This window comes from Coffea eugenioides, unplaced genomic scaffold, assembly GCF_003713205.1.
Source record: "Coffea eugenioides isolate CCC68of unplaced genomic scaffold, Ceug_1.0 ScVebR1_218;HRSCAF=857, whole genome shotgun sequence".
Lineage (NCBI taxonomy): Eukaryota > Viridiplantae > Streptophyta > Magnoliopsida > Gentianales > Rubiaceae > Coffea > Coffea eugenioides.
Window position 1 is genome coordinate 1 of NW_020862654.1, and position 52,958 is coordinate 52,958.

General features: G+C 36.4%; 1 protein-coding gene and 1 non-coding gene across 2 annotated transcripts; one reads left to right on the forward strand and one right to left on the reverse strand.

Moving 5' to 3' along the window:
- Positions 1-19,626: 19,626 nt before the first annotated feature.
- LOC113756346 lies at positions 19,627-19,733 on the forward strand. The gene has a single exon (XR_003465933.1). It is a non-coding gene; the product is annotated as a small nucleolar RNA R71 (small nucleolar RNA).
- Positions 19,734-25,438: 5,705 nt separating this feature from the next.
- LOC113756345 (protein trichome birefringence-like 19) lies at positions 25,439-28,469 on the reverse strand. The gene is made up of 2 exons (XM_027300039.1): positions 27,993-28,469; positions 25,439-26,248 (listed from the first exon to the last, which is right to left on the reverse strand). The coding sequence occupies exons 1-2, from the start codon at positions 28,467-28,469 to the stop codon at positions 25,439-25,441; spliced, it is 1,287 nt and encodes a 428-aa protein (XP_027155840.1).
- Between the last annotated feature and the right edge of the window lie 24,489 nt (positions 28,470-52,958).

A 52,958-nucleotide genomic window follows, 5' to 3' on the forward strand; every position in this document is an offset into this window, starting at 1 on the left:
CATTGGACATAACAAGGCCCTGTACATAGTTGTGAGGTGCAACGGAAAAATGCTGCCGAAGGTATTAATTGACAATGGATCTGCTCTTAATATATGTCCCTGGAGCACCTTGGAAAAGCTAGGATTGCAAGACGTCAAGTTGAGGCCTTCAGGGACCATAGTCCGAGGTTTTGATGGAGCGCAAAGAGAGCCAATAGGAGAAATTGATTTAGTAGTTGAAATGGGGCCCGCCCAGTTTCAAATAACCTGCCAAGTCATGCATTTTTCTAGTGTTTACAACGTTTTGCTTGGCAGGCCATGGATTCACAAGTCTGGGGCTGTGCCTTCTTCATTGCATCAATTGCTAAAGTTTGTAGTGAATGACAAGCTGATCACTATATTTGCCGAAGAGGATTGCCTTGTAATCACTGATTCTGGGACAAAAGAGGATGGAAGCCGCAATGTCACCATGACTCCCCATAGCACGGCTGATATCGTCTCTGTAAGTTGGATCACAAACGAGGAGCAAGTTCTACCAAAGGCCAGTGTTATGATGGCTAAGGAAATGATCCGAGGAGGTTATGAATTTGACAAGGGACTAGGACGAAATCTGCAAGGAGTTTTGAAGCCAGTGGAGATTATGGAGAAGAAAGATTCATTTGGCTTAGGGTTCCGACCAATTGCTAAGGATATCAAAGAAATGAAGGAACGTAAGAAAGCAGAGAAAGAGGGCAGGCAAAGGGTTTTTGACATTCCACCACTGCGGTATACTTTTCCACGACCAACAGAGGTTATCACATCAGAGGTTAATCCAGTCGACGAAATTGAAGCAAGTTTGGCTCAATTGTTCGTTGGGGCAACATTTGAGGATAGTGTTCCAGGCGAAGCTGAATTTCCTGACATCCCCGAAGGATCAATTCCCAATTGGACAGCCGAGTCCCTGCCCGTTCGGAAGGAGTTTCGGTAAACTAAAAGGGGTTTATCATTCATGTGAATTCATGAAAATACCTTTGCATCTGTAAATAGCCAATGAAAACAATTTTCCTTTTAACTAACGTTTGTGCATGTAAATATTGTTAAGCTTTCGTTTCAATTTGCTTTCAATCAAAGGTCTTTATGAAAATGCACAAGTTGTTCTTGTCATTGTTGTGTTGTTTATTCGATTGTTTATATTCATATTGCTTGATTCATTTGTTTGTTGTATGCTTATTTACTTATTATCCAACATTCGTTAATTCTTTCAGATGGCCAAAAATAAAATTATTTGACCCTTTGGATATCACAGTTCTGGAATACGATAATGGCAATCTCTATATCACTCACGACTTGGAGGTCTGTGAATCTGAACTCCAAAGCGAGAGTGATAATGAGGAAGTATTCGATTCTTTTGCAAAGGACTTTGAACAATATGAGGAAAAACCAAAACCGAACCTGGAAGAAACAGAAAAGGTTAATATTGGCACTGAGGATGAGGTTAAGGAGGTGCAAATTAGTATTCATTTGAATGAAAGGCAGAAAAAGGAGTTGTTTGAATTCTTGACCATGTTCCAGGATGTATTTGCGTGGTCCTATGATGATATGACTGGCATTTCAACTGATGTGGTGGTGCATAGGTTACCCACAGACCCTTCTTTTCCACCCGTAAAACAAAAACCCAGAAAATTCAAACCAGATATAAGTCTCAAAATAAAAGAGCAGATTGAAAAACAACTCAAAACCAACATTATCATTGTTTCCCATTACCCAATTTGGCTTTCAAATCCTGTCCCTGTTCCAAAAAAGAGTGGAGAGGTAAGAGTTTGTATTGACTATAGAGACCTTAATAAAGCCAGTCCTAAAGATGATTTCCCTCTACCAAACATTCACATTCTCTTAGACAATACGGCCGGACATGAGATTGAAACCTTTTGCGATTGTTTTGCTGGCTACCACCAAATTTTAATGGCAGAGGAGGATAGGGAGAAGACTGCTTTCATTACCCCTTGGGGTACCTTTTGCTACCGAGTCATGCCTTTCGGTTTAAAGAATGCTGGAGCAACATATCAGAGGACCATGACAACCCTATTTCATGATATGATCCACCGGGAGATGGAGGTCTACGTGGATGATATTATAATCAAGTCCAAAAGGGCAGAGGACCACTTGGTTGATCTGAAGAAATTATTCGAGAGGTTACGGAAGTACAATTTGAAGCTAAATCCTGCAAAATGCGCCTTCGGAGCACCTGCGGGTAAGCTGTTGGGATTCATTGTTAGCAAGAAGGGCATAGAAATAGATCCGGCAAAAATCAAAGCAATTCGAGATATGCCAGTGCCGAAAACTCAGAAGGACGTGAAAAGCTTCTTAGGGAAGATCAATTTCATTGGGAGGTTCATCGGCCAGCTAACTGCCACATGCGAGCCGTTGTTCAAATTATTGAGAAAGAATGTGCCGTTGTATTGGAATGAGGAGTGTCAACAGGCTTTTGACAAGATTAAAGATTATTTGTTGCATCCACCAGTTTTAGTGCCGCCCAAACCGGGCCGACCTTTGATTATGTATTTATCTGTACTCGATGGAGCAGTAGGGTGTGTTCTGGGTCAGCACGATGAATCCGGAAGGAAAGAACAAGCCATTTACTATCTAAGCAAAAAGTTCACGCAGTACGAGGCTAATTATTCATTCATTGAGAAAAGCTGCTGTGCATTGGCCTGGGCAGCCCAAAAGTTGAGACACTACCTGTTGAGCCATACCACTTATCTTATTTCCCGATCTGATCCTTTGAAGTATCTTTTGGAGAAGCCGATGTTGACTGGGCGTTTGGCGAAATGGCAGATAATTCTCTCAGAATTCGATATTGTTTTCACCTCACAAAAGGCGGTCAAGGGGCAAGTTATAGCTGATCATTTGGCGGAAAATCCAAGGGATGATGATTATCAACCACTCCGTACTTATTTCCCTGACGAGAGGGTCCTATTTGTAAGCGCTGCAGATGATATAAGTGAACAAAGTCCTGAATGGAGGCTTTTCTTCGATGGAGCTTCGAATTCTCTCGGAGTTGGAATTGGAGCTGTTTTGGTGTCACCCGAAGGGAAGCACTACCCTGCCGCTGCCAAATTGCAATTCGCTTGCACGAATAACATGGCTGAATATGAAGCCTGCATTTTTGGTCTCAAAATGGCTTTGGAAATGGAAATCAAGGAGTTGATAGCTTTTAGTGATTCAGATTTGCTCGTGAACCAAACTTTGAAGCAGTGGATAACCAAAGATTCAAAAATTCTACCCTACCATTGTAGTCTGCTCACTCTGGCCAAGCAATTTCAAAATTTGGAATTCAGACATCTTCCTCGAGCCCGAAACGCATTTGCTGATGCTTTGGCCACTTTAGCTTCCATGATCCAGTATCCAGATGAATTAAAGATCGAACCAATCCAAGTTCAAAAGAGATCCTGTTCCCAAGACAATGCTGGGTTGCAAATGAGTCTTTTGACAATGTTCCTTGGTATAGTGATCTTAAGGAGTTTCTTAAAACTGGGTCTTACCCTCTGCATGCTGGTACAAAAGACAAGAATTTTCTGCGTAGAATGGCTTCCAAATTTTTCTTAAATGGAGAAGTGTTGTACAAAAGAACCTCGGATTTGAACCTTTTAAGGTGCATTGATGAAGATGAAGCTCAATATATGATGAAGGAAGTGCATAGTGGCGTTTGTGGACCTCACATGAATGGCCATTTGCTAGCGAAGAAAATCATGAGAACCGGATACTTCTGGCTTACTATGGAGCATGATTGTATAGATTTTGTCCGGAGATGTATAAAATGCCAAATGCACGGTGACATTATACGCGCTCCACCCACTGAACTGCATAGCATGACCGCCCCATGGCCCTGTTCAATGTGGGGTATGGACGTGATTGGTACAATCGATCCTCCCGCTTCAAATGGACATCGATTTATATTGGTGGCGATCGAGTACTTTACCAAATGGGTTGAAGCAGAGTCATTCAAACATGTCACGAAGAAGGTAGTGGCCAATTTCCTGAGAGATCACATCATCTGTCGCTTCGGAGTACCCGAAACGCTTATCACGGACAATGCCAAGAATCTGAACAATGACATGGTAGATGGACTATGTGAGCAGTTCAAAATCAAACACCGCAATTCTGCCATTTATAGGCCTCAGATGAATGGAGCTGTAGAAGCCGCAAATAAGAATCTGAAGAAAATTATCCGCAAAATGACAGAAAAGCATCGCGATTGGCATGAAAAGTTGCCTTATGCATTGATGGCGTACCGGACTTCTATTCGGACATCGACTGGGGCAACGCCATATTCACTTATGTATGGGATGGAAGCTGTATTACCAGCTGAGGTTGAAATTCCGTCGCTACGAATCCTTATGGAAGCTAAATTGGAGGAGGCCGATTGGATCAAGCAGCGCCATGAGCAATTGACTTTGATAGATGAGAAGCGATTCAATGCTATCTGTCATGGGCAATGCTATCAAAAACGTGTGGCCCGAGCTTACAACAAAAAAGTCCATCGGCGGGCATTTGAAGAAGGTGATAAGGTACTGAAGCGAATTTTGTCAATGCAAGATGAAGCTAAAGGCAAGTTCGCTCCAAATTGGCAAGGGCCGTTCATTATCCAAAAGGTATTACCTGGCGGAGCTCTTATTTTGGCGGAAATGGATGGACGGGTTTTCCCTCAACCCATCAACTCAGATATGTGCAAAAAGTTTTTCATTTGATCATGCAAATTTTCTTTAGAAATTCATGCAAATGGCGAAATGCAAGTCAGGCCATCTTCTTTTACACTAAAAAACATTTTATCTCTACTTGTCCCCTTTGAGCCATCAGAATTGACAAATCTCGTTTGATAACCCTTGAGAATTGCAAACCCCACACTGGGGCAAATTTGTTTCGAAAAAAAAAAAACCTACACTGGGGCAAATTTAGTTTTCAAAGAAAAATGCAAAAAGTGAGGAAAATACAATGAAAAATGCAAAGAGAGAAAATCTGATCAAACTGGGGCAAATTTTCCTCAGTTTCGGAGTTGTTCTCAAAAGGGTGCAATCTCAAGTTATTTCACCCCTCGTATCAAATCTGCTTTCAAGCCTCAACTTTCTTGAAAAACACCCCACCTGACCTCATTACAAAAGCCCAAAGTCCTGGTTTTCGTCACTTGCTGCATTTCTATAAGAAAATTTGTTAATCAACTGGCAGGTGATGTCCGTAATGTCTTCGCCTAATTTTACAAGGGAAGTACATTTTACTGATGCCAGAAATCTTTAATTCATGTTTCTGAGTCGATCATGGTCGAGATATTTCATTCTTCTTTAGGTGAAAACCCGAAAGGGCACCTCGAAAGAAAAAGAAAAAGAAAAAAAAAGAAAAAAAAGGAAAAAGGAAAAGAAAAAAGAAAGAAAAAAAAAGGAAAAAAAAGAAAAAAAAGAAAAAAAGAAAAAAGAAAAAAAAAAAAAAAGGAAAAAAAGGAAAGGAAAAGAGAAAAGAAAAACAACAAAAGCAAAAATAAAAGGGTGGGGGCAACCTTGGTGAAAACCCGAAAGGGCGCCAAGGTAGGTTTTCACAACGGTCAAGCTCGAGAAGGAACAGCTGGTGACCCGGTTCATTGAGGGTTTTCCTCATATTTGTGAAACTTCTGCTAGTATCGGATTCCGAAGCGAAAAATATCCGAAGTCTTGAATATGATATTCATTGGCTAAACTTGTATTTTCTGTATAAACACCATTTTACAAAATGTAAATCTCCTGGTTTCTTTAATTCATTTGCCTTCTACTATCTATGGTTGTCTGCATTTTTCTGCATGTTTATCTTTGCCTGACATAGGAAATAATCTTGCATATACATTGATTGTTATGTGATAAATTTTTACGCATCATTCTTTCACCATTAAATTCAAATAAATGATAAACCCTAAGGTTTGGGCAAAGATAAGGGATTCAATCATCAGCTACAGTGAGTAACATGCAACAAAGCTACCACCTGGATTGGGTGACGTGGTAAATCTGCATTTTATCAGTCTCAGAAATTAAAAGGTTTAAGGCAGACGCCGCCAAGCCGAAATAAAAGCATCACAAGACTCATGTTTACACGATTCTCAAGGCAAACCGGATCAAATAATGGTGGCAAGCCCATTATTTCTTCTTTTCTTGCATGAATGTGGCATTTACAAACAAAAGCAGCCACTCTCTTTTTGGCACCTAAACCGATGTCAGACAAAGCTTCCCAGTAAACAAGGATCGATGTTATTTGCAAGACTCGATCATAAGAAACAGCATCAGCTATCGTTTCGGTCACAGAAATCCAAATTTCCCTCTTGGTACAAAAGTTGAACTATTCTCAGGTAAAAAAAAAAAAAAAAAAAAAACTCAATTCATTGTTTAAATTTCCCCAGTGCAGTCCCGTTTTAAATTCTTGTTCGGGCCAGTCCCGTTTTAAATCCTTGTTCGGGTCAGTCCCGTTTTAAATTCCTGTTCGGGCCAGTCCCGTTTTAAATTCCTGTTCGGGCCAGTCCCGTTTTAAATTCCTGTTCGGGTCAGTCCCGTTTTAAATTCTTGTCCGGGCCAGTCCCGTTAAATTCTGTTCGGGCCAGTCCCGTTTTAAATTCCTGTTCGGGCCAGTCCCGTTTTAAATTCTTGTCCGGTTTTAAATTCCTGTTCGGGTCAGTCCCGTTTTAAATTCTTGTCCGGGCCAGTCCCATTTTAAAATTCTTGTTCGGGCCAGTCCCGTTTTAAATTCCTGTTCGGGTCAGTCCCGTTTTTAAATTCTTGTCCGGGCCAGTCCCATTTTAAAATTCTTGTTCGGGCCAGTCCCGTTTTAAATTCCTGTTCGGGTCAGTCCCGTTTTAAAATTTCTGTTCGGGCCAGTCCGGTTTTAAATTCTTGTTCGGGTCAGTCCCGCTTTAAGTTCCTGTTTGGGCCAGTCCCGTCTTTAAATTCCGTTCGGGTCAATCCCACTTTAAATCTCCTGTCTAAGTCAATTCCATTTTAAAAGTTTTGCCAAAAGGGGTCAGTCCTTATTTCTAAAACGTCCACCGTTCGTGACGTTTGCCACCGAATAAAGCAGGTAAGTATTTGGTGTCTACTTCTTTGTCTCAAGTTTTTCCAAAACTCAGACAAAGAGGGGCAAACTGTAGACACCAAATTTTTGGTGTAATTTCTTTTACTTTTTATTCTCATTTGTCGTGGTTACTTTTAGTTTTTTTTTAGTTTCTAGTTTCTATTTTTATTTTTTAAGTTTTAGCGTAGAAAAATCATGAAAAAAAAAAAAAAGGAGAAAAAGGAAAATTGTTCACAAAAATACATTCAAATTTAATTTTTTTGGCATTTTGGTTTATTTTTGTTAATTTATTTTGAAAAAGAAAAGAAGGGAAAAATGATGAAAAATGATGAAAATGAAAGAAAAGATCGAAAATGGTAATTTTGTTATTTCTAGTTTGATTGATTTTGATGTGTTTGTAATTAAAATTGTTGTTTCTATTATTATTTAGTTTTACTATTATTTTTGTTAAATTATTAAGTTGAGAAAAAAAAAAGAAGAAAAAAAAGATCACAATTCCATTTTCTGCCGGATCCATTTCTCCACTGCAGCACTACATCTTATAAACTACCGACTCCACTCCACTACCTCAGCCTAAACCACAAAGAACATTCCAGCTCCACTCCACTACCTCAGCCTAAAAAAAAACCAAAAAGAACATTCCAGCTCCACTCCACTACCTCAGCCAAAACCACAAAGAACATTCCAGTTCCACTCCACATTTTTTTAGCTTCGGACCAAGACCAAAAGAGAGAGGGAGACTTACCTGGTAAGCACCACGAGAGGGAAGAAAACAGCGAGCTGCAATCTTTCTTCTTCTCCCTTCTGTCCAGACCGTGAGCTAGAGCAACGGAAAGGAAGACACTGCGTGAGTTCCTCCCATTTCTGCACCCTTCACCCTCAACCAACTGCGATCATCCACCCACTTCAACAACCGCAGCTGCAACACCAACCCGCGAACCGAACTGGTGCGTGAAGCCGAGAGGAAGGAAGAAAAATTTTCAGATTTTTTTTGTGCGTGAGCTGAGTTGTTACAGAGGTAATTTCTGAGCCAAATTTAAGCTAATTAATGGTAGATGATAGAGATTAAGAGTCTGCATGTTGGATGGTGCGACTGGATGATGAAATTACCACCTGAGAAAATCTGTTTTGCAAAAGAAATGAGTTGGCCGAGAACTGATTTGGATAATGCAGCGTTAATCTTGTTTCTTGGAGTAATCTGAGCTTTTAAATGTTATTAACTAACTAAGAACTGGATGGTTAAGTCTTGCATGAAGTTAGTTAGCTCAGATTAAGCTAGAAAAGAAGAGATGAAACAAAATCGGCTTGCATGCAAGCTCATCCGAGGGAAGCTGAACAAATTGCTGGTTGATTGACGAATTCTTGGTAATAACCGAACTGAATTTGGACTGGAAATGCTAGCTAATCAGTTCAGTAGTTGTGCATGTGAGATTTAAGTGCCAAATACAAGGTTTTAACCGAAGGAAAATTCTGTTTAGGACTGACTAAAAGTTGAAAAAAAAACTGTGTGATGGCCGAGAGAGCAGAGTTGGAATTGTAGTTTGTTATCAGAATTTTCTTTGTGAGAATTATGCTAGGAAAGAGGGCTGCTATCCACGGTTGTCTTGAGCATCTAATGACCGAAATTTCTGACTTCATCATCTAATCAAATAGATGTTAATCCAACACTTAAATCTTGCTTTATGAAGATCATCTTACATGTTTAAGGTAGTAATTGCATTTGATGCCCGAAAGTTTGCTGGATAGTCCTTTCCCCTTATCCCAAGTTTTTGCATTTGGTTGAGTGTCGAATCTATCATGATTTTCTCGAATTGCTATGCATGAATACCTCTCGGTTGTGTAAAGAGTTTAAAGCTGCAACTTTGCAGCAATAGGTTGCAGAATTGCCGAAATCATGACTATTTTGACACTCTTGATGGTTGTTTGCTATTTGTTCTTGGTAATCATGTTAGAGTATTGGTTTAGTGTGTTGCCTAATGGATTTGCAAGTTCCACTGAAGTTCATCGCTGGGGTCTGCGAGGAATGCATTTTTTGGGTTGTAAAATGTGGTTGTTTCTGTTTGAGTTGTATAGTCTCAATTTGTTTGTTTGCAGAAGTGTCGACCAACTCTTTTCCTTTGCATGCTTAGTATACTACCTTAATGATAAGTTTTAGCTGGATTCTGGTTTGAGATGATTTTTAGAACTGGCAACATGATGTTGCCGAAGTTTCAGAGCATGAAAGTCACAAAACATTTTCCAGATTTGCTGCATACTCTTTACTTCTGTCATTGCATTAAAACATGAGAGTTGGGTATTAAAAATGGAAGGAATGAATGGTTGCATCGCTGTTTTGATCCACATTTGAGTTGGTTGAAGCTAACTAGTTTATGTTTGGGATGAAAATTGGCATTCGGCATTCACAGAACCGAAACCGCCATAAAAATTGCAGACTTATACCTCCTGTAGACCTGCATAGAACTTGCATGATTTCCTTATAAGTGGTGTTGGTTGGGATGTGAAAGATATGTGTTTCGTTGCTTAGTTCAAGTTTCTTTGGAGATTAGATGGGAAGTTGTGATCAAAGAGCTCCTGAAATCTGCATTTGGAACCAGAAATTGCCGAAAGGATGTTTGCTGCACTTTGTCTCTTGCTTTTGCTGTTATTACCTGCTTCCTTTGAGTGTAGTGGAGAAAGATACTTGACTCACAGTAGCGAATTGATCAAACTTGATTTTAATAGGGATCTATTGCAGTCTACTTTTATTGATGTTATTACATCTATTTTCTTCTCAAAAGGTCTTAAGGAGGTGTTAAGATTCTTCATTTTTTTTTGACACCCTTGTTGATGGAAAATCTGTATTCCGAGGGGTTTAGTGTGTGTTTGGAGGATTTTTATATACCAAAGACATCTGGGTTCCTCCCAATGTCATGAAAGCTTAATAATCTTGGAAGAATTCATAGTCTTGGTTTCATTTGATTCAGTTTTTCTTAGATAATTTTGTTATTTAATCATAATAAATAATTTCTGTGATAGTTTTTCTCTTTTTGTGATTGTTGCATTTGATTGTGATGGATTCCACCGTAAGCATTTCAATTTAGCACCCCACTTTAAATTCTTGAGACCCTTTATTTGAGACCGATTTTTGCTTGCACGTGCATGATCTATTCCATATTTAATTTTCGTTCCATGCTTAATTTCCACTTTTGTGTTTAATGGTTGTTTCATGTGATTATTTGATAATTAAAGTGGTACCTTGACATTTTTATTATTTTGGAGGGTAATTTAATAATTTCACTTCATTAGAGCATCGATTCAAGGGAGGTACATTCTATCCCTTATTTGCACTTCATTTGACCCTATGTGCTCCTACGTGTTATGTGAATATGCATGTCTATTTTGCTTTCCTAGCCTTCCTTTAATTTAATTTCTTTTATTTATGTCATTTACTTTTGCTTTTTATTTAAGTTATTCTTTATGGGGTATGTGTACACCTCTTGGCTTGTAATAGATAGGGCTTGAAGGAACATTCAATGAAGACCTATCGAAGACGTGTGCCTAGCTAGCAAATGTAATAGCTAGGGCTTCAATTGCCCATGTGTTATGTGTTACTTGTTTCAATTAGGTTCTTGCATCTAGTTGAGCATGCTAAGTGTTATGTGCTATGTGTTTATAAGTGTTTGGCATGTCTACTCGCTTTCCATAGCCATGAATGAATGTGATGGACGGATGTACGTTTCCACTAGTCCAACGCTAGTCGGAATCCATAGAATGGGCTAGTCCAACGCTAGACCCTTAGGGACTTCCCCTCGTTAGTACATATTTGCGTGTTCATCACATGTCATGCATTTTTCTTAACTTAGCATTTGGCATGCTCCTTGAAACCCTTTTTCCCTTCATTTAGGATTTTTGCATTTCATACTAGTTATAGGGTTCATTTGCTTGAGAGTCCCCTTAAATATGGGATATAGACGAGTGTGGCTTTTTATAAGCCTTAGCACGCTTGTATTCCCTCTATAAAAGGGCAAATTGAGTCACGATTTAGGTCTCCCCGTACTCAGTATGCATGAATTCCCTAGGTCCATGCATCCATTATCCCATTTTTACCCTCATTACACTTTCACTTTGCACACGTGCACTTTTATAATCCTCACTTGCACACGAACGCTTTTATCATTACTTGCACACATGCACTTTATATTATCATTTCACATATCATACCTTGCTCACTCACGTGCACATTTTTACTTACACATTCTTGTCTTTTATTTACTTTTTTTCCAAACTCATGTCCTCACATTGCATACATGCATTTCATTCATTTGCATCCCACTCGCATTATTCGTGACCTCTCCAAAGGGTCATTATTGGGCTTCACAATTAATGTGATTGGCACCACTCAACCTTTGAAGAGAAATTTCCCCCAATACCCCTAGGTCTAGGGTTTTGCATTCATGTAGCACATCCAAATGTAATAAATTCTTTGGTTAAAACAAGAAAATTTTTTATTAAATCAACGCAACTAGCCTTGGCTAGGTCGAAGGGGTGCCTTGGATTTTTATCCTTGCCTTCCCCTTCGTCAAATGTGATTCCCGAATCTTTTTCTTTGTTTGCGTGGACTAGGAGTCGTTCAAAAGGGTTTCTTACTTTTTTCCTTAAAAATTCACTTTTTGGGTGACTTGGTACACCCTAACTCTATACCAAGTGGCGACTCCATTTTTCATATAAAAAACCCTTTTTGAACTATTTTTCTTGGGTCAAATCGTCGCAGTTTCAAAAGTCCCATTTAGACCCATCTTTCTTTTAAATCACAATTCATTTTCCAAATCACAAAATACATCTTTCTCAAACCATCCATTTTTATTTTTATCAAAAAAAAAATTCACTTTTTCCAAACCAATAAAATCCCAAAAGCAATCATTTTATTTTTCCAAAAAAATGGGGCGCGACATTTACCATACTCATGTCTATTTAAGGAATGTATACTTGCATTGTATATCTACATGAATTGGTTAAATGATTAACCATATCAAATGACCATATGAACTCGATACATGCTTAACTTGCTAGATTGTTTACTTAGCCTACTTGATTTTGAGAAATAGAGTCGAGTGTGTACTTTATCGCACTTGTTCTCTTTCGAAATGAATAACTCATGCTTGGAAATGCTCGAATAACATGACTTGGTATGCTTAGGTTGCATACGTCATTGGAGTGAATCTCCTCGACTCTCACATGGTAAAAATGGGATAACGGCCAATGATGGCCTATTCATATGACAAATGCCTGTCAATTAACCGTCACTACTTAACCGTTAACCGTTAACCGTCAACCGTTGACCGTCAACCGTTGACCGTCAACCGTTTACCAACCACATGACTACTTGATTACTTGACTATTTGCTCACATGATTTCCAATCTACATGACTATTCGATATCCGTGAATTACATGCTCCCATGAAATCAACTTGTATTGCTTACGTGCTTACGTGCTAAGTATCTACCTGATTACTTGATTATCATGAATCACATGTTATATGAAGCTGTCCATCATTATTAGGCGAGTGTGTACTTTACCTCACTCGACCTACTCAAATGATGAAGTTTACCTTTTGTCGAATTACTTGGTTACCTGTGCATGTTGTAAGCTCTAAGCTGAACTTGGGCCCTGCCCTTGGTTACTGACCTACTCGAGCCAGGACTGGGCTCGGTCGGGTAGGTTGGAACCCTGGGCCACCGTTTCGGTATACTCGAGTATTACCACTGGAGGGATAAGGTGATGGCCAGTCAAATCGAGGGGATCCGGAAGTCACAAGGTGCAGATGACCGACAGGGTTCCACTGGAACACCGTATCCTACAGTATATGTTTACCTGGTATCATGATAATTGTTTCATGCTAAAATGCCAATATGAAATCCTGAGCTATGCCTGTAATAAGCTCCAATCACTCGTGAACTATACATGCCAATGTCTTGAACCATAATAACTGTCTCATGATAAATGTCTCATACCATGATAATGTCTCAAATTACCCGTACAATGATTATCACCTCATGATAACATGCCATTGTGTAACCTTGAACCATGCTTATGATATGCCCAATCTACTTGATTTATTTGAACTGTTAGAGTGTCTTGGAACCTCACTGGGCTGTGTAGCTCATCCCACGTTGTGGTTTTCTTTTACAGGGTTCGAGACCAAGGGTGCTCGTGAGTAGTATTAGATTGCTTTCTTTTGAAGATTTTAAGTTATATTATAACGGATGGCGATTGTACCCTTTTCCGTGGGGTTGTAATTAAGCTTGAAAGCTGCATAATTGTAAGTGTGAGACATTTGAAGTACTTTAATTATGTATTGAAGTTACTTAAGGTATTTCGGGCTTTTGAATGATGGATTGTAGTGAGTCCTGGCGAGAGCTGGGCAGGCGTCCCGCGGATACCCTTTGGTTCGCCTTAGGGAGAAGTGGGGGCGTCACATGCTATATATATGCTTGATTTAGTGAGTTGTTGGCCTTGTAAGTATATGCTTGAGTTGAGGCTATTTTGTGGTAAGAATGAAGCCTTGAATTGGCTAGAAGAAAAATGGGTAAACACAAAGGAAGTGCTGCTGAAAATTTGTCCGCAGGGAACCTTGGGCAGTCTTAGGAAATCTATTATATCTTGGTGTAGAAAAGTCATAATTGAGTTCCGTTTGTTGCGTTTGAAACTAAATTCAGAATAATTTATACTCTACAAATTTCATAACTTTTCTCAATTTTTATGAATATCTGTGATTTTTCAAAATTGACTGATTTGCCATACCTGTTGTCTTTTGACTGGATGAAGCAGCAACTTGGGGCTTGAATTTGACTAACTTGTGGACTGAATCTTACAAATGTGTCTTCTGGGAAATTGTAACCCTTTGAGTCTATTTTATGATGGTATAAATTTTATAAATTTTGGACTTAAGAAACTTGAGATATGATTTTTCAAATAATGTTGCACAAAAACTGGAAAATTCTGTTCTCTTAGAACCGTTTTTACTTTCATTTCCCACTTTAAGGTTGGAGTTGGTACATCATTTTGGGTATGGTTTATGAGTGGAATTGAGGTTTAAGTGAAAGGAAATGAAATCTTAAAAACCTTAATTTCTTCATGTATTTTGGGTATGCTTTGCTTTGCTTGCACTTGACTTATTGGTCACTCGGGTGGTTATCCCACCGACTTACGTGTTACATGCTCATTGTTGTTAGACAATGCTAGATACTTGATTTCTTGTCTCATAGGCAAGTGTGTACTTTATCGCACTTGACCTAACTCGACTAAATTTGTGAGATTTTGTTAAAACATGTGTTAGCCATTTTGTCACAACTAAAAAGTGGCCAAGATTCGGCCACTTTTTGGCCGGATTTGTGGCCGGACTTGCTGAAAAAATTATTGATTTGTGCAGCTTTCTTCTAGTTTTCTTGTTTGATCAGGGTTCTTAACCACCTGATTTTCAACTGTTTGGACTTGAAATACTTGAAATGTTTGAAACATGATATGTTGAACTTATTTGTGACTTGAACCAGTTTAGGTGAGTGTGCGCTTATGTACACTCAATTGACCCGACTTGAATAAACACTTGATGCCTCCTTCACGCATGAACAAGTAATTTGATTTGTATATGACCTATATATTGACTTGAAATACTTGGAATACTTGAGAATGTGAATTGCTAGACATTACTGACTTGATTCTGGTTAGGCGAGTGTGTCCTTATCGCGCTCGGCCTCCCTTTCTTGAATGATCTTGTACTCGCTTGCACTTGATTGACCTGTACTTGTGTTGGTGCTTGTGCTTGAATTGTAAGTGCTGAGCAGTAGCATGTACCATTGTCCATCTGACTGGGAGGTGCCTCTGTGACAGCCCCACCTCACCCTAAGGCGAACCAAAGGGTTTGGCGGACCGCCTGCCAAACGCTCAAAAGAACTTCAAAAAGGTAACATTCAGAACCAAATGAGCCAAAGTAAGAGATACAATCAATCTTTGGTACAGCATTCCCACGAAAATTAAAACGAAATGGAAGAGCCGCTGCTACGTCACAGTCCATCCCCGTACCAGTACACTTTGTTTAACATGAGAGAATGTACATTCCCAAATATATGTCACATAAACATGAGGAAACACTTCAAAATATACATAGTAGTAAGTTTACAAACCAAAAGGAAACATTGTATTAAAATACATTTAGGGTTTCCAACTTCCATGGAGCTATACAAAAGGGTGTTTATACAGGCTCAATTCATTCTTCAAAATGATCATTGGTCCAAAAGATGGTTCCCTGTAAGGAAAACAAGGATATCGGGACGGGGTGAGCTAAAAGCTCAATGAGGTACCAAAAGTATAAACGGTAGGAATAGTAGAACTCATGAAAAATCACTTTTAAGGCACATATTCACATCAGATACAAGAAATGAAAGAACACCACAATGTAAAGTATACAGGTGGCTCTCAGGAGCCAAATCCCCGTTGCAATACTTGATCCAGCCTCGTTGACCCTCCGTCAACGTTCAAATGAAGGAACCAGTCCCGTAGAACACCACTTTAACGCCAAAATCCCGTTCACCAAACATACCCCTTACCGGGTCCGAACGCCAAATAGGAACAGGAATGGTAATACTCGAGTATACCGGAATCAAGAGTCTTAATACCTAAAGATTCCCCAGGAACAGGCACCCATGGATTGTCAATTACCTCGACCAAACCCTTGCTGGCTCGATTTAATTAACTCCCCATGAGGTTGAGCTCAAGTTAACAGGAAAATTGTTGGACACACTTCCAAACGATCTCATAACAAGCGCAAGTAACAAGTTCAAGTTCATAACAAGTACAGGTAAGAGATTCCAGTTCATTCAGTTCAGGCAAGAGAACGAGTGTGATAAAGTACACCCTCGTCTCATTCCGAATAACAGAGTTCATAGTTATCCATGACACACATTTCAAGTATAGATGAACCAATCAAACAACAATTCAGGGGAGGGGTACACTCACCTATTAAGGAGAAATAATGTCCAGAATATCTTTCCGGGTAACACTTTCAATCACCGATGAACCCTAAGGTTAATCAAGAGAAAATATTACAGTTCCTCCAGCAAAACTTAGGTGAATCGAAGACAATTCAAATACTACTAGTATTTTGGACATATGATTTTGGACGTGAAAATAGTACATTTAAACCAAAGGACATGAGTAAAACATTTGGAAAATTCATGCTCGCTCGTAAAACTTAGAAATATCCATTTGAGTCGAAGAAATGAAGAAAACGTATTTCTATTAGTCGTAAATTTCATTTTTTTTCCAAGTGGACAAGTTTCGGCCAAATTTGACCTTATATACCTCGATAAAAGAGGACACAAATACCCTAGATGGTTCATATGGTATTTGCTCTCAAATCGTTACCTAATCCTCGAGTGTAAATTTGGGCAGCACGCCCTTTGTATTTACCTATTTTTCAGCCACTTATGGCTTCATTATTTTCCTGAATCAATCCCAAAGTCATACACAATATAAATTCATCACAACAGACATTCAATAGGCTCAAAGTCATCCAAGTACAAGATTTAGCTAGGAAAATGACCGGAAATAAGCTTTAAGCTAAGGAACCAAAAAGACAGATTCACTACTACTTAGCATAAAGGACATAACCGAAACTACGCTTATTGGATTGAAGTGAAAGTTATACCGTTTCGAAGCTAAGACAGAGGGATATAACTTTGATGAAGACTACTTAGTCCAGTTCTCATCCTAACTAGGTCAAAGTTATCAAAACAACCCCAGATTTTCCAGTTCGAAGCTCACTGTGAAATTCAACTAGCAGTCCTGATTCATTCAATCATATCTCAGCACACACAACTCCGTTTCAGGTAATTCCAAAGCCATTTGAAAGCTAAGATACAAGGATATAATTCTTAAGAGGACATCGACAACCAAATCAGTAGTATTCCCGGTCAAACTAACCAATTACAGAAGCTAATTATCAGTTTCGGACAGAAACAGGGCAGCAGGGGTATTTCAGTCTTTTCACAGGCTACTTTGTTCCGATTGGGCTGAAATTTTGTAGGAAACTATAAAACATCATTCTCTACAACTTTTATGTTTTATACTAAGGCCAATTCGGCCTCTAACTAGGGGTAACAGTACCGGGAAGAATAGGGGAAATTGAAACCCTAATCTGGAATTTTTCCGCACAACATGGAAATTTTCCGCATTTAGCTACAATTTACGCACTAAAGCTTCATTCTAGACCATTCCAAGCCATCATCCATGGCCAACCCATAAGAAACATATAAAAACAGAAAAATCCTCAATAAATAAGAAAATTAGACAACTCAACCATAACTTAAGAAATAATCCACAAAATGACATGCTTCACCACTAAAAACCCTTAATTGATCACTATTATCATGAGAAGGAAGATATCTAGACAACTCGCCTTTGCAACTCCAAGAAGCAAGATAACTAGAGCTTGTTCTTCACAAATGGCTCCACTAAAAGCCTTAAACTAACTTATCAACTCACTTTTGTGGAGGAATTTGGAATTTAAACGGTAGGTTTGCAAGATTCAAGCAAGAAAGGAGGGAAAATTGAAGAAGCTTTCTCTCTTCTTTTCTCCTCAATAATTCGGCCAAGATGCTAGAGAAATGAAGATGATTTAGGTCAATTTTTTGGTATTTAGTAAAGGTGATGAGTAGTAGGTCAAAGTCCTCCCTCCAATGGTTACATGACACTTGTCCATTCTTATGCTTGATCTCATCATTTTGTCTCTCCTAGATTAATCTAACTAAGTAACCTCTAATTATCTCTTAACACCTAGTAAATTAATCCCTGTATACAAAACTTAACCTAATTGGCCGAATTTTATCAAACTTACTGCACTAGTGGGTCCCACGACCGGTATACGCTCTTAATTTTTAAAAACTAATTAATACTAGAAAAATAATTTTAGAACTATATTTACTCATAAAAATTATCTAGAAAATTTTCCTAATAAGGAAAATATAGAAAAGGCATGCAATTAAATAAAATAAAGTCTAGAAAATAAGAAAATCCACGGGTTCTCACAGCCTCTCATCCCGTTTCAGTACTTTTATCCTAATTAAGTCGATTGGAGAGTTATCTCGTCGACACTAGTGCTAAGTGATACCATGTACCACACTCCATCTGAGTGGGAGATGTCTCTCATTCCGTCTCAATATCTCTATCTTGTTTTGTCGAGTGGAGTGTTATCTTCTCGACTAATTGGTCTGCTCGAATATTACCACCACTGTTTATTTCTGAATACGGAGCGTTAAGTGACAACTAACGTCTCCAACCTTTACTGTTTGAGCGTTCGATAATAGCCAACGACTCCAATCTTTGATTATCTGAATACTTGGGGTTATAAGCCATATCCTGAATTTACTGTATATCTGGGACTATAAGTCCAACCCAGGGCTAGCTGGTCGAATCAAGCCAGCAAGGGCTTGGTTGAGGAGATCGACGAATCTTGGGTACTTCTTAGACGTTCGGGCTAGTTGGGGTTGATCGGTGGACGAAAACTGGTGTAAAGTGGAGATCTACGGACGTTATACTTTCGTGGTTGATAGAGAGTCAACGGACCTTGATCAAGCTACTGTGGAACTTGCTCCTGAGAGCAACCTATATCCTTTGCCCTGAATGTGTTCTTTTTTTTTTCTGTACCCTTTTGCATGATTTATCTGGCTAATTGCTTAATTACATATTGGGTCATGATTTATTTGAGTTTGACTTGTTTCTTAATGTTTGGGTATGCTATCTTGCCTCGTACTTTACCTGTTTGGTTATTTGGAACCTCATTAGGGTTTTAGCTCATTCCACGCCATTTGTTTTCCTTACAGGGATGAGGACATGAGAGGTTGAATTGAGAAAAGTCTCGCTTTCTTCTAAGATTGTTAGTTTCTCGAGCGTGTACTTCATAGATATCTAGCCTGCTTGTTTGGTTCGATTTTTGTAAGTCTGATTCTTTGATTGTATTTATAGGTCGTGTGGGTGTTGGAGGACCATGAGTGTATATGTTAAAGGTTGAAAATTCATATTGCTTTTGTTATCAAGGTTTTCATTTGAAAGTTTTCATGAATTGTGACTAAGTCCTAGCGAGTATTGGGTAGGCGGTCCGCCAAACCCTTGGGTACGCCCTAGGGGGAGGTGGGGCTGTCACAGGTGGTATCAGAGCCAGGTTTCGCATGGTCTTTGTGCGGAGTGAGCTTGGGGCCAAGTGGTGTTATGGTCCCGATTATGTGAATAAGTGGAAAGGACTAGGTGCTCTTCTTGGGCATAAGCTATGAATCATGACTGTTATAAGCATAAAACCTTCATCATGATACTTGGGGAAGATAGATATGTACGTCAGGTAGGAATCTCTAATATGGGTGATTTACTGTTGGGACCAGCTGGCCCGAGTTGTGAATTATCTTATTGTGGATTCTTGTACTTGAGTACCAAAAAGTGGAGAGTACTAGAATAAGGGTCTGTATCTTGATTGCACTTGAGATAAGTTTTGATGGCAAAAGTCAAGGCACTGAAGATTCTATCATTTGACATAGAAAAACTATACTTGTAGAGCCAATAGATACTGGTGATGAGGACATTGAGCAAGCAGCAACTTAAATCGTTCCTAAGCTTCATGAATGGTTTCTCTCTCCATTTGAGCAAATGAGCAAATCTTATTCCTTAAATCAATAGTTTTCTGCAGAGAGTAGTACTTGGTCATAAAGATATTGTAAACATCTTCCCAAATTCTCAAGAATCCCTCAGGTAAGTTTAGTAGCCAAGATTTAGCATAGTCCTTGACGCAGTAGGGAAAACACCTCATCTATAGATCATCTTCTGATATCCCACTCAATGGAAATCTGCACCACCGAGTAAAATTCTCGGATAAAAGATAGCTGGTCTTCATTAGGTAAATCATGAAAAGTAGGAAGCATATTAAAATGCAAGATCTTGAGCTCGCAATTCGTAGCCCCATCACTTAGTTAGATACATTGTGGAGAAACTGCTATCATGGGAAATTGGATGTCCCTCAGACAAAGTCTAGCAGGTGGAGCTGGTGGTGGATTTTGGTTGTTAGGAATGTCTAAAGCCATCTTAAACCAAGGTACTTAAGCAAGAAAAACAAAAACAAAAGTGAAGAAATAAAAATAAAAAACAAAATTAACTAAAGTAGAAAACTTAGCGTCGACCCCGACAATGATGCCAAAAACTTGATCGATGAATTCCTGCAAGTGCAAAGGGTCAATCGTAGTAATAATTTACCTGGAGTATGCTAGGGTGGTCCATCCACAGGGACGAATTAATTTTCTATTTTAATTATTTTAATAAAATCACAAAATTTAAATTCAAGGAGTTATATTTTATAACTACACAATAAAACAATAAGCAATTCAAATAAAGTAATGGTTAGAAAACAATAAACACGAGTCTAGGGTTTCAGGTTTTAATCCAGAATTTGAGTTAATTATTTAATTAATTTCTTAACAAACCACGAACACATCACACACTTATATTTTAGATTATCTCTCGATACATCTAAAGTGTACTTAATTAAATCTTACGTCTCTCTCAATATTGCAAGTATTCAATTAAACCCTTTAAAAACTTCGGTGACATAAGTGCATCATACAAATCCTAACCCACTCTCGTGATTAGACTAAGTATGTTTATCTAATCTAGTCTGTGGCTGTATATCCTTTTTCAATTCAATACAAGGCCTAAGAGCATGTCTATGGTGGCCAAACATAAACATGTAATTAAAATAAAGATAGATAAATCATAACAAAAGGAAATAAATTAAACTAAAAAATTTAATCAAATTCCTTCATAAAAACTCTAACCCTAGAAACAATTTAGTTCAACATGATTATGAAATTAAAACCACGAATTCAAAGAGTTGATACAAAGATAAGAAAAAGAGAAAGAAAACTTCTCAGCTGCTTGCTCCAATCTTCTCCTTACGCACTCCTTGATTCACCTTCATTTGATCTTGATCTCTCAAGAGTAAACTATGAAAAGATGTTAAAACTAGGCTTGACTAATGTTTTTTCACCCCTAAAAACGTACTAGATAGCCCTTATTTGTAGTTTCTTAAAGTAGTATCTGAAACGGGGCAGGATTGGGCTTATTGGAGCTGAAAAATGTCAATTTTGAACATTCTCCCGATAAACTCTAGCAAAAGCATTGGCGCCGGAGTTGCATCAGATGACTTGCCTAGAAGAACTCCGGCATGAACGTCGACACACGTTACGAAATATCCGCAGATGAATTGTTTTGAATCTGTGTGTGGATTGACTTCAAGGCCAACAATCTTTATCATCAAGGCCAAATTAGCTCTTGCTCGAAACATGAAAGTTGTAGCCTTTGAATTGCATTTCTAATGGCACAAGAATCATGTCATTTGGGCATCTGAGTACTAAGATATGCCTAAAATACTAAAACTTGATTGTAAGAGCATTGTAGCGCAACTATACTTCAATAATTTGGATTTTTTACTATGAAAACATGAGAACCAAACTTTTATGTCTGCATGAAAGTTGTAGAAAATTGGCTTAGATTCAAATTGAATCAAGAATCATCTCAATCTGATTTGCGTAGCTCAATTTATCACCAAAATACTGAAACATGTCGTTCCTTCCAATCCTCTTTCTCTTGACTTTTCCCTTTTTCATTGCTTCTTCGCACCACATTTGTGGTCCATTTTCCCTCCAATTAAACTTTTCACCTATTAGAACAATATAAGAGCAAAATTAAGCAGTTTCTACTCAAAATAAAGCTCAAATATCATGGTTAACTATCAACGTATACCTATAAATGCACTACAATTTACAACTTATCACTTGCAATTGATTGAATTAAAACCTTCAAGAATTCATGATTGGTTGATCAAGAATTCAAGATTCTTCAAGATTATTCCAAGAACTTGTTAAAGATTTCGAAGAGACCCTAGAATTGATTCAAGAACTTCAAAAACTCTCAAGAATGTAATTAAGAAATTCAAGAAACTCAAGATAGTTCAAGATCAATCAAACACAGCCCTCGCAACTCAAGATTTTGCAAGACTCAACACAAAAAACAGGTAAGAATTTCAACCCACTCACAACAACTCAAGAACAATTTTTTCTTTTTGATTACGGATGAACAGTAACTTTGGGATGACCAGTAACGTGAGTAGTGATATGAACAGTAACCAAGCAATGACTAGTAACAATTTTTTTTTATAAACGAATCAAGACACAAATTACTAACAAGACAAGGAAAAGATAAACATCAACACACAATGAATAACACAGGAAAAGATACAGACAGCAAGATAGAGAACATCCTAACGACAATACAAACCCTAACGATTAAATTGACACAACAAAGAAATAGACTCAAGCATAAAAGATAAAAGGGATATAACCAGATGTTTATTAACTAGATCTGACACTAGATGATACGAACCCCATCGATAGAGGAAACCCATAGTTCAACAAGCCACGGGATCTAGATAAACGACACCAAATGTTTGGCAATCGAATAACTTAGACCCAATTAATTTTTGTAGTCACAAATGTATTGATATAATCTCAACCCATGAATAACCCGAATTAAAGAACCAAATTTGAAGTTAGAAGGCACCACAATTCAAACGTGTTTTTTTAATTGATAAACCGGTTTGAACACTTAAAACTTGTTCTAAGGTATTCAAGGAGGCGCTTCTAAAAAGCCAAGAGAAAACTCTCAATTGTTTGCTGGGAAAATTCTTAAAAATTGTTCTCCTTTTACAAAGAAAGTTTCAGCCTTTGTATAGGCATCTTACCAATGAAATCCAAACCAAACTAGGCTTCTACTTAACTTAACCTAACCATCGATCCAACAAAAATGCTTGCTGGCCGAATTTAATCTTAACAAGTAGGCAACTCAAATGACTAACATAAAGCTGAATCAAACGTCCAAAAATGAGGAAAGACAAATGACAAAGACTAAGCTAGACAAACGACTCAAAACAGCAACCATTGATCCATATCGTAATCTTCACGAACTATGAATGGCGGATCCATCACCAATCATCTTTAATGCCTTGATTTGAAGCTTCACTTGAAAAACCATGTATATTGAAACCTTAGGAATGAAGATCACATTTGGACAGCTTCAATGCTAACATCACACTCAAATTAACGGTTTGACATTAGCAGATCTACTGCCTTACATGAAGAATAATGGTATTAGGATGATCAGTGCCTCTCTTGTATCCATGAGACTTCTTGTAGGAAATTGCCCTCCTACTTAGCATGAACTTAAGGTTTTGATTCTCTTTTAAAATTAGCATGAGCTAAACATAACACTTTCTGAACCTTAATTATTTGTTCATTTCAAAATTTACGTAAGGCCTAGAAGCAACCTAAGAGGGGGATGATGAATTAGGTTGTACTAAAAATAAAACAATTAATAGCAAATGCAACCAGATTTTACAAGCCAAATCACCTAAGGGAGTACACTAAAGCAAATAATAACATAAACAAAGATGTAGCAAATAATTCATACAAGTTTGCAAATAAGGAAGTGACAATATAATAAAAGAGATTCAAACCAAATTTATAATGGTCAGGTCACCCTTCTTGGTACCTACTTCCAGTCCCAAGCTTTTTCAAGTTTGGATTTGAATTCACTAAGGGTGTGTTTGATAAACAAAAATCTGAAGTCTGAATCTATTAAGTTATTGGATTATTAACTATTAAATTTAATATATTTGAGTGCATATCACATTCAGTGATAAGTGAATAGTTTATCACTTATTTTTGGGAGTAAATTTTGCCTAGAAAATTCAGTGCCACTTAATTAATTTAGATGTTTAATTTTTGGTTATTAAATGGTTTGAATATGTTAAGATCTGAATTCATTAAATTTAAATACTGAATTGAGTTATCAAATAGTGCCTAAATGCTTCTTTAAATGTTGGTGAAGCAACACTAACTTGTACAAAGAAAGACTCAACTTTTACTTACACAGAACTCTATCTAGTTGAGCCAAAAGGTATTTCTAATGCTACACTTCTTTTCAAACCTCACAATAAATACAAGTGTACAAAAAGGGAGTATTTTCACACAAATTCACACAAGGTGGCTTGTAATTAGTGCAGGCAAAAGTTTTTATTAAGTTCGGACTTTGGCTTTTATAGCTGCTAAAAAAAATTGGTTCAAAATGCCCTTTAATGTTTATACATTAAATACTGGAATATCTAGTCATTAGTGCATTCGGCCAACTGAAGCTCCTGCTGAGTGGCCGAACCATTATCCGAATGCGTGTACGTGAACTAGGCTTCATTACTTCGGAATGCCAAAATTCATCTGCAGTGTTCAGTAATGTGGCCAAATAACCAGTTATGTTTTCTTCAATAGACATTTCAGATGGCCCAGAATGCTTTTCAATGGCCGATCCGGTGGTCGAGAAAAGCCAGAGAGTTTCATTGATTGGCTCCTACACTCTCCATCTACTTGTTCCACCATCCGAAATGGACTCAATTGCAACATGTCACCCTAAATTTTGTCCAAACAATCATCCAGACCATCAACGAAAATATATATCATGTCTTCCTATATAAGAGAGTTATATTTCTGAATATCAGCCACATACTATATTGGATTAGCCAACAGAAGTCAATCTCCCTCCACAAGCCTTGGAAGTCATTGTAATATTTTTCTATGAACCCTCTAGTTTGTCTCATCTGAATCACCTTCCTTCAGAGTTCATAAACTTTGAGAAAAATCACTTTTGTCATAGGAGGTTCTAGCAAGTAGCAACCACATCACATACCGTTTTTGTGGTGAGCAATCAGACAAAGCTGCTAATCAGAGTTGGATCCATAGATTTGATCAACCATCCCTCACAATCGAATCTTTAACCCTCCATTGTGGAAAAGTTGGATCCATCGATGAAGGTTGTGAAACCTCTCCATTAATGTATCCCAACTTCTTTCGGCTTGAGATATGCATCTCAATAATCCGGGACCATAAATCATGGTTTCATCCAACTTGATGCTAAAATTCATCATGGAGGAATCATTTTGTGGTGTAGCCTTTTGGCTCTTGGTCGTGACTTCTACCGTTCTTGCAATAAAGTCTTCTAGGATGGAGTCAGTTTTATTACGTTCTGCCACTTTAGATGATTCCACTATAGTTTCAAGTGCAAATTTAAATCAAAGTAGTATTTCAAGTGGAGACTTTAATATGTAATATATTATATAAGAGATTTAGGGAAATATTTTTGTATGTCTCAAAGGTTTACAATGATGCACTCATCAATCTAGCCACCATTTCAGTTTTTAAAACTAATCCAATATAATCAATTCCATCCTAATTGATCTTTTCTTTGAAATTCAAATGCAATCAAATAATATCTACATTCAACTCATTCCAATACAAACTTACCCCCAATTTTTTCAAGCATTTCCAGGTATGACTCCTTACCTTCCATTTTCAACATGTGAAGCAAAAAGTCATTCCACGAATCAATAGGTCCAGGCAAGCACCAGTGGACACAATCGTTATACAATGTCACATTTTCCTTCGGCCAGTGCCCATATTTACTAGGATGGCCATCTGGTCTTAGCAACATGGCTTGAGTTGTATCAAATAACTTAAACCTCAACCCTTTTTCCTCCCATTCTTTCTCTGCAGCCTTGAATTCCTCCACTTGAGTCAAGTAAATCTCTAACGGTGTACCCTCCAAAGAAATCTCATTTTTCATGTACGGCACTTTTCTTAGGCAATTGCCACCAGCATTCCAGTTCCCATTTTCGTAATGGGAAGGTGGGAAAGTCCTAAGGAATGTTATTCCCTTGTAGTTCTTCAAGCTTTTGAGAGTACCAAAGGCTGTCTTGAGTGCTTTTCGATATCCGTAAGTCATTGAGAGGTCAGTCACATTATCCATTTGACAAGAGCTACAGCCCACAAACTGGTGGTTTTCATAGTAAAAGCTTGGACGATAAAACCAATTCCCAGAGTTGAGGATCACGTAATCAAATTCTTCAATCTTTGAAGCCCAATTCCAATCAACTTCATCAAGGTAGAGATTATAATGGTCTGGCCCTGTATTTGCCTTCCCAGATTTCACCAAAAAGGGTGACCATAACGCTGCAAGGGTGAAGTTGCGACTAGTGTAGTTCCAGCGTCTGAAGTGATCATCTTCTACATATGAGGCGTCAATTGGAGTTTCTACCTGAAATTTGAAGGAATGGAGTTTATCCCTCACAATAAAAACTTCTTCATCCCTAAATGTTGTAAGTGTAATGTGAAAATTCTAAATACCTTCCCCCCCCCCCCACCAAAAAACAGTAGGATCATCGGTCTCACCCAGTGAATTCTGTACATTACAAATTGCGTCATGTCATTCTTACAACTTTTGATACAAAACTCATATGTTTTGGATATATATATATTTGAATTTTGTCAACTCATACAATTAAATTCGCAATGATACCAAAATTTTATGAATTAACACCGACTGTAATAAAAATTACACGAACCGATTTGAATGGACATAATCTGACTTGCCAGGCCTAATCTGAAATGGTAATCTAAGCTTGCTATTGATATATTTTTATTTAAAAAGCTATCAGAAATGGTGTATATTTATCGTGAATCCCTAGCTATTCATTAATAAAGAAAGCAAAATAAAATGTACTGGGAAGGGGACATGAAACCGGGCATTCATTTTAGTAATATATGTGAACATCTGGCATGGCCATACTTTCAATTTTCAAACCTATACAATGAGAAAATCAACCAACAATGAGAATTCTTGACTAAAATATTAACATGAGACACGGTCTATGTATTTTCCAATATGTTGTTGCTGTTTAATACCGTATTTGTCTTTGGTTGTACTTCTCTGAATTTCGAGGATAGCAAGGAATCTACACAAGCAGCAAAGCTGGTCAGATTCTAACCCCGCAGTTTCATGCTTCCTATTTTAGAATATAATTCTACCTTTCTGATGAATTATCTTTTTCTTCCATCTTCAATATCTTACATGAAATATAGAAATTAAACTTGAGACTTCTCATTTGATGATCCATTAATTTATTAGTTAGGTGGAATGGCTGTAATGTTTTCTTTAAGTAGGTCGTGTCTCTATTTTTTTTTAATTTAATTTCCAATCCAGCTGGATCTTGTCTGGTCTCATATAATTTATAAAGAAGTCACTGGCCAAGCAATGCAATTGGAAAGCCATAATTTTTAGATATTCTAACTTGAGAAGTCTCTGCCTTTGTATCTAATGATGGAATAAGACTTTGTCTCTACTTCACCGTGTGCTGTTCTTGTGATATTTGTCTTGTATTTGATTGCCTTGATTATCTGTCACCATTATCTAGTCTTATTTTACATCCTAACTAGAATTACTCAAAAGGGTAATTATATGAACTTGGAAGCGGTATTCTACACGTTTCATGATGATTTGGACGTAATTATGGCCCAAGCGTGCTGAAAACCTTCATGAACAAAGTCCCACTAGTTAGTAATTATAGGTTGGGCCTCTCTCAGTTACTTTTCTCTACCATTGTCAAACTATTTGCTTACATGCAAATAATTAATCACTTCTTTTTCTCTACAAATTCGTCTTTTAAAAAAAAAAAAATCTAGTAGGAGAAGAATAGGATTTAAAAAACAGAAAGGGAGCAGAAGAATTAGAACCCAGTACTTCTAATTTGTGAGGTCTCAATATTAACCACTAAATCAAAAAAGTCTGTAGCAATTATAAGACTTATTGGACAAATTACAAAAATTAAGATAAAGGTCTTTAATGAGTGATTTAATAAAAGAAATGACACAAATTAGAAACAAAACTTCGCTGAGCAAATTGGAACTTAAATGGTTTGACGAGCACTAGTACATTTTACCCGTCTATTTACTTAAAAAAAAAAAAAAAAAACTACCTGTTGATGGAAGGGATAATAACATACCTTGGATAAGAGGCATATTAAGGATTGCATGTGGTTTCTTCCCAAAGAATCCCCTAGAAATGCCATCGACTTGCCTTTGACGATATCAAGAAACTCATTTGGATTGAAGATAGGTAACTCACAAGCGTCCGGTTTCCACCTCCATTTCATAAACTCATCATCTGGCCTTCCATATTTCATGCAGTTCTGATACTCATGAATCGCCCAACACGTAGAATTTGTGTAGTATGGCGCCTTGGGGTTAGGTATCCATTTTCCAGTAAAAATGTCACACTTTTCATTATAGATAGCCATCTTTGTGAACTTAACTTCTGCACGTTCGGGAGGCTGTGAAACAGCAGAAGTTCTTGACATAAATTCGTATATTGGTAAAGGGCAATCAGGTTTCACAATAGCCAGAAGAATCAGTGCAGTAAGGAGAAGAAGTATAATAGGAATTTTCTCCACCTTTCTGTTCATGAATAGGGGAAGCTCCATGGCTTGGGTTAAGGAAGTGAATGATGAATGAGGGATCTCAGCGCTTACATATAACGTAAGTCCTTGGACTGCAGTTAGAGGGTCGGATTATTATCTAAAGCCATGTGGAAGATCAATTCAAACTTCTTTAATTAGGAGTAATATCTTAACATATCATTAACAAGCAATCACACCAAACATGTCTATACAATTATGTTTAGGGATTTTCATTTTCTCCACCTTATGTGGACATTTTGGATCCTGAGAACTTGGGATATAGCTATGTTTGATAATAATTTCTCCTCAAAATAAGTTTGGATAGAAAATTGAAATATTATTTACTCTCTCTATCCTAATTATTTGGTCATGTTTCAAAATCCAATTTTATAAAAATAGTGGTTTGATTGTGATGTTTGTATTTCTCTTTCAATTTTACTCCTATAAATTTAAAATTTAAATTTAAATAATAACATGCATATGATTAGACGGAAGGACTATGTTGGAAAGAGAGACTAAAAAGTATTTTGACTTTCTCAACCGAACAAATATTTTGGGACAACATAAAATGGAAAATAGGACACTTTCAATAGGATGTAAGGTGTAAAATATATATTGTATAACTTTTTATGACGTGATATATGTGATATATAAAGTTGATTGGAAAGATAAAAAAATGAACTAAAAAATATGTTTGTGATATAAACAAATAATTTTTACAAATAATACCTATTCAAACAATTGTTAGCCGATACTCAACATATTTATTTTAGTCTTTAGATTTGGAACTAGCTGGGGTCGTGAAATCCAGGGGCCAATATTTATACATGTGATGTACCCACGTCCTGAACATGTAAAATCTAGGATGCAACCAAGGACTTGTCCTTCAACATGGAATTCTTGGTTTGGAGGAATCGAAAGCGCCACTCGTAGAAGCAAGACAGTCAGCATCCTTCACAGCTGAGAATCATGAGATTCAAGTTGGACACATTTCACTTTCGCACCCTGAACTTTTAATGATTTTCACTTTGCTCCCCCAATTGAAATTTTACGAATATTGCACTCCACGCTTGCAGTTTTGTCTTGTGTTATTCCAAATTTTATTATTGTTAGAGAAACATATGTTTTTAATGCACACGCACCACTAGGCAGCAAATTAAATCCACATTGCACCCTTAACTTATTCCCATTTTTGTTTTACATTTTGAAGTCTAATTTTAGACACATTGTAGCATCTAATTAGTTCCTTTTAATGTGTTATTCTAGATTTCTTTAAATGTGCAATCCGTTAATTTTAGCCTGGTACTTGACACTCAATCACTGCCTTCAAATTTTTTTTTCTCATATTGACATGATTAACTAACTAAATATTGACATGATTAACTAAATATTGATGAAACTACAAGAGTTTAATGTAGAAATGCCCAAGTAAAGAAGTGAACAATGAATGAGGGATCTTAGTGCTTACATATAATATCAGTTGTTAGATGGTCATAGTTCAAATTATATTTTAGAACCATGTGAAACAGCAAAGCATATTTGTTTAATTGGTAACTTCTTTACAGATCACTAGAGTCTTGCATTCTTTTTGGTATTTCAATGAATTATTAGTCCTAGTTGATGAAGCCACAAGGCAAATAAAGGAAGAAAAAGCCCTACATAGGCACACCAAACATATATACACAATATCTTGGAACTTTTATTTTCACCATCTCATGTGGACACTTTGAGAAATTTGGATTCAGCTAATCATGTCCAATAATTCATTCTCTCTCTCCTCAAAACAACACTGCTAGGTTATACACTAATACACTTATTTTGAATAAAAAAATGGAAATTTTAGGACTCTCAGACCAATAGATGTGAGAAATGCTGATCGCAATTACTACAAAAAAAAAAAAAATTCCAACACACATAAAGCATATTATATACACATGTATATATGTAATTCTTATAAGTATATAAAAGAAAACTATACATTTTTTATAACATAATATATCTCGAATAAAAGACTATCATATTACTTTATTCTGAATGGACTGGTAGAAGAAAAAGGGAGAACTAGGGGAAAGGGAAATGGAGGAGGTTGGGCATGGGGGATAGAGGTTGGGAGACTAGTATGGGATAGGGAATTCAGTGGCTAGAACAGGAAACTAGTGGTAGGAGAAGTAGAATGGTGAGGAATTAAATAGTAGTGACAAAAGTTAAAGAAAGAAAGTGGACAACAAGATTGCATGAAGAGAGGAAGGATGAAAGAAGGGAATTGTGGAAATATTACATAGGTGACAAAAAGTGGTAGGAATGATGGTATCGTGGCAAGGTGTGAAGGTCATAAGAGGCAACAGATGATTAGTTAGCAAATAAGAAAGGACAAAAAATGGTAATAGTTTTTAATAATTCTGAAAACATTAACAACATATCTTACAAAGATTTTTTTTTTTTTGTAATGTATATCAAAGTCTATGAAAAATGCTATTCTCTAAGAACTTAATAATTTTAGGGGTACAAGACTGGAGAAAAATTTTTTCTAAAATTGAGAAAAATGAATTAGTTAGAATTTATGCCTATTAATTATAATTTCTGATATATGGATATAACATGATATCTTCATCGGTAATTGATAAATAGGTATACAATTATTCTATCATATAAATCATTATAAATTAATTATTTTATTCAAATTCTTAGCATATATTGACAAATAATAAGCAAATAAATTTTGGTTTCAGCTTATTTAATATATTAAAATTAAAAAGTCCATTTCATGGTCATACAGTAAATTCTTTTTTGAACATGTTAGGCATACACTTCTTTGAAATTTTTAATCTTTTTTATATACTCTATCATTACTACAATATATAAGTATCTATTATTATTTTGAATTGAACTATAAATTCGCGTATAACATTGGTCAGAATGCTAGTTGTTATAAAATACTAAATGTACAATTGCCGTACATAAAGTTTAACATCATATTTCACACATGTCACTTTCTTTAAGTTTATCATATTATATTTTGCTTTCACATTTCTGTGATTATGTAAATTTTTTTGTCGACATGATTAGTCTTATTTTACACATACTCCTACTCTATACTAGGGGAAAGAGATGGATCCAAAGAGATTAATCAGGAAGTCAGAGAGGACTGAACTGCCACCAAACTAGATGAGTGACACGATTATTCTTATTTTACACCTACTCCTACTCTACAGTAGGGTAAACGGGTGGATCCAAGGGGTCAATGGAAAAGTCAAATGGGACTGAACTACCATTGAACAAAACGAGTACTTGATCGAACTAGACGAGTGCCTATACACCCACTAGTAAAATTTTTCAAAAATTTTGGAGAATAATGCAAGTTTGATGTGACAGCCCCACCTCCCCCTAAGGCGAACCAGAGGGTTCGGCGGACCACCTGCCCAACTCTCGCCGGGACTCAGTCACTCCCTACAGTCCTCAAACAAATTACAATATAAATCTCAAATATTACATCAAATTCTCCAATAATTACATATCATAAGCGAAGCAGAAACAATTCCCAACTATACATAAAATGATTCCAAATCCAAACTATACAAGATATATGCCATCCAGCCACGTGAATAAGTACTACAATTCTTCCTTCGCCACGAGCCCTGTGGAGGGGAATAAAATATTTTTGGGGTGAGCTAGAAACTCAGTGAGTAACCAATAAAATCAGTAATCAAATATATTTCACAATAATGCATTTCAATGATGTCATGATTCCAAGATCAAATGTACGTATTTTTTTGCTCTCGTGAGCCAGTGAAATCATTGCACTTAAACACCCAACGCTCAAATAGATCCAGTAGCAGTGAAACAGTAAGAGGGAGCCATTTGCTCCAAGTAAACAGAGGTGGAGACGTTGGTGTTCAGCACAGACTTCCCAAGAACTCAGTTAAGCCAAATCATGTCATGAACTCGCATGCCGTCACACATGATATGCAAACAAGTAAATAATGCAAGAAACGGTTCAAAAGTAACTTTGGAAACGGTTTAAGGTCACTCACCTCCACGGCTCAGGAACCATCCATCATATATCCTTACCTTGTCCGAATCCAAGCTCTAAATCACAAACTCAAAGCAATCATACACTCTATAAGTTCGGACAGCATTTCCCCATAAATGCTTCATTTCCAACCTACAAGCAACACCAATTCATCTCGAATTAACCACATACACATCATAAACTATCAAATACACCTTTCAGTACAATATCCATAACTGAAGCTACACTTATCGGATTGAAACGAATCTTATGGAGTTTCGAAGCCAAGACATAACCCTACATTTCTTATGAAGACCTCCAAAGCCAAATCATGCATTTTCATGGTCAAAAACGGAAAACTCCACGAAAACAGAAATCTGGGCGTGAAACAGGGTTCATGGACAGTCAAGGGTATTTCGGTCATTTCACATGATACAGTGCTCGGATCGAGCTGACATTTTACAGGCAGCTAGTTAACACCATTTTCTACAACTTTCATGTTTTAACCTAAGCCTGATGCGGCCTCTAACATGTTCAAATAAATCCGGTCAGAACAGGGCACAAAGCTGAAATTTTCCGCAACCAACTTCAACTAACATATACAAGCTTCATTTTACACCATTACCAGCCATCATACCATGATTAAACCATGATCATCATACAAAACAGAAAAATAACAATAATAAATCCAAATCCATCAAACCTTCACTTCTAACCATAAACAAACCATAATCACACCATATGTCATCATATTAAACCACTAAAGCCACCAATTGAACATTATCAAAGCTAAAGGGAAAGATTCTTAACAACTCAACTTGTAACCTCAAGACAACAAGCAACTTAGCACCTTTGCTTCTCAAACCACTTCACCACTCACCTTAATCCTACTAAGAGAAAGGTTTTTATGGAGCAAATCAAAGTTTTAACGGTTGGTTTGTGAGATCAAGGCAAGAAATGGAAGAAACAAGTTGAGAGCTTTCTTTTCTTTTCTTGTTGAGAGGGCCGGCCAAAGGAGCTAAAAATGAAGAAATAAATTGGCCAAAATTAGCTTTAAGAAGGTAAAAATATCTTGGTCAAAAGTCCAAGGATGAATTGAATGGTGACACTTGTCACCTTTTAACTTAAAACTTATCTCTTTGTCTCTCTAATACTAATCCATATAGGTAACTTCTAATTATCTCTTAGCACCTTGTAAAATAATATCACTTAATACAAAACTCCAACAAGTTCTCAAAAATATATTGCATTTACAGCACTAGCGGGTCCCACATCCATAATACACTTCAAACTCAACGTGGACTAACTTGTATCAAGGAAATGATTTGAAAATTATATTCCTTTATAAAAATGTATAGAAAATTAATATCTTGAAGAAATGTACAAAATTATAAACAAGAAAACAAAATAATGTCTAGAAAATACTGTCTAGAAAATATATAAAAATTTTCGGGTTCTCACACTCATTCTTTCGGGACGTCACATTTGATCCCTTGACCTATGTTCAAGGAGAGATTTAAATCTCTCCCTAGTAGCTAACTACTCTAGTAGTAGTTGATTATGTAAAAATTACTTTACCTACAGAAGGGTGAAGTAAAATTGTGTAAGTAAAGAATAGGAAGAGGGCATGCGATAAATAAGGAAGTTTATGATGAATGAGGGATCTCAGGGCTTATATAAAAGTTGTTAGGCTGCGGTCAGACGGTTAGATTTCTTTGTGTGAAAGAGCAATTTTTTAATCCATAATTTGTGTCATTTATTTTTTGAAAGAGTGATTCCTTAATCGATAATCCATTATTGATCACCGTAGTAGATGGAGCTGCAAGCCAAAAAGAAAAAATAAATAAATAATTGTACATTCAAACACACACGCACCAAACATGTATAAATACTTCTATTTTGGAAATTTCATTTTCTGTCTTATCTGTCAGATTTCATCTTTGTACTTGTGAGTTGGGACATCTCTAATCATGTTCAATAATACTCTCTCTCCCCACATTTTTTTAATTTTGATCCTGAAACTTCCAACTTGCTGGAATCCAGAAAGTCATCGATGGTTATGTAATACATTTGTCAAATTAAAGTTTCTTTTCATTTATTAGCCAAAAACACTCTGCTTGTTCAAATTTTTAACATATCATGGATCAAAATTAAGCACTTCTTCGTTTAAAATCATTGTGACACTCATAATAAGTCTGAATAACAAGCACTATTTAGCATTCAAATTGATAGTCAAGTTTGGATGACCGAAGATTCAAGCTTGAATAACATCATGTCAAAAGTTTACGTTTTCGTAGAATAAAAGAAAATAAGGCGTGCTAAATGGGCTGGCTCATATAATTCCATAAAATGCAATACTTTCTTCTTTTTAAAAACAATCGTTATTGTATAAAAGCTTTTAATACTAATCAGTTCCTTTGCAAATATATTAAAAGTGTTATGAAACAACTAAAGATGTGGATGTCCATTTACATTCCCAAGAGAATTAATTTATGATTCATTGCTACATTATGTAAAGGAGTTACATTGGATAAACGTTTCAATTCATATGGTTATTCATGTACTTGTAGTAATGAATGTTTAATAGGATTGATGTACTTTTAATTTTGTAGTATCTACATATAAAGGTTGTGATAGCCCCATGTGACGGCCCCACCTCCCCCTAAGGCGAACCAGAGGGTTCGGCGGGCCGCCTGCCCGGCTCTCGCCGGGACTCAATCGCTCACTAAAGTCCTCAAATAAATTACAATATAAATCTCAAATATACATCAAATTCTCCAAAAATTACATATCAAAAGCGAAGCGGAAATAATTCTCAACTATACATAAAATGATTTCCAAATCCAAATTGTACAAAATATAGGCCATCCAGTCACGTGCACAAGTACTACAAGTTCTTCCTTCGCCTTGAGCCCTGTGGAGGGGAATAAAATATTTTTGGGGTGAGCTAGAAGCTCAGCGAGTAACCAGTAAAATCAGTAATCAAATCGGTTTAACAATAGTTCATTTCAATGATGTCATAAATCAATGATGTCATAAATCAAATGATAAGTCCAGAAACAATTACGACATTTACAAAACATTAAATATGGAGTATCAAGAATTCAAGAAACATTTACAATGGAAAGCGATAGTAACATTCATTAAAAGGATACGGGTGGCTCCCAAGCCAATTCTTTTGTCGAGTTTGATCACTGGTTGACCCTTAAGATCCTGAGCTACACAGCTCACTTCTCTTGCCCAAGTCACGAGCAATAAATGCTTTAAAATATTTTTCAAGCAATAAATGCTCTGGTTCAAGCAATAAATGCTCTGGTTCAAGCAATAAATGCTCTCAAGCAAATAAATGCTCTGGTTCAAGCAATAAATGCTCTGGTTCAAGCAATAAATGCTCTGGTTCAAGCAATAAATGCTCTACAAATATTCACAAGCCATGAATGCTCTATAACAAATCATAAAAATCATATTTCACAGGTATTAATAGCAACTAATGGGGTTTAGATCGAGTGCGATAAAGTACACCCTCGCCTAAGTGCCCATTCATAGTAAACTCATTTTTGTATTGAGTTACACAGAAATCCTGATCACTCACATACAAGCACGCATGATATGCAAGAAAACAGTTCAAAAGTAAATAATGCAGGAAACGGTTCATAATTAACTTTAGAAATAGTTTGAAGTCACTCACCTCCATGGCTCAGAAACCATCCATCATATATCATTGCCTTACTCAAATCCAAGTCCTAGATCACAAACTCAATGCAATCAAGTCCTTTCAAAGCTCGGACAGCACTTCCACTAAATTTGCTAACTTTTCCAGCCATCATGGCTTCATTCCAACCCAAAGGTACACACACAACAACAAGTTCATCCAATAGTCATTCAGCAAGCTCCAAGTAGTACTAGTACAAGTCAAGCTAGGGAAAAGTCCGGAAATGAAAGTTAAGCTCAAAACCAGAAAAACAGTTTTGACGTCATTTTACGGTAATGGTACCAAAGGCGTTACGATTGTCGGATGAAGGTCCAAGACCCACCGTTTCGAAGCTAAGAGATAGGGATACAATATTACAGAAGGTAACTCAATCCAGTTTCGAGTGTAACCAGGTCAAAAATGCAAGATACTACACCAGAATCACAAAAACAGGTTCACAAAACGCATTCTAGCGGAAACATCATAAATCAGGCTCTCCAAGTCCAAATCCAGAAATTCCAAAACCAGCTGAAAGCTAAGAAACAGGAATAAATTTCATCAGAAGGCCTCAACAACCAATTCGGAATCAATTCCAGCCAAAACAACCAATTACAGGCGCAATTCCTACATTCGGATAAAACCAGAACAGCAATAGTAATTTCGACTTTTCTCACTCTACGCTACTCCGATTGACCTGAAATTTTGTAGAAACCTCTAAAATATCATTACCTACAACTTTCATGTTTTAAGTCAAGGCCAATTCGGCCTCTAACTAGGAGCTAAAAATTCGGGCAGAATGTTCCTTCACAAAACCTAATTTTCTGAAATTTCTTCCAAACCAGAAATTGGTTGCAATTAATCACTTTTTCCACCTCCTAGAGTTCTTAAACATCATTTCCAATCATCATATATAGCCACACAATCATGCTCATATTAAAACAGAAAAATCCCCAAAAATTATAAAACTTCACCAATTCAACCAAAACCAAGAAATAATCCATAAAGTTGCACCTTATACCACCACTAATAATCAATTAAGCATCACTAGAGGGAGGAGAGTGGTTCTTCACAACTCACCTTAGCCATACAAGAGATAGAGCAACAAATCACCTTAGCTTTCCAAACAACTCCACAAAATACCTCAAGACCACTTAGCAAAGAGATTTTATGGAATGATTTGGAGTTTTATTGGTTGGATTTGAAGATTGAGCAAGAAATAGAAGGAAGAAATTGAGAGCTTTTCTTTCTTTCTTGAGCAAGAACATTCGGCCAAGAAGCTTGCAAAATGAAGTGATTTTTGGGCCAATTTGAATTAAATGGTAAAGTTATGAATAGTAGTCAAACTCAAGACTTAATCTTATGGTGACACTTGTCACCTTTTGGTTCAAAACTTATCTTTTTGTCTCTCCAATACAAATATCTTAACACCTTGTAAAATAATATCACTTAATACAAAATTCCAACAAGTTGTCAAAAATATAATGCATTTACCGCACTTGCGGTCCCACGTTCAAAATACGCTCTTAATTTCTCAAAAACTAACCGATACTAGAAAAATCATTTTAAAACTATCTTTGCTCATAAACTTTATCTGGGGAATTTTTCTAATACAGAAAATGTAGAAAAGGCGGGCGATTAAATAAAATAAACTCTAGAAAATTAGAAAATTTCCGGGTTCTCACTCTTATTCTTTTCGGGGCGTCACACCCCTCCTCTCCTTAGGGCGAACCCTAAGGTTTAGCGAACTGCCTGCCTAACTCTCGCCGGAACTCAGTCAACTAATGAACTAGCAACCCAAGAAAACTAACGAAATATTTTCGAAGTAAAGGGTACAAACCATAATGAAAATATAATCGCCATGCCAGTTTCCCAAGCTTAGAGTATACAGCTAAAAGTCAAACTTATAACTCCAAACTTAATTTACATAGTATGTAGCAAAATTACAAATTCAAGTTTACAAGAGTCAAAGTTAAAATATTCTAAACAAAAGGTTACAATCCAAAGTACACGTTCAAGATAAGAGTTAAGGCTATGAAAGTTCTTGACCACAGTTCCATCCTAGGTCTGCTAAGGAAAACAAAAGGAGTGGTGTGACCTAAAGTTCAGTGAGGTTCCAAATAAACATGTAAGCACATAACCACTTAGAAACGTAATATAAATTATTGAACGCAGTACAATACTAGAACAAGTTAATCACAATTCAATTCAAGGGTACGGGTGGCTTCCAAAAGCCAAATCACTTGAGCTTGATCATATCGAAAATTCGCTGACTCTCCATCAACGTTTGCAGCCAAAGAATTTAATGTCCGTAGAACACCACTTACTCCAATTTCTGTCCACCAGTCAACCCCCTTACCGAGCCCGAACACCTCAAATAGTATAATTAGGTAATGCTCGAGTATACCAGTTTCCAGATTTCAGTAAACAGTCCTCAGGGTTCATCTGGTTTTTCAACCAAGCCCTTACTGGCTCGATACCTATGAGGTTGGGTACCCAAACAGTCACAGTAGTTGATGGAATATCACCCAAACAACACACATACAGTCAAATATAGAGAAATCACATCTTAAAATATCAGTATACAGAGCCTCAGTGGAATCGAAGGAAGTCGAGTGTGATAAAGTACACGCTCGCCTCAAATTTGCCAAATCAAATGTTTAGATCAAACAATCATAGATAAAGTATTCAGATATCTCACATAGACAGGGAACAGGTGTGACGCCCCCACCTCTCCCTAGGGTGAACCGTAGGGTATCAGCGGGACGTCTGACCAACTCTCGTCAAGACTCACGCACTAGTTCAAGCTTAATATAGAGCCACAAAATGACCATCGACTTAAATAAGAAATACTTTGAATATACAAGCCATAACTTCAAAACTAAAAGTTACGATTACAATCCACCAACCAACAATAACAAAATTACACTTAAAGAGCCATTAAAAGTTCATAAAAAAGGTATACTAGCATCCACCAAGTCGCTAGCCTAGAACCACCAATCCACCTCCAAAGCCTGTTAAGGAAAACAAACTTAAAGGGATGAGCGAATACTCAGTGAGGCCAAGAAAATAAACAGGCAAGCAAGTAACACCAATCAATCAAAGAACATGCTTTAATCAACTTTGAAACATAACATTTCATTTAAGTGCACAAGTTGGAAATAACATACATGGAAGGATACGAGAGCTCTCAGGAGCTATTTCCACTTCTCGACCCATTCAAGTCATTTGGGGTTGACTCTCCGTCAACTCAATTAGTAATAGGACCGTAGCGCTCCACTTACTACCTCCTACCAACATAGCTCCCACTCGGATCCGGAACCAAACATGTATGAAGTGGTGATACTATTCGAGTATGCCAAGCGAGATCTCAAAAGATCAAGCTATAATATTTCCCAAGGTTCACCATGCTTCTCGACCAAACCCTTACCGGCTCGAGTTACAAGGTAAACCAATGGGTTGGGGCATCCCCACAAGTATGATTGGTCGATGAGACAACGCTCCAATCGACTTAGACTCGATCATAGCACTGAGTCGGGATGAACGGTACCTCCCACCCAATTGGGGCGTGATACATCTAGCCGCTCAGTGCTCACGAGTTAAAACATTTCAAGTACAAGTGCAAGTCATGTATTCATTTAACAAGTATCATTCAATCACAAGAAAGAGAGGACGAGGACGATAAAGTACACCCTCGTCTCGGCAAGTTCACGTATCATATAGCACTTGTACAAATATCAATTCAATCACATTAGCATTGAACATGCACTTGACACTCACCGAAAGTCAAGGCAAACACGTGCAAAGCGAGAAGTCAGATGAGCTCTTCAGCGTCCTCGTAACCACCTGAGATATGCACATTCATGATTACCTAGGTACTCGACCAAGGTTAATAAGAAAAATATTTTCTCGTTACCCACTCTCAAGGTCACAATTTCGAGTCAAGTTAAAAGAGCTTTTATTGCTAAATCATTGAAATAATGCTCAAAGAGAGTTCAAAGGTAATTTTTAATCCAAGTCGTGGTACGTAATCTCAATTCCAAAAGAAAGTATCATTTTCACTTTCGACACGAAAATCAAGGAAAGGGTAGATAGTTTTCATCTTCCAAAACTTTTAATCTCATGTCCCAAAAGTTAAAATATAAAGAACGTTCACATTTTCCGAACTAATGGAGTCAAAATCCATCCAAAACTCCACTCAATTTCATAGCAAACGTCAAAGCTAAAGGTTCTAAGTTTCGAGTATAAAACTAGTGAAATTCTCCAAGAATTAGTCTAGTCAAAATGCTCCCTTTTTAGAGTTCAAACTCATGGAAATCGAGGGTATAAAACTAGGGGTTGAAGTTCATTTTTCAAATATGAAAATAGGTGCCGTCAACCAAGAAAGTTAAATAACCAAGAAAACGCATTAAGAGGGGTTTAATCCTTTGGAAACCAAGATTCAAAACGAAGGTTTAAAGTTCTAAAGGAACCTTGTGTCCAACCATGAAATTAGTCCTAAAACGGACCAACAATCTCAAAGGAAGGTTAAGAGTGCATAAGAGAGTACTTTGTTTAAAATCAGAAAATTTCCAGCTTAGTGTGACATTACTTGGAAAAATCGTATCTCGAGTTCCGGAAGTCCAAAAATTGAAAACTTTATACCATTGGAAACTAGACTCAAAACACTAAAACTCTCTAGAAGACACTTTTCTTAGACTCCAATCTGAAAATGCAATAAACAGAACCCAATTTGGACCTTTCTACATCAAGATACAATGGTTTTAAGAAAACTAAATTTTGGAACCTGTTTACGAAATTTCCAGTTTTGCAGGCTTGATAGAGTTTCAAAATCTGATCATATCTAGAGCTACACAACTCGAAATTTAGTGTGGTTTGTGGCATTGAAAACTAGATTCAAAATTCTACAATTCACAAGAAGGAACTGTCTTAAACTTCGTTTTGCAAGATAGGTAAAATTGACCTACAATCTGCAGCTATGACTGTTTCTCGGATGCAAGCAGTAAGGAAATTCAGTCATTTTTGCCAGTTCACTACGGTTCATAGGAAATGAGTTAGGAGGTGCATTTTATACCGATGGAAAGCTCTCGGAGTCTAGTTTTGGATGCCACAAACGGAACTTGATTTCAACTCCCAAACAAAAAGTTATGACCTAAAACGTGAACACTGGTTGGGGTCTCCTGATCAGAAACTTTTCCAGATTCTTCCTCACTTTCACCCCACTTTAACACACCAATTGGAAAGCTTTTTGGAAGATATTCAACACACATAACCACCATCATATATCAAGCATTAATGCACCAAAATAACATAAAAAATTTGAAATTAACAAGAGAGGAACTACCAGCAAATTTCGGCCAGCAAACATGTGACGCCCCCACTTCTCCCAAGGGCGAACCCAAGGGTATCTGTGGAACGCCTGCCCAATTCTCGCCAGGACTCGGTACTAATTCAATTTAAACTCAATAATAACCAATCGATACTAAATATCGAAGAGATAAAGGAAGGTCAATTCCTTTATAAACGTTCAAGTCTTACGTCATAATCTACCCAATTACTTTACATTCCCAAAATATACAACTTCCAAAATCAAATTCTAAACAAATACATTCACAATTCTAATCAAATGAAGCATCAAGTAAGCTTCTCCAGAATTCCTCCCATTTCAGCTCCTGTTAAGGAAAACAAATCTAACGGGGTGAGCGGATGCTCGAGAGGCCAAGAAAACATGCAAGACAAGTAATTCAATAGCAATAGCACTTACACAATAATGAAAACTATAACATTCAAGAAATTCACAATTTATAATAAACCCCCTTGAGTAGGATGTAGGAGCTCTCAGGAGCTAAATCTTTGTTTACTTTGCCCAAATTCAATCCAATACCTTCTCGTGATAACACCCCATCACCCGGGTAGATAATTAAATTCATAACACTTTACATATTCCATTTATATTTCTGAGACGACTCGAGAGGCACCTCTCACCCAAATCGGTGTAGTACTTACTATCGCTCAGCTTATAGGTTTGAGATGATTCGAGAGGTACCTCTCACCAAATCTGTGTGGTACTTGCTATCGTTCAAAGGTCGATGAGACACCGCTTCAATCGACTTAGAATGCTTAATGGTTCTGAGACGATTCGAGAGGTACCTCCCACCCGAATCAGTGTGGTACTTGCTATCGTTCAGAGGTTTAGGGTACTGAGACGACTCGAGAGGTACCTCCCACCAAATCGGTGTGGTACTTACAATCGTTCAGTGGTCGATGAGGCATCGCTCCAATCGACTTATGCAGCCATAGCATAACTAATCATTTCATTCAATCATTCAATACATTCAATCATTCATTTCATTTCAATCAAGTCATTCATGATTCATTCATTTCAATTCAATCAAGTCATTCATGATTCATTCAAATGAGACCGAGTGTGGTAAGATACACACTCGACTCAGTATTTTCAAAATCTCCAATCACTAATAACGACTAAGCACATATCAAGTTTACATACACTTGACACTCACCAAGTAATTCAAGAAGCAAGACACAGATAAGTTCCTAGAGGGAATATCACAGACCATCACTGACCAAATGAACTTAGGACTTATCGCACCTGTTAGGGAGATAGAAATTAAAGAAGCCTAATTCTCCATGAACCCAACAAAATCTCCTGGCCCGGATGGCATGACACCAATTTTCTTTTAGAAGTTTTGGCACATCCTCAAAACAGACATCATTCAGGCCATCAAAAGTTTCTTCCACTCTGGCCATATGCTAAAAGCAGTCAACCATACCATCATATCCCTAATGCCTAAGGTAGAAAACCCCATTGAAATCAAGTAGTTCAGGCCTATAAGTCTTTGCAATGTTTTGTATAAAATCATTTCCAAAATTCTTGCAAACAGATTGAAAAAAGTTTTGGATAAATGCATCAGTAAAACCACGCAGCCTTTGTGCCTGGAAGACAAATTTTGGACAATGTTATTGTCTCTCATGAGTACTTGCACTACCTTAAAAAAAAAGGCAGGGATTTCAAGGCTTTATGGCTTTAAAGTTAGACATGTCAAAGGCCTACAACAGGGTGGAGTGCAGTTATTTGAAGGCCATGATGACCAAAATGGGATTCAGTGAGATTTGGATCAACTGGATTATGGAATGCATCACAATAGCTACTTTCTCTTTCAACATAAATGGGGAGTTAAAAGGATATGTAACACCTTCAAGGGGAATTAGGCAAGGTGATCCTTTATCACCTTACCTTTTCTTAATAGTATCAGAAGACTTCTCCAATTTGTTGACTCAAGCAGAGAGCAACCATAAGCTATCAGGATTGAAGATAAGTAGAAATGGACCATCAATTAGTCACCTTTTCTTTGCAGATGACTCTCTGATTTTTTGCAAAGCTGACAAGGCTCAAGCTGAAGAAGTGATGAAGATATTAGAAACGTATGAACAAGGCTCAGGACAAATGATAAACATGGAAAAGTCATCAGTCTTCTTTAGCAAGAATGTGGAACAGGAGGAACAAAAGGAAATCTGCAGCAGACTAGGAAATATACAGGTGGTACATCAAGGGAAGTATTTGGGGCTGCCTATGGTCATTACCAGAACTAAGGACTAGATTTTTGGTTTTGTCAGAGATAAATGTCAAAAAACAGTCTCTAACTGGTGCAACAAGCAGCTCTCCCAAGCAGGAAAAGAGGTTTTACTGAAAGCTATAACCATGGAAATGCCAACCTATGCAATGTCATGTTTCAAGCTTCCAGTCAAACTATGTAAAGATATTCATGCTCTCATGGCAAAGTTCTGGTGGGGGGAGGATAATGGCAAAAGGAAAGTGCATTGGTGTTCATGGAAAAAGATGACAACTGGAAAGCACAATGGTGGCTTAGGATTTAAAGACTTACAAGGTTTTAATAAAGCTTTGTTGGGCAAACAAATCTGGAGGCTTTGTACCTACCCAAACCTGCTGATGAGCAAGGTAATGAAAGCCAAGTATTATCAGAAAGAGTCACCTCTAAGTTGCGAAGTCAAAGGCAACTCCTCCTAGATATGGAAAAGCATGATGGGAGCAAGAGAGGAGGTAAGGAGAGGAGCAAGGAGGAAAATAGGTAATGGCAAGGGTACCAGAATTTGGGAAGATGCCTGGATCCAGGATGGCAAAGAAGGCAAAGTAGAGTCCTCAAAACCTCCAGATTGCAAGATTAGTAAAGTGAGTGAACTGATTTCCAACTTTAGATGGAACTCACCACTAATTTTCAAGACCTTTAATGCAAGAGAAGCGGGACAGATACTCAAAATCCCTGTAAGCCTAACTAGTAGACCTGATTGCTATTTTTTGAGCCATAGTGAGAATGGACAGTACACAGTTAGTTCAGCATATGAAGCAATAACAAGAGAGAAAAAACTGCTAGAAGTAAACAGCAAAGCTAAGGGAAAGACAAGCTAGGAAGGAGGAAGTGGGAAAGTCTGGAAACAGCTTTGGAAGATGAAGATAAAGCACAAACAAAAGCTGTTTGTATGGAAAAGCCTGAACCAAGCCTTGCCAAGTAGGGAAGCAGTACATAAATGAATAGGCAAAGGTGATATAATCTGCAAGCTATGTGGGGAAAATAGTGAAACAGTGGAACACATTTTCTTTCATTGCAAACAAGCACAAATGATATGGCGGATGGCACCTCTCCAGTGGGATGGATTTAAGGAGCACACTGCTGATTTTAGGAGATGGTGGAGTATGTTAATGGAAGTACAGACGCGAAAGGAGGGAAGGGAGCACATAACCTTAACGGTGGAAATTCTTTGGCAGATCTGGAAAGCCAGGAATGAAGCTGAATTCGAAGGCAGGGATAGACATCCAATGGAAGTCATCAGGAAAGCAATTAAGGACTGGGAGGAGTATCACCAATCACAACAGATAGAACATCAGCTGAGCATTTCAGAAACAGAAACAGTACAAGATGAGGAGGAAAGGGTGGGGGAGGATGATAACCTGCTGAACATTAGCGTTGAGGTGGGACACATGTAGAAGGCCAAAATATGGGAATTGGAGTTACAGCAGAAAACAACTTGAGCTAGAAATGTGAAGCTGGGATGCTGAACGAGAGAAGCACTGGATCAGCAGTGCTAGACAATCTTTTGGCCATCAAACTGGCACTTTGTAAGCTAAAGGAGAAACGGTGGTAGCATATCAAGATCCAAACGCCATGCACTCAGGTCCTAAATATGATACGGTATCAAGCTTCTAGCAACTTGAGGCTGGCAACTCACCTGGAGGATATAAAAGATCTTTGCTCAATGTTTAGAAAATGCTCATTTGATAGCTTGCCTGTTGAAATGAATAGACTCAGTGATAAACTGAGTAGATTAGCTATGCTTATACTTTGATGAGGAACTCAAAGCTCCTCAGTGGCCTAGTCACTTTTGTAAAGTCAAATTTTGAGCCCTTGCTCATACAATGTAGTGTTACTTCCTTATTATAAGAAATAAAATTTCTATCGTTTCAGAAAAAAAAATGGATAGGATTTGAGTTAGATCCACTAAATCGAGACCCAAACTCATACTCTCATGGGTTTGAAAAAAAAAATATTCAGACCCAAACCTTCATAGGTTTGAGTACCTATTAGGTATCCATGGATAGTTTTATAATGTACACTTAAAGTTTAAATTTTAAATAATAAAATATATGAATTTCAAAAATAACATAAATATAATCCAATTACTAGTTTCAAATAACAAGGTTAACATTCAAGAATGCTGCATGGAAGAATCATGAACTAAATGGATGAAATATAAGCAACTAATTATATTTGCTTAAAATATTATCACCTAATCATGGATTTGGAGAGATTTAGATCTGGGTATGGATCTAGGCATAGATTACGTGAATTTAGACTCTTTCCAGATCCATGATTCTATTTTTAGGATTTGAATTTGGGTAGGATTCTAAAAATTAGATCCAAACCCTAAAAAATATAATAGATCTAAATTAGATTTGGATAGGACCGATCCATTGATATGTCTAAATACTTTATCATCTGACAAACTCCATCCAAAAAGCTAACATCTAATGACCTATGTAGGGAACAAGTATAGTTTTGGACAAATGCCCTTAGCTAGACATTTGTTGACAACTTACCCTTGATTATACTTAATTACCAGCCCTTCAACCCTACTCAAACTTTTTGTTTTGTCAACAATCTAGTCTCTTATTTAATATTTTAGGACAATAGTATTCTTGCTATCTTAATTATTTTTAGTTTTTTTTTTTTTTGTTTCTTTTCTAATTCTTCCTTTTCTTTTCCATTTCCCCCCTTTTTTCTCCCTTTTCTCGTGCTACTATCCACTTGATTTCCTTGGACATTATTATTTGTACACATAGAATGGATTTTTTTACTGCTCTTAGTTTATTTTTCTATTTTCATTGTACATTTTTTGTTTGTTCATTTTCACTATTAAAAATTCATGAAAAACCTATTCTAACAAAATAATATGTATACTTACATTAAAAAGCATATTTAATCTAAAGATTAAAACTTTGAACACATCTTAACAAACTGTATAGTACTTCTATTATTTGTAATTGTAAAAATAAACATATAAATAGGTCAACTACTATTTCATTTATTTGTTATTAGTATTTATAGTTGACTAACAACTGCTTTGATATGATCTAATCAGATGTTACTGTTAATATTCATTATTGATTAATTCTAAGCTCTAATTTATGTTCTGTGTTTAAATAATTGCAACAATAAAATAAAAAAATGAGCAAACCATATTAAAGTTTTATTTAAATATGAAACTATTAATAACGGGAAAAAATAGCCAATTGCATAAAAGAATGGAGGAAAAGTGAAAATTTGAAAATAGAGGAAGGAATAAAGAACAAAACAGAAAGGGAAAAAGAGCATAAAATGAAAAGAAAAATTAAAAACAAGTAAGATAGCAAGGGGTTAAAGTGCCCCTATAAAAAAAGGTTTGGAGGAATAAAATGCAACTGGGGTTGGGGGAGTTTAGTGCATTTAATTTGTGCAATTTTTCCCTTCAGCTCAAGGCCTAAATCAGTTGGGTTAGATGTCCTCGTGTGCCAAAATGTTGGCTTTGTCAATTAAGGATCCCGGTGAAGGTGAAGGTGAAGGTTAAGTGGTCAGTTAACTAATGAAATTGGACTTATCCATTTAATTAATTTAGTTCAAGTCAAATGTGCAAAGTGGTTGCAAAAATCATTAGGTGTATCCTGCAGCTCGGTTGATTGTTGGAGGTGTTCTGCACTTCTACTGCTTTTATTCCAGATGACAAAAATAAAATGTTTGTTTGAATAGTATTTTTAAATTTTTTTTCTAACAGGAGGGGAATGGAATTTTAAAAAAAAATCCAGAAAGGGAAAAGAGATTTTTTATTTTTTTTTTTAGAAAAAATTTCTTCTAACGAGGGAGGGAAGAGATTTAAAATTCCAAAAAGGAACGAGGGATTTTTTTTTTCTAGTAGTTGTTTGGAAAAGAACTTTTTGGAGATTCTAGATAAATCAATAGGGTTAGATGTAATAAACGTGGGTTGAAATCCTAACTCTGTATAGGGGTTTGCCAATAAAAAGAAAAAAAAAGAGTTAGATGTGGTCATGTGCCAAAAGATAGCTTTAAATAGGGCCACACTTCCAAATTTCCGGTTTCTGTTCAAAATCCATTAGTTTTGATTTTTTTTTAAGGTGTAATCAGAACTACCCTTTATAGCGATAGGGACGGTTATGATTATGGTTCTAAAATTTCCACCTTTCGAGTACTATTCTAGTTGTTTTTAGTTATATTTGATCACTTATGGTTACAAAATTAAATATAAAATAATATGATAATAAACTTAGAGTGAGAAAAAAAATTAAAGAATATGAATTTAGAAGAAAAATAACACTTTTATTATATTATTAACTGATTGGAGAAAGAAAATCATACAAATTTAATAAGAAAATACCTCATATCTATTGAGCATTTTAAATAAAACAAAAGATATATATTTTTCGTATTGGAACTGAAATGGAATACGAAAAATTTCTTAATTTTCTTGATAAATTGGTACATATATAAATATATAGACACACGCACATATAATATATATATATGTGTGTGTGTGTATAATATATATATGTGTGTGCGTGCGCGCGCGCGTGCACACACATATGTACGGACACACATATATATATATTCTTAAAATAGACAATTCCAATTCCAGAACCGTCGATTCGATTTTCAGTTCTAATTTTTTATGATCTTGAACTATGATCTTTAGTTATGGTTCTGGTCTCGGTTCCGATTCTCTAATTTCGGTTCCGATTCCAATTCGGCAAACCATCAGTACTCCAGCTTCAATTCAAACCTAGACCGTAATCATGTTTAGTTAGCCTCGTCAATTAAGGATCCCACTGAAGGTGAAGGTGAAGCTGAAATGGTCATTTATCTAATGAAATTGATGAAGTTATCTTTTTCATTAATTTAGTTCAGATCAACGGTCCAAAGTGGTTGCAAGAATCACTAGGGGTATCATGCAGCCCGGTTGATTGTTGGAGATGTTTTACTGCTTTTAATCCTAATTAGAAGACAAAATGTTTGTTTGAATAGTAGCTCTTGGGAAAAACTTTATTGGGGATTTTTAACACAATTTTTTCTCACCACCTTTATTATTTTTTGAACTACTTTTTTATCTCATGAATATCATCATAAAATCTACTGTAGTAAAAGTAACTATTTTCCCAGAAGTTGCTTATATGTGCCTGATAGTGTTTGTGCTTGGGATTTGAGGTCTGCCCACTGTAAATGAGTAAATGACATAATTCCATACCTCAGCTGCCTATTTTGGTTGCGTAACCAATTAGCTCACAAACACCCAAGTGTAGTTAATTTATTGGATACATTCTACAGGAGATTGGAACGATGATCGCACTTGGTAAGGTTGCCAATTTGAAAATTCTAACACTTTGATTTTTCTTTAAAATGTAAGACCGAAATTCAATCGTGTATATTGAACCTTCCCAAGTCCTAAATTTTATCTGCGAGAAAAGTCTGATGTTCAAAGTCATACTATGCGAACAATTATAATTAATCACACTTTGCCTGGAGTGTTGTTGGAAAAATATCCAAACACATATTTGGCAAATGAGTTTTTTAGATGTTTATCTCAAACTTTACTGTAACTTACTGTAAAAGTTGTAGGAAAAAATTTTGAAATGTGTAAATTTTTTGGATATTTTAAAGTGTGTAGTTTAAAAATTGGGAAAATCATTCAAAACATCTCTCACATTTTGTAAAATAACTTTTTTTGTTCCCTATTTTTAAAAATATAATTTTACGTCCCTTACAAATTTGCATTGGTCAAATTTGGTTCCTACTTAGGTTTCCGACTAGTTTTTGATCGGAATTCACCACGTGCCTTGCACGTGATCATATTTTAAAGGCAAAATTGTCAAATCAAATTTGATATAATTCGATTTATAATCCCTCACATTTCATAAAATAAATTTTTTCGTCCCTTACATTTCACAAAATGAATTTTTTCATCCTTCACATTTTTCAAAATGAATTTTTTCATCTTTTATTGATCATGTGTGTGAATAATTTTTTTATCTTAAATATTATCGAGTGTATATATCGAATTAAATTTGGACAGAAAAAATAAACAAAAGAAAAGTATGACAAAAAGAAATGAGTGATTGGTACTATCAAAGTTTAAGACAATCACAAGACAAGTAATTTAACTGTTAGTCTTAAAAGTGTCGAATAGAAATTCAGATTTAAACTGAAATTTGTTAGCACAATTATAGAATTCAAGTTAGGACCCATTAATTAGATGACCTTATTATACAACTCAATAAATAAATTATTACCAAAAGAGAAAGGTCACAAATATTGAATAGGTTCAAATGGTGAAATCATATAAATATATACATGGGTTTCAAACAAAATTATTAGCTTAAAACCCCTATATATATATATATATATATATATATATATCTAGTGAATAGCATGTGTATAACTACGATTAGTATGTTTAGATGAAATTCAATAGAGATAAATTACATGTTATTCGTATTGTTCAGGTAAAATCAAATAGACATATACGTGGGTTTATAGAAAAAAAGCTATTCATACACATGATCAATGAGGGATGAAAAAATTCATTTTGAAAAATGTGAGAGATGGAAAAATTCATTTTTTATAATGTGAGGAACGAATAAACATGGTAATGATTCAAATTTTTCCTTTAAATATTTTATTTTTTGAGTATGTTCCTCTGTCCAAGGTTTTGGGTTTTTCTTTAGTCTATTAAATAATATAGAACATTCTTGCCTCAATTTAGGAAAGAAATCTGCTATGTAATTTAAACATCCTAAAAACCTTTGTAATTGATTTTTATCTTTTATTTCATCTGGAAATTTAGTAGCAAATTCTAAAGCTCTATCAATGGGTTTCATTGTTCCTTGATATATATTGTGTCCTAGAAATCTTATTTTTGTTTGAAATAATTTCATTTTTGGGGCTGATACTACTAATCCATTTTTTTTAACTGTTTTTAAAACTATATTTAAATGTTTAAAATGTTGTTCTATTGATTCTGAAAATATTAATACATCATCTATATATACAATACTGAATGAGCTATAGGAATTAAAAATATCATTCATTATATTTTGAAATTCTGATGGTGCATTTTTTAATCCAAATGGCATAACATTCCATTCATAATGGCCAAAAGGTGTTGTGAATGCTGTTTTGTATCTATCTTCTGGAGTTATTAATATTTGCCAATATCCTGATTTTAAATCAAATTTAGAAAATATTTTTGCATTAAATAATCTATTAAGCAAATCCTTTTTATTAGGAATAGGATATCTAATCCATTGTAAAACTTTATTTAATGGTTTATAATTTATTACTAATCTTGGAACTCCTCTTTCTTTTTCAGCTTGATTCATTACATAAAATGCAGCACAACTCCAAGGTGATTTTGAAGGTGTTATTAATCCTTTGTTTATTAATATTTTTATTTCCTTTTTACAAAATTCTAATAAATCAGAATTCATTTGTATTGGTCTAGCTTTTGTTGGAATATTCTTTCCATTAAAATCTTTTTCATATGATAATTCTATCATATGTTGTTTTCTATCCCAAAAAGCATTAGGAATATCTGCACAAATTTCTTTTTTCAATAATTCTTCTAATTCAAAAATTCTTTTTTGTATTTTAGCTTCTTTTAATTGTTCTTCAATTTTTAAATAAGATTTTTCTTCTTTGATATAGTTTATATGTTGCTGTACTTTAGTAATAGTATTTATCGTTTTATAAATAGAAGATGTTTGTAATATCTGTAATTCTCTTTGTCTTATTGGAGTTAAGAATTTAAAAGTAATAGTTTTTCCCATTATATTTATTGAAATTCCTTCATGGTTTACTGCAAATGGGTAAATTTGAATTAAAAAAGGTGTTCCTAGTATTATATCATGATTTATATGTATGGAACAACGACATCAACCAGTGGATGAAAACAAAAATGCACTCGTGTTAGTTCAGGTGATGGACACGGATGAATGTGAACAAGGAAATGGATTGAGCAACAATGAGGGACAGAGTGGTCAGGTGAATAAACAAAATGTGATGACAGAGCAGGATAACAAGGCAAGGGGAGAAATGCAGTCGAGAAGAAGACCAAGAGTCACAAGAAAACCTATGGCTGATGTTACAAATAAACCAGGAAATTCCAGAATGAAGGGGAAGAGAAAGCTAGAAAGTGACACTCAGGGAGGAAATCAAATGGAGATTGATGAAGTGGAGGAGCAAAAACCAAAAATGCTGAAACTGGGTGTGATATTACAAACACAACAAGGGGCGACGGAGGCATGCCCAGCTAAGCCTCCACAATGTAAATGAGAGTTGTGGCGTGGAACTGTCGAGGTGCCGGGAGCCCCTTGACAGTTCCCCAACTCAAGGAGGTCATACGCCTCCACTCTCCAATGGTAGTTTTTCTGTCAGAAACAAAAAACCGAAAAAGAGTGATAGATGTTGTTATGAAGCAGATACAGTTTGATGGAAACGTTGTAGTAGAACCAGATGGTAGAGCTGGGGGGCTAGCCATGTTCTGGAAACAGGAGGTAAAAGTCAGAGGGGTCTATACTTCGGAATGCTCAATTGAGATTAAAATTTATGATGAGGAAGTCAGGGATGAATGGTGGTGTATTGGACTCTATGCCAGTACAGATGATGGAATTAGAAGGGGTCAATGGGAGTTTTTGGAGGAACGAATGAAGGTATGGGGTGACAAATGGATGATGATTGGGAACTTCAATGATATCATATCTAATGGAGAAAAATGGGGGGGGGGGTAGAACAAGGAGTGAGGGTAGCTTTAGGTGGCTCAGAAATTTCATACAGAGAAATGGGTTGGTCGACATTCATTTTGAAGGAAACCCGTGGACCTGGTGCAACCAATGGGAAAATGAGAGGGAGATCAAACAAAGGTTGGATAGATGTCTTAGTAGTGTAGGCTGGTTCCAAATGTTTGGGGAGGCAACTTGCAAGCATGTGGAAAATGAGGCATCTGATCATGCAATGTTGGTGCTGACTACTATACCTGAGCAGAAGAAAGTGAGAAAAAGATTTGTGTTCGATCAAAAATGGGCCCAAAATCAAGAGACAGAAGTGGTAGTGAAAAATGCTTGGGAAAAGCCACAGGTGGGATCAAGAATGTTCAAAATTACTAGGAAAATCAGAGAGTGCCGGATAGCCCTTTTAAGTTGGAATAGAATGCATCAACAAAATACAGCTACACTAATCAGGGA

Bases quoted from the DNA above. Each gene is read 5' to 3' on its own strand.
- LOC113756345 (XM_027300039.1), bottom strand. From the start codon at position 28,469: ATGGAGCTTCCCCTATTCATGAACAGAAAGGTGGAGAAAATTCCTATT. The intron at 26,249-27,992 runs GTATGTTATTAT...TTCAAATTTCAG, and splicing joins TAATATGCCTCTTATCCAAG to GTAGAAACTCCAATTGACGC.